Source organism: Oculina patagonica, chromosome 14 (assembly GCF_052425735.1).
Source record: "Oculina patagonica isolate OP01 chromosome 14, crgOcupat, whole genome shotgun sequence".
NCBI lineage: Eukaryota > Metazoa > Cnidaria > Anthozoa > Scleractinia > Oculinidae > Oculina > Oculina patagonica.
This window is the reverse complement of record NC_135771.1, coordinates 7,621,459-7,684,707: the sequence shown is the minus strand read 5'-3', so window position 1 is coordinate 7,684,707 and position 63,249 is coordinate 7,621,459. Positions and strand designations below refer to the sequence as shown.

At 38.7% G+C, this 63,249-nt stretch overlaps 6 protein-coding genes and 1 pseudogene across 7 annotated transcripts in view; 4 read left to right on the top strand and 3 right to left on the bottom strand.

Annotated features, from left to right (window-relative positions):
- Window positions 1-1,912, bottom strand: part of LOC144638143 (carboxypeptidase D-like) — a 7,465-nt pseudogene extending 5,553 nt beyond the window's left edge. Inside the window, exon 1 of the transcript XR_013567887.1 lies at window positions 992-1,912. The product of XR_013567887.1 is annotated as a carboxypeptidase D-like (transcript). The remainder of the gene's footprint in view (window positions 1-991) is intronic.
- Window positions 1,913-2,644: 732 nt separating this feature from the next.
- LOC144638423 (carboxypeptidase D-like) lies at window positions 2,645-6,844 on the top strand. The gene is made up of 2 exons (XM_078497621.1): window positions 2,645-3,978; window positions 5,117-6,844. The coding sequence occupies exons 1-2, from the start codon at window positions 2,803-2,805 to the stop codon at window positions 5,606-5,608; spliced, it is 1,668 nt and encodes a 555-aa protein (XP_078353747.1). The 5' UTR covers window positions 2,645-2,802; the 3' UTR covers window positions 5,609-6,844.
- Window positions 6,845-6,951: 107 nt separating this feature from the next.
- Window positions 6,952-11,326, top strand: LOC144638586 (uncharacterized). The gene is made up of 4 exons (XM_078497777.1): window positions 6,952-7,174; window positions 9,013-9,092; window positions 9,648-9,707; window positions 10,304-11,326. The coding sequence occupies exons 1-4, from the start codon at window positions 7,101-7,103 to the stop codon at window positions 11,188-11,190; spliced, it is 1,101 nt and encodes a 366-aa protein (XP_078353903.1). The 5' UTR covers window positions 6,952-7,100; the 3' UTR covers window positions 11,191-11,326.
- A 2,715-nt stretch (window positions 11,327-14,041) lies between these two features.
- On the bottom strand, window positions 14,042-15,573 carry LOC144638414 (uncharacterized). Its single transcript, XM_078497611.1, has 2 exons — window positions 15,411-15,573; window positions 14,042-15,244 (listed from the first exon to the last, which is right to left on the bottom strand). The coding sequence occupies exons 1-2, from the start codon at window positions 15,504-15,506 to the stop codon at window positions 14,363-14,365; spliced, it is 978 nt and encodes a 325-aa protein (XP_078353737.1). The 5' UTR covers window positions 15,507-15,573; the 3' UTR covers window positions 14,042-14,362.
- Window positions 15,574-17,394: 1,821 nt separating this feature from the next.
- Window positions 17,395-36,050, top strand: LOC144638157 (EF-hand calcium-binding domain-containing protein 7-like). Its single transcript, XM_078497356.1, has 13 exons — window positions 17,395-17,723; window positions 20,263-20,328; window positions 22,436-22,581; window positions 23,200-23,286; window positions 24,256-24,420; window positions 26,323-26,458; window positions 27,303-27,394; window positions 27,926-28,080; window positions 29,034-29,167; window positions 31,148-31,296; window positions 33,047-33,262; window positions 34,938-35,045; window positions 35,694-36,050. The coding sequence occupies exons 1-13, from the start codon at window positions 17,516-17,518 to the stop codon at window positions 35,766-35,768; spliced, it is 1,737 nt and encodes a 578-aa protein (XP_078353482.1). The 5' UTR covers window positions 17,395-17,515; the 3' UTR covers window positions 35,769-36,050.
- A 6,198-nt stretch (window positions 36,051-42,248) lies between these two features.
- The window catches only part of LOC144638117 (zinc finger FYVE domain-containing protein 9-like), a 21,141-nt gene continuing 140 nt past the window's right edge, over window positions 42,249-63,249 (top strand). The window contains 20 exon segments of the mRNA XM_078497299.1: window positions 42,249-42,464; window positions 43,432-43,499; window positions 45,762-47,083; window positions 48,607-48,706; window positions 49,730-49,939; window positions 50,946-51,170; window positions 51,734-51,787; window positions 52,075-52,140; window positions 52,836-52,909; window positions 53,598-53,688; window positions 54,298-54,395; window positions 55,222-55,348; window positions 56,491-56,573; window positions 57,280-57,340; window positions 57,343-57,383; window positions 58,421-58,568; window positions 59,500-59,580; window positions 60,343-60,505; window positions 61,169-61,442; window positions 62,258-63,249. The exon segment at window positions 62,258-63,249 is cut by the window's right edge and continues 140 nt beyond it. Coding sequence (XP_078353425.1) covers window positions 43,433-43,499; window positions 45,762-47,083; window positions 48,607-48,706; window positions 49,730-49,939; window positions 50,946-51,170; window positions 51,734-51,787; window positions 52,075-52,140; window positions 52,836-52,909; window positions 53,598-53,688; window positions 54,298-54,395; window positions 55,222-55,348; window positions 56,491-56,573; window positions 57,280-57,340; window positions 57,343-57,383; window positions 58,421-58,568; window positions 59,500-59,580; window positions 60,343-60,505; window positions 61,169-61,442; window positions 62,258-62,416 — 3,444 coding nt within the window. The 5' untranslated portion in view covers window positions 42,249-42,464; window position 43,432 and the 3' untranslated portion in view covers window positions 62,417-63,249.
- LOC144638335 (uncharacterized) overlaps window positions 43,542-63,249 on the bottom strand; it is a 265,610-nt gene continuing 245,902 nt past the window's right edge. The window contains exon 3 of the mRNA XM_078497566.1: window positions 43,542-43,552. The gene's annotated coding sequence lies outside the window, so the exon portion shown is untranslated. The remainder of the gene's footprint in view (window positions 43,553-63,249) is intronic.

Here is a 63,249-nt window from a genome sequence, read left to right as displayed (position 1 = left end):
TTGTTGACATAATGTGGATCACTTAATTTTCGCGACATGAAATGTTCGCGACACTTATTGTTCGCGTCATGTAATCAAAGGTAAATAAATTTTTGAAGAAAAAGAAAAATAAGAATTTAAAAATATATCTGCAGTATTCTTATGGTTGTGTATAATTGAACATGCTATTTTCCAAATAAATTGTATATATTTCAATTTAAAGATTTTTAAACCTTAAGTTGTTAAGTAATTTTAAGAAGTTGAAATGTGTTTTCAGAAATATAGCCTTTTCGTTGAACAAAATATAGCGGCAACCATGTGCCATCATAAAATTCAAACTGGCAGATAGCCGGATGCTTCTACAGGGAAACCTCGATATAACGAAGGGCCAACGGACTGGCAAAATACGTTCGCTAGAACGAGGTTTCGTTTTATCGAGGTTCTTTTCTGTATAATTTACAGAATCGATCGGTGTATCGAGAACTTCGTTATATAGAGATTCGTTAAATCGAGGTTCTACTTATTTTTTTACACAAAGCGAAAAAAAATTTTTTTTTTCAACAAATTTCGATTTTGGATTATTAAAATTGCAGTAAAAAATCGTTCTCTTATATGATTACTATTTACAACAATTAAATAATTTCTAACTATTATTTATGGTTTGCATACAAGCTGTCCTTATCTTGACCGATAGAAATCAGGATTGTAATCCATTTCAATGTTCAATATTTTCGCCAACCGTATTCATTTTTACCTTCTTAACGTCTCTTTGGTGCCAGTTTGTTCTACAATTTTAAACCAATATTTTTTTAAGTTGCAGTCAATTTAACGGGGTTTGTACGTAACAGAATCAGCTACAACTAGCAGCCTAGCTACAGGAGCAAATATAGGGCCCGAGATTTGGGACTTGGGTAGGTAGTCTCGCGCGGGTCCCTTCAGCTTGCGTCCTACAAGCCCTTCAATTTTCGAATTCTTGTTCAAATTGGGAAAATCAAAAGTAACAACAAAGTACCTGCGAGTACGTCTTCGCCAAACGTCTAAACACGTCATCATCAGGAGTAGCGCTGTACAAACTCTGACCTGAAGGTGAATCATCATAAGGATAAAGTGCAACCAAGGCACCGCTATGCAGACTAGCAGATAACACAAACGGGTATGTCTCGATCCAGTCCATCACGGCCTTGACCTCGGACTGGGGCGGGCCTGTAGTGCTGGGGAAAAACTGATCCGGAAAATTACGATTTAAGTCGACTCTGTAAGCATTTCGCTTCCCGACCAGTTTCTTGCCTTTGCCGCGAACCGCTGCCATTTCGTAGCCATCTGGGTTCATGCTTGGTAATATATGTATTCCAGTCGTATCCACAAGGGTCTTAATTTTAGGGTCGTTTTCGTAGTTCTCGCAAAAGTACTTTATCAGCTGAAGTAACAGTTCTCGACCTAACGCTTCGTTACCGTGAATGTTACCGATGTATTTGACTTCCGGTTCGCCCGGTTCGTGTTTTCCAGGATTGTCTGAAATCTCCATCACCCATAACTTCCGGTTTTGAACGCTGTACCCGATAGAATACAGTCTTGTAATGTCCGGATACTTCTTCGCAAAGTACTTCAAAAACCATGTCATTTCCTCGTAATCGTGGTGCTTAAATTCATCCACATTCAAGATGTCGATGCTTTTTCTCGTCTCGTCGTGGTTGCTGTCTCTTTTTCTTTGCCGCCGTGAAACATGTCTAAAACTTTCTTAAGTAACGGATTGCTGTTTGCAAAGCGCGGCGAAGTAAGAATTAAACTACATACTACGAGAACCGAGAAGCGATACATTTTAACGTCTTTCCGTCGACTAAACGGCAAATATTTCGCTAAAGCAGTCCAACAGCTTTCACTGTGAAATTTTATCAGTCTAAAATGACAATTAGATCACTTGTCCATTAACTGACAGTAGCCTGTAGAACATTTTTCAGTCGCTTTATTTAGCTCTTATCCTTGCTCTGGGTGTGGCTCAGCAATAAACAATCTCTAATCGTAGCAACAATTTATAGTGTTTACTCATTTACAAAATGCATCTGCTCTGGGCGATCAGCTGAACTAGAAATTTCATTGATATTTTTGGATAGGTTGTCGTATTTTTATTTCAAGAAAGGTAAAAATCTTAACTGGTCTGAAATCCTCGCCGGTATATAAGAACAGTGTTTTATCAAACAAATCAAATAAACTGGTTTTTAGGGCGAAGGTTGATCTTTCGTTCACACTGAGTAAATAAGCCACTTGTTGTATGTTAAAATTGCTGGAAATTATTTTTTAAGAAACATTTAGAATTAAATAAGAAAATTAAACGACGTTCAAAAAGGTTTATTCGAGAAAATTTTGCGCTAAAAGGAGCTGAGCAGGTAAAATTTTTAACCTGTCACTCCACAGCAGGTGGTCTGTTAAATGCACTTAAAATCTCTTAGTAAACAGATCACGGACGTATTTTTTGTTTTATCGTACAAAACACCTCTAAAAAACAATAAAAAAAATTTTTACTAAGCGGTAAAGCCCTGCCTTTTTCTGGCAGGGCTTTACTGCGAGTGTGATGGTAATTTAAGCGAGAAAATAACAGTGTTGTTATTTGGCTGTTACTGCTAAACGCGGCCATAGGTCACTCGCTAATGGTTGGCCGTGATGCGATGTGCAATGAAAGATCATAACTAAATTTTCAGAAGGTGTGGTGGGCAATTAACCACTCCTTTGGTGATGTCAGAAGCGATGGACAAACGCTAAATCGATAGTGTTAAGCAAAACGAGCAGACACTTCAAGTTAAGCTCCGAACGACAAGCACATCAGTTATGTCTCATTTGAAGCTCTTAGTTATTTCTTTGGCTCTTCAGGGCTTGGTGCTTTCCGTCTGGGGAAAGCCACCTGATAAAGGAGGTAAAAAAATATCCTTTGCAAAGGAAAACAATCATGAAACCGAATCCACTGCCAGCAAGAAGGGAACTGTTGAAGCCTTTAAAGACATTAAGCACAAACTTGCAGTTGGCCGAGACGACCTCAAAGAGCACAAAAGAAGGCTTCGAAGTTCGCTAAAGGAATTAGAGAGCGACTCCAAAAACGAGATTGCTGAGAAGAATATCAGCTTCAGACACCATAACTACGAAGAAATGACATGGTTATTGAAGGACTATTCAAGAAAGTACAGCAAAATAGCACATCTGTACGACATTGGCACTTCGGTACAGAATCGCAAACTTTGGGTCATGGAGATTTCTAACAATCCTGGCAAACACGAACCGGGAGAACCGGAATTCAAATACGTTGCGAACATGCATGGAGATGAAGCGATTGGGCGAGAAATGCTGCTTCACCTTATCAAATATCTGTGCAAAAACTACGGCGTAAATTCGAGAGTTACCAAAATCGTGGATACGACTAGAATACACATCATGCCGAGTATGAATCCCGATGGGTATGAAATGGCTGCCACATTTTTCGACGAAGAGTGGAAATCAAGTCGACCTAACGCCAACGGTGTGGACCTGAATCGGAATTTTCCGGATCAGTTTTTTCCAAGCACTAACGGAGCTCCGCAACCCGAAACCCGCGCTGTCATGAAATGGATCACTTCTATTCCCTTTGTGCTGTCGGCGAGTTTGCACAGCGGAGCGCTTGTGGCGAATTACCCGTATGATGACAATCCCTCGGGACAGAGCGTGTACAGCGCTACCCCAGATGATGACGTATTCAGACAACTGGCGCGCTCTTATTCAGAGGCGCATCCCACAATGCACCTCGCGAACGCCCCTTGGAAATGTAAGGAGATCCCGCGGGAGCATTTTATAGACGGGATAACAAATGGCGCCAAATGGTTCAGCGTATCTGGGGGAATGCAAGATTACAACTATGTACACTCAAACTGCTTTGATATAACGCTTGAGCTTGGTTGTCAGAAGTTTCCCAATGCCACTGAGTTGCCGGAATATTGGAGGGAAAACAAAGAGGCACTTCTCAAGTATATAGAGCAGGTAAATTTAAAATAGAAATTTCAGGGTTGTAATTTCTTTTGTTTTGTTGTAGCATGCCTGCAGTGAAGGCGTGGCGAACGATCGGTAACATACACTCCTTCACATACGTTTTTTAGAGAGAAGCATTTGTCACAAACAAAACCAAAGGCTGCAAAAATGACTTTTTAATATCGCTTAATTTCGCTCGTATAATACATCAACCGCCGGAACGAGTTAAAAAAACAAATAAGCCAAGGGATTGGTGCGAAACTAAACGGGTCTAAACGGGAGTTGGGGGACAGGGGTGAGGGCGTGGAACCTACCCACAATTTCACCGCGGTCAAACGTCTCAGGCAGTTTTTCTTTCTATTTCGGGGAATTTCGTTTATATTAAAGAACAAGTGTGAGCAGGGATACATAAAAAAAGTTGTTAAGTGTAAATATGTTTCCATTCCCTCGAATAAGCGAGCAATTTTACTTTTTAAACGCTCCGCAACCGAACCGAATGCTTTGACAAATGGCGCCGACAAGTCCATATTTACCTGTTCTCAAACAAGTAGAACTTTTTTAGTAAAGCTCCTAAAAATTTAGTAAACCATCAGAATACCGGTAAAGTATCGATCTTTGAACAGTAAATATTAGAGACTTACCTTTGAAGTACTTTTCGCGTTTTTACATATTTCTATTGTTTGACCGCGGTCAAACCCACACTACTAGCGAAATCTGGACTTTTCATTGGCTAGGTGTTGTGGTATTTGTTAGTAAATTTCAAAAGATAGATTTAATTGGCGGTTTTGCACAGTTGCCAATTTGATGTCAGGCTAACTAATCATGTGAGGCGCGGTGGCCTAATAGTAAGCGCGCCGGACTCCGGATCGAACGGTCCGGGTTTGAACCTTGGAGGTAATTGTGTTGTGTTTTTGGGCAAGACACTATAGTGCCTCTCTTCATCCAGGTGTATAAATGGGTACAGACGACATATTGCTGGTGGGCCAGGGGGTACCCTGCGATGGACTAGCCTCCCATTCAGAGGGAAGTAGAAATATTCCTAGCCGCTTAATGCTACGGAAGCCGGGATAAGCTCCGGCAGTGTGGGCCGCATGGCTCGTGGCTTTCCTAGCTAATTATGACACTGTATGATATACTTTCCTGTTACTAGGTCCACTCAGGTGTACACGGGTTTGTAAAAGACGAAGACGATCAGCCAATCGATGGAGCGAGGATAACTGTAGCCAATCGACGCCACGACATATTTTCAGCACGTGACGGTGACTTTTGGCGACTACTCGTCCCAGGTTCCTATGAGATCACGGTGTCTGCCAAAGGATTCGAACCGGATACCAAGTCTTGTACAGTACTGTCTGACAAGGCAGCCAAGCTTGACTTCACTCTCAAGAAAATGAGAATGAGAGAGCCCAGGCATCAAGTACAAATGGATATGTGGCCTCGGGAACGAATTCTAAATGAAGAGGACTACAGGCATGACAAAGAGAAAGATCCCAGTCAGTACAGGGATACCAGCCAGCGCAGGACTCCCAGCCTACGGATGGGATTTAATGATGAACGTAGTGATGATTTTGATGACATGCACAGAAGAATGTCTTATGATGGATATGGACAGAATGCACGCAGTTTTCCTCGCCCGAAATAAAGCCAAGGTTCTTTTCTAAAGAAAAACGTAACATATCCCTTAAACTAAATAAGGATTGGTACTGAACCCTACCTATGGTGCTTACTTCATTGTTACGTATAATTTGCATAAGTTTGCGAATCTACGAATCTGATTTGTTCTATCATCGTTGGCTATTTGATGATAGACAGCGTTTGCCCGCAAGTTGTCCTTAAAAGGGCGAGAATTTCTTCTGACTTTTCGCTATAAAATACTTAAACTTTCAGGTTTTTTACTGCAATCCTTTATAGTCTCTTCTGACATAATTAGACTACTCGACTTCGCTTTCTATGAGTGATAGCAATCGCGGTGCTAGACCAAAGAACACTCCTGCAAGTAATGGAAAAGAGTTGACGAGAGATCTTACTGTCACTCGACGACCAAGGCTAGGAAAAGTAACGACTTTCAGCAGATAAAAGAGAACGTTTTCAATAATTGGACGTGATAGTGTTATCAAAGATACACAGTGTTCAATTACGGGCATCTCTTCAAACTCTCGCATCATGATCTCGTACCCAGATTTCTTTTTGGCGTGGGTTAAAGCTTCCTGCACCATAGGGATCTGGGTATGAGATACTACACTCGAGCTAAACCTGATCACGTGTTACACTGTTGATTGACATGGTTCTAGTCGGGTTTTTACTCTAAACAGAAAAAAGCAAATTTATATTTTGTTAAAGCAATTTCGCGATTAAGTTTTTTAATTTTTTGAAATTGTGTATTTGCTACGAATAAATTTCAGCTTTATGTTCAGAAGATTATTTGAATGTAATTAATATTTAAAGCGTAGGTCGCATTTTCATTTGAGAAATTTTCATACTTATTTGAAGTAAAAAAAAATTTTAGGACTTGATCAAATGACCGTAACGTTTAGCAAACCGGCTCCTTCGTGGGTTATCCATACATTACACTATAAGCTTAGTTGGAGCAAGTGGACGCTGTAATTTTCCCATAGGATTAATTAACTGAATTATTATTGCTTTCTATCTAGACTAAAGACTGCACTTAAATCTATCACGGGTCATTTAATCCTTTAAAAGCTTTTGTAGACAGCGTGAAGGGCGTGCCACAATAAACAATCCTATAGCTATATAAAAAGAAAAACAGGCTGTCGGTTTACTTAAGAACACATGCTGTTTTGAGGACTTTTATCCAACTGTGTACCTATTGTATTTTATGAACCATAGAAATGAAATAAAAATACGCATAAAACCGCAATTTGTGTTCTACGTTGCTAATTGGACGGCGTTTAAACTTCAATTTCATTTATTTATTGTACGTCTCCAGGCGCCACAAACATTTTTTTGTTGTTAGTGTCTGGGCAAAAGGTTTTAAGTAAATATCAAATCGAATCATGGATATGACATTTTTAAATTGCATCTCATGAGGCAGGAATGCCGTGAAAACTTAAAGTTAAATTTGAATGGATAAGTCGAGTCTGATTTTACGCCCTTGATGTGTATGTAGGGATAAGATGAAACGAAATTACACGTTTAACGACAGCTTAAGAACGAGGCCTATCCACCATTTTTCGACGCAAGATATGAGGTGAGTAAAGGCTATCTATAAATAAAGGCTATCTATGTATGTTTCCAGCTAATAAATTGATAGATTGCTTAAATTAAAAACATTAAGAATTAGAATAAATCTTTGTGTGCGAACGCACAGCGACTGCGGAAAACATCGAATTGACCGTTGTATTTCAAACCCGATTTCAAACAACGAACAAAAGGGAATGTTTCTTAACGATTCATAAGAACAGAATAAGGACGTTTTGAAGCCAGTGCTCACATATAGTTTTTTTTATTAATTATACGACAAGTAAAATTAAGAAATCGACTCATTTCGGATGGTTTACTTATAAGAGAAAGCAATTATTTCATTGTTTATGGACCTTTATGCAAATACTTATGGAAAAGTAATACAACAGAATGCTTACTCTAGGCATTCGCTTCGATCAGCGGCGAAAAGTTGTTTTATACAGATAGTCTGGTCTTACAAAAAGTTTCTCCGGCCAATTTCTAACATATCGCCGTTGTTACCAATTTCTTTTCCATGATCTGAACGGTATTCATGATTACTTGGTTTCCATAAGACGACCCTACTGAATATGTCGTCTTTGTCGCAATGGCTGCGACACTGCTTCTTTAAGCATTGATACTCTATAATTGATAATTAGGAAAACAAAACGATTTTTAATAATCCGACAGTAATAGTTGTTACTTTAAAACCTGATTATGTTGTTTTTAAGAGAGTGTGATCTTTGATATATTGAACATGTTGATTGAAGAAGGGACTATATTTGTGACAATATGGTTGCCATGGTAATCCATGATCCATCGTTGTGAGGTCGTTCCATCAGTACTCGAGATCAATCCATGTTTATATTTGTCTCAACCTTTTGTTGTCCATTACTATATAAAAAAATAGTCAACGCTTCCACGAAATCCAAGCAGTTATCTCAGTGTCCTTTATAGTGTGAGTTTACGGAAATCTGCTGCCTTGTACACTGAAAAATCAAACCGGCGTGGTTTTTTGGTAACGTGGTATAAACTTCGCGTTCATTTTTTTTTTAGTTAAACACATTTTTAATTTGTTTCTATAAAACATACAATTCAGGCTAAGCCATGTGTTAATACAAAACGCCTACATCTTTAAAAAATACAATGGTTCCAATTCACACAAAGAACAAGAGACATATATTTCGTATCTTCCCATTTTGTTCTTGTGGCCCTTCTAAAGCCTCTCCTTAAAGCCTTTCTTCCTTTGTCGCGATGTGTCGCTTTATAATTGATTAGCTTTTTTAATGAATAATAACTGTATTTTTAAATTATCATTACAATCTATGAGAACTGATCAAGTGATTCAAAATAACAATTCGTTGTACTAAAAAAAAATATCTTGTTTTCTATCTACGCTTTGTCCATAATTCAAGACGGGAAACGCCCGCCATTAAAAGACCTTTCATCATCCTTAGTGTTTTTCTCCAGGTTCTGGTTTTCCTCCGTCCACAAAAATCAACGCTTCTAAATTCGAATTCTGTCGAAAATCTAGCCTGAGCATCAGGCTTTTCTCCCCCCTCCCCTTAGGAAGGCCTGATACTCAGGTTATCGAAAATCCGAGGGCCACAGATTTGTTAGTCGCAAGCAACCCTGGTAAAATAATGTCAATTAATTTAATTCATTTATTTATTCTGCAGTAAAAGTGCCCTGACGGCACTTTGTAAAAAAGTGAAACATCTTTTTGTTTAATCACTAAAATGCTCGCAGTCTACAATTGTACATTCTACATTCTGCTATCTAGCTACATTCGGAGAGCCTGTAGATAAGCCCGGCTGGATATCATAGAATGACTATATGTACCTGATATGCACATTTTTTTTACAGGAATTCTCTGAGTGTTTCACGTCGAGAACATCTATGTGGATGGGAGATCAGCCAGCTTGTCCTTCTACACGATGACTTAGGTATTCCTTTAAAAACTACACAATTAGAAATTAATTTGTAGTACTGTTGACCTGCCATAACGCAAGTCTCGCCAATACTCAGGCCTGGATAAAATGAATGTTGAAGCTGATTGGTTCAGAGAATTCATCATGCATGCTATTAGCAAACTCAAGTTGGTCAGACTGTCTGGATATTTATATGTCTGTTGCCTGCACTCATTCTACCGATTGGGAAGTCAAACTAATCAGGTCTGAGCTCGAAAATCCTGAAATATATAAGCATCTTTTGCACATCCATCTTTCATATGCACACTGAGGAATATGTGTTGAAATCTTAGATAATCTAAGTGCAATCTCTCTTGAATTGAAAAACATGACATAAGGTACTTTAAGCAGTTGCAAATGACTCTTAAGGATCTTAAAGTGAGACCTTTGAAAAAAGAAAATTTCTCTGACGATATTGATAACCAAAAGCCAAAATTCCACCCGCCTTAAAGGGAAAGTAAACATAAATTAGTTTATGAGAGATGTCGATGACAATGGTTTATTGTTTCTCTTTGAAACGCTGTTTTCTAGGGATTGTCGAGTGGTTTAATGACGCAGAGAGACAAATTTTTCCTGGTGCAAATAAAGAAGGTGAGAGCAAAATGTTTCCTTGACAGTCCTTAGTAACAAGTCTAAGGGGTCATTTTCAAAGGGTAGTCATGTAGAGTTCGTCATGTGGCAAAACGTTCCAATGACAACTGCCTGCTAAAGAAAAACGAAGAAAAACTAAGTTTAAAAACGGTTTTACAAGGCCGTACCTATGATTTTTTGTATGCGGGGTAAGTTTTCCTGGCGGGGGCAACTGTTTTTTTTTAGTTTAGTTTTTTTTTTTTTTTTTTTATTTTTTGGGGCCCCCCCCCCCCCCCCCCCTTAGGTATGGCCCTGTTTTAGCCGAAAGCCTTGTTCGGCATTACGCACGTTGTCACAACTCCACATTAAAAGCATTGGCTTCTTTTGGATCGATTTTCGCCAGTTCTTGTCGTCAGGAGGAACGCATGCAAGCTTATTTCCCTGAACAGCGGATGCAATCAAGCTACTAACGTGGGCGGGACCTGGGCGGAACCCGGGGCGGGTAAAAACGGCAGGTAAGGCAAATGGCGGATCCTCCTAATAGAAAACAAAGCATGACAAAGTCTTGCTGGGTTCACAGTTACATTTACAAGTTCCTTTGTTTCTTGTCTTTTCAGAATGGTGTCGTTCTTTTTTTGGTCGTGTGACATCAAGAACCAGTGAAAACAGATTACAACCAGCACAGAATGATATACCGGCTTTAAACACATTTTCAACTCGCTTACACGAGATCTGCTTGAAAAGGAATACACTTAACAATCCCGAAATGATGCCTTCCATGACGGAACTAAGAAAAGCTGACAGAGATATTGAAGAAATTCGACAGCATTTTGTCTCATGCAAACCAGGTCATAAGGCCAAGGCAGACATGCACGACCCTCACAGGGCTATAGAGGGGAGAGAACGCCGGTTTGATGGATATTCTAAGCCCTTGCTAAATCCAATCTCTAAAATATGTAACCTTGAGAGAAGGCTTGCCGCGAAGAGAAAAGCAAAGATCGATAAGGGGATGGAAAGCCTACGACAGCCCCTAACAACCACAACAAGATGGTCCAAAAGAGAGCTTTTTAATCCTTCTGTTATATCAGTCGCGAGTGACTCAGGAATAGAGAGGCCTAGAGAAGATAGTCAAGAAACTCGTAAAACATTGTACAAGAAATATTTGCAGTTATTGCCAATTGACAGGGCGTTTAAGCTAAGAACACGTGCCAACACTATCAATCTCCCTCCCCCTAACAAAAACCTAGCACCTTTACCAAAAAATCCCTACAGCAAACAGTTACAGTATAAAACAGTTAATTCAAGAGTTTTCAATGAGAAAGCGGTCCACAGTATCCTGAAACCGGATTTTTTGGTTCAGCAAACAAAAGAGACATTTGCAGTTAGAGAAGGCCTTTGTGGGTTGCATAGGGAAATAGAGCCTCAACAGCAGATTGCGGTTAAAACAGATATTGTTGGATCACGGCCTTGTTCTACAGAAGCAGTTACCAAGAATCCATTCTAAAATAAACGTGACTATCACAGCCAGATCTGTCCCTTCATGTGTCACGCAACGCTACACGAGAGAGTACCGTTGCGTGACAGAGAGAGAGAGAGAGAGAGGCCCAATTAAAGTAGAAAGCAAGAGGATTTATATAGACTACATACATGTACATAAAAGTTAACAGGACTCGCTCATTTTGTTTGCTCCTCGTGTTATGAGTCTCGATCGTCCCAGACCCCTTTCGTTTCTCTTAGCCGGCTTGGCACGAGAAAACCCGGAGGGCTCTGGGGACATAGGATTTTTTTGAATTAATTCGAATTTTTTTGATTGGCTGTTTGGAACAAAAAATTCCTAAACCACACGTATTTTTCTCGCGGCGGAAGTCAAAAACATAACGACTCTCTCATACATTCTTTTGAAACGTCATGACTGCATACATGAAGACCGGAAGTCCTAGAATCTAGGACTGGAAATTCTCTGTCCGGCCAGAGCCCTTCGTTTTCTCGTGCCAAGGCTCAGCCGGCTAAGAGAAACGAAAGGTGCTATGGGGGTGCTTCCGACGAGAATGCGCTAGAGCGTGATTATGATGTCTCGATCGTTCCCAGACCCCTTTCTCTTACTCCCTGGGAACGGCTGAGAACTGCCCTTGCATGCAGCCTTAAACAAAAACAAAAAAAAAAAACACACTTATGACGTCAAGATTTTTTGTGACGTGCGAGACTAAAGGTGTTCCCAGTATTTTGGTCTCGCCACATTCTTCCTCGTCATTGAAACATTTTCATTAGGGGGGTCTGACATCTCACCATTTATATTACATGTATATACTCTTAATTTACTTGTCCCCAAAACCCAAAAAAGGACCGCGACATACACATAAAATATTTTATGGGAATCTCAGATAACTCCGTAAAATTATCGCAACCTGATGGCTAGAAAAAAAGCTTCAACGGTCGCTTTTCAGATATCATAAATAATGTATGAATGAGTACGAGTCAACACTGGTCAATGGAAAAAACTCATAGGTCCGCACAGCGTATTGACATGTGTGACTGCTCTCGCGAATATTATATAACTCGTGATGGCTGTAGAGCGATTCGCATTACCGTAAGAATGTAACCTTTAAGAGAAAAAAATTGAAACGTGCTTGTACAAGGTGAGCAAGCAGAGCAGGATGACGTACCAGCGTAACATACAAAAAACAAGCGTGCGTGCGTTTGATAACGTAGAGCGTGACAAATATTGACAGAGAACTCTCCTGATTGAACAGGACATTCAAAATAAAATAGTTTCCTTCCAAGATCATTGAAATACTTATCATTTTGTTAGCCATCTACAGACTGGATTTTATTCCCTACGTTGGGAACCGAATATTTTGAACTCACGTGCAACATTGTACTTTGTGAACAATCAGGAGTGGTCCGTGGACTTGGGACTCTGGACTGAAATGTTCGAAGGTCATGTTTGAAAGATGGAAAAATCTCATTGTATTACCTAAGTCCTTTCGGTAGAGTACAAATAAGTCCAAAACAACTTCAAATATCCAAAACTATATCTGTCATTGCAATGGAAACCATGATTATGCCTTGAAATCTGGATGACTTGGTGATTCTCATTTCTTGGAGTGATGAATCTATGCAAAAGAGGCTATTTTTTGCTCTTGTATGTCTGAACCTGTATATCTTAGGCCTAAGTCCCCTTTAGGAGCCTCATTTGTGTTCAGCTGAGAATTCAGATTTAAGATTCCTCGAGCCTCCAACAGAGGTGGCTGAGTATTTTGGATCATGAGGGGTGGGGGCTAAGACTGACCCAAAAATACTCGGCAGCTTCTAGACCGAAGATTTCTGAAAATTCTCCAATGTTGTTTGAAAGCCATACAAATAATTCTGATCATTTTTCGAACTTTTCCGAAGATAACCCAAGTTTCCCAAAGACTTAAGGAAGTTTTGAAGATGTTTGAACTCACTGACAAGACGGAATATTTTGATAAACCAATTTTATGCTGCACTCGCAATATTCCCGCTACAGCCCCCCTGCTCTTACGCCTTTGTCCAAGGGGAAAACAAAAATTGACTCTTGAGTCGAGGGGGGGGGGGGGGGAGGTTACATTGCAGTGTTCTACTGAGAGAAAGGAAACAGCTTTTGGTTTGAGTTATCAGGAGGTTTGAGAGATGAGGATTCTGCTGAACATGTATGTCGAAATTTCAATACCAGTAAAAATACAGGTTTTATGTATAACCTTGCATGCAGAAATGAAGTCACATGTGGAAATAGTATCAAACAAGGAAATTATTTTGCATTCTTATACATGTACTCTGAACAGTTTTCACGACTCGCACTTAGAGTCATTGGTTTTTTTTACACTTTTCTCTGCATAATTTTGGCAAGAATTTCCTTTTCTCAAGGTCTTTTCCTTATATTCAAGATTTTTTAAATTTCCTTTTCCAAGTTTTTTCCCAGTTATACAAGGGATAAGTCAAGCACTTTGTTTCTAAATTTTTTCGCGGGAGAGGCCCCCCCCAAAAAAACCCCGCCCGGCTGGTTTTCTCCCCCCAAAAAAAAAAATTTTTTTTTTTTCTTCCAAGATTTTCATAACAGCTAGAACAAAACAAAAACATCAAATGAATAAACATGCCAAACTAAGAAGCCCCAAACATACGAGAGGAATGCTGCCCTTTCTCTAAAAAATAGTTTTTCTGTTATGTTAAGGGCCACCACAATCAAGCAACTGGACCGCAAAATCTAGACAAGGAAACACTTCTAATTCCTTCAGTTACGATACATTTTAACAAGATGGTTCTGTCTCACAGCAGTTGATCTATGTTAAAACAAGTGACCTAGGGGTAGAAACAACAAACAAACACACCAACAAAAATAATTTAAATGCTATGCATTTATTTCAGTTTTGCCAACATAATGTACACATTTTATGAGTGGTATTTGCCACTTCAAATAATAAGTTTTTTCTCTCTTTGTTTTTTTAAAATCCTAACTCAATTTTAAGACTCAATTGAACCCATTTCTTAACCATCGTTTCTTGGTTGGGAACTTTTGTTCATAGTGTATAAAATTGTAAATATCACTTCGAGAGTATCGAATCTCTTTTACTTGAATATTACTGCAGCTCCGCATAGATCACCAAGCTGGGATAATTTATTATGCTAGCGAGGTTAGATACTCGCGACCTTTCATAACATTAGTAATGGCGTTTCATGTGAAGCGATAAGTGATCTGATCGAGAGAAGCTTCGATCGCACGTAGTGCATTTAAAAGGCTTTATCCCAGTATGCTTTCGATAATGCCTTGTAAGCTCATCAGATCGTGCAAACCGCCAGCCACAATCTTTCCAGTTGCACTGATATGGTTTTTCACCCGTGTGGGTTCGTTGATGTGCTTTTAGATGCGAGCTTTTAGTATAAGATTTATTGCATCCCTCAAATGTGCATTTATGAGTCCTTGCCAAAGTTCGCTTTCCTTTAGGTAGTTGCGCTGGGGCAGATTCAGAGGAATCTTTTGCATCATTTGCATTTGAAGTGTTAGTTGCCTTTAATGTATTCGAATTTGGCTTCGTGGAGCTGGAGTTTCCTGTGGAACCTTCGATCGTCAGTTTTGACTTAGACAGTTTGGTCAAAGTTTCAGTGTTCATCGATTCCATGAAGCAATCGTCGTTTTCAGTTTGAGTACCTTCTGAAGTTTGTTTGATGATCGGCGAATCGAGACTAGAAACAGGTTTCATTTCCACGTCGTTGCACGTGAGCCCTGACTGCTCGATGGAGTCTAGTTGAATTTCTATGTCGGAAGACGATTCACTTGTAGGGCTACAGCTTGATAAATTATCAGGACTAGCAGCACGTAACTCCAAGCAAATACCATCCTGTTGATCAGGCAATTCGTACCATAACGCCGTGTCTTTCAGCTTGCTTTCGATTAGATCTTCCTGACAGAAATATTTCTCGTTGTAATTGAGCTCGTAGTCTGAATCGAGTGAGCTTTCCGAGTCAAATGCACCCCCGTCATCAAAAAGATCCACTTTACCACTGAATTGGGAAAAATTCAAGCTATCGATGTCGAACCAAATCTAAAAAAAAACAAGAATTAACATCGTTGGTTTCGTTTGTACATAGCGTTCTTCAAAAGCTCTAGAACCCTAGTATGAAATTGACTAGCTAGTAACATACTTTGTACACGATGTACATCACGCAAGGTCTACTCTATTAATCCCACACAAATCTACAAATTGTTACCTTTCTGAAATGTTCTTCAGGATTTCCTAAGGTCTCTTTTGGGCGCAATAAATCTAAAGTGACAGTAGAAAGCAACGGATCGACAACGGTGGACATTTTTGAACCTTTGCTATGCACAGTTGAAGCATGTCTTGGTTCGCTGCACACAAGCAAATAAGCGGTTTTGCTTGATAAGTCACTTGCCTTTTTTAACTGCCATCTTATTGGTTCCAGATCCTATTCAATCAAACAATCGATCAAGAGGAACCAATGCGGAGTATTTCACTTCCATATATGGGTATGACCAAAATAGCAACACAGCTTTCCAGTATAAAAGGAGAGCGCTTCGAAATGAGCCCAGATTGTTCGGAAGAGTCACGGTTCGAACTGTACGGAAATTATTGCTCGCTATTTTGCGCATTAAACGGAAAACAACAAAAATAGCTCTTTTTTCTATTCTAGCTGTGAAAAATATAAAAATAAACGATTTCACAGCCATCATTTTAAAAAGATCTATGTTTAAGAAGGTCACGAACAAAACATGTAGCTGATGTCAAAATCAAGCATATGGAATATTTAAAAATTCGTGCGAAAAACTATCTCCCGTGTTTGCCTCGATCCAGGTGACAACAGCTCTGTTCGATGGGGTTTATTTACTACTATTTTAAATTCGTTTCATAACTCTTTTCGATATTTACATACTACGAATTTTTCGAGGCGCTATCCACTAAAAAAGCTAAATTCCATTCGGGAAATTTATATAGGACTTAATGACGACGTTTAATAATATAACGAGAACGGCATTTACAGTTCGCGACCAATCAAGCATCGCTAGTATTTGGACGTTCTAATATATAAGTCGACATTGAACTTGGTCATGGGACTTGCATGTTTGTATTAATGGACATTTAACTTGGTCATGGGACATACATGTTTGTACAGCAACATATTTATTGCTTATTTTGCTTGCGAAGTTGAAATTCCCCGGACTGGACTAGGTATAGTGGACGACGGAATGCATCACTTCTGTAAGTACACAGACGCCTGCTACGCAGGCTAGAATTCTTTTGGCGGGAGCTTTATTGTGGGAAGTATAGCTTTGTGAGAGGTCTAGTTTTGTGATTCACAGCCAGTAGATTTCACTTGTGGAGTACTTGCATAAAATTTTTGCGAAGGACATTTTGGGCTAAAGAATTTTTTTTTTGCGGAGGCGTTCGTTTTGTCCTGGGATTTTTGTATGTTTAAACCCGCAAAAATTAGAACCCGCCAGAAAATCGTGCCGCACGTTTTATTAAAACATATATCACCTGACTGTTAACAAACGCGGAAAACAAATTAAACTATATTTGTGCTCTTATTTGGCATTCAATATATCTTAGCGCATATTGAAACAGGAATTCGTAACTACAGCTATTTACATTATAAATTTGAATTTTTGAAGTGGCTTCATTTTGATGATATCACTCTCAAACTGGCTCCTGCACAAGATAAGTTCTACAAGTCGAAATATTTTCCATAAAGTAGCCTGCGATGCAGGGGCTTAGTTTGTCTGTGCACAGCGCAGGCTGCCCGGTTCAATTTCCTTGCATTGATACTTGCCTTGCATTTTAAGTTATTTTTTCAGCCTTTTTTTTTTACATTTTTCGACAAACACGCAATATTTCATCTATTTATATCCGTGATCAGTTGTCAATTTCAGCCCGGGAAAATAACAACATTCAACCGCAAAAACACTAATTATTGCAAAAAAAGACGCAAAAAACACTAATCATTGCTTAAGTTTTCAAAGCTCAAAGTTGGATTACAAAGTCTAATTTTCGTCTATATCAGATCACAATTTTTAAATAGATTATATCACGGTCTTTAAATATATCGGATCACGATTTTTCAAACGGTTTTCCGCATTGGTTTCCACATGGGGGAGAGGGGCAATTTATTACAGTCCGAATTTTCCCCGATCCCACCCTCCCCCTTCTCTTCGTTGCTATGCGTGAGTCTGCTGGTCAGCAGTTTCAAACAACAATGTTTGGGACAAAATGGCGCTTTGCATTCAAAGAACGAGAACCATAATCGCAGATTTAAAGACTAGCTAAAGGAGATTCCTTTTAAACTAAATCGTTTCAACAATGTCAGAGATAAAGCGGGTGAAGCCAGTCAGGAAGTCTTCCACTTCTAGTATTTCATCGAGAGCGTCGAATGTTTCCTTCTCGGAGAAGGTTCGTCGTGAGTCGACAGCCAAATTCGACAACTTCATGAAGGAATGTCGTGCGGCTTACTTGGCTGTTTTAAGCAGCACAACCGAGAAAATTACATCCATTGATGAATTGATACTAGGTAAGATTGGACTGCCATTTATGCAGTATATAGTTATTGTTTACATGTGTGTTCATTGGTTGCACTATGCATTGGTTGCTAGCAAGAAACAGCTGCCCTGGACTTCGAAAGCACAGCGGGGGTACGGGAATGGGGGGAAGGGGCAGAGTATGAGGAAGCAAAATCGTGATTTAATAGTGACGGGGAGGAGCAAATGAAGCCGCAATTTAACATTCAGCAAAAGCCCCTAAACTCCCCCCCCCCCCCCCCAGAAAAAAGAGAAAAGAAGCCAGAAAGTAGATTACAGAATACCATGTACTCCACAACTTCTTTTCATCTTATTAAATAACAATAGTCATTCAACAACGTGGTTGGTAGTCGAAGGGTGTTCTGGAATTGGTCCAACAGCTGAATTTTAGGACACAGCTTATCATATTAAAATGAAAACAAACAAAGCTTAACGACCTTCTTTTCCAAAACTAATGAAAAATGAGAGAAGTTATAAAGATATGTTTACAGCAAGGCGCCCAAAAGTGTGACCACTTTTAATTTATTCACATTCTTTCCTGCAGATTTAATCCAATCAAAAGCCGTAGATAGCTTGCAGTTGACTTCTGATTTGGGCGCCTTGCTGTAATTTTCAAAAATGAAACACGAAATTTCAATTTCAATTTCCAGTTTCCCACAATAACAAATGGTTGTAATCTTAACCTATTCAAAACATCAGTAACTATGAAACAGCCTAATTAGGCTGGTAGCAGTCTTGAAATTTGGGTTGAAATAAATGAAGGGTAAAGATTTTTGGGACCTGGGAGAGAGTCACTTCCTTAATTATCCTAAATGGGGATATACCATGATGACGGGTTTGAATTTCAGGGTCTTTCATTTTTTGACTGAGAATTGAGCAGACTTTGTGACCTGAGGAAGTTTTGGTCAAAATTCACTTCCCTTGCCATCTCCAATTTTTGTGACGTTGTCTTGGAGTATTGATTTCTTCTAAGCTGGAAAGTCTTGGGCTTGCAGTAAAGACAGTAACTAGTTCTGCTGTCTTGTTGGGGTGGCCTAATGGTTAGCGTGCTGGTCTCCAGATTGAGCTGTCCGGGGTTCGAGCCCTGGCTGGGGTCACTGGGCAATACACTTTACTCTCACAGTGCCTCTCTCCACTTTGTATATGTAATTGGACTACATGCTGTCCAATTTGGAAATAATTTGATGAAAAAAATTCCGAGGGCAGCCAAAATTGGACGAGGCCGTAGGCCGAGTCCAATTTGGCTGTCAGAGGAATTTTTTGAATCTAATTATTTCCAAAATTGGACAAGCATGTAGTCCGGTTACATATTAATTATATAGCTTGTAGTCAGTCAGTCCAGCATAAACAATAAACTTATGCCCAGAACGGGAAAAGCATTCAACAATAGTAGGCATAACACAGCACATGCAACTCACTCAGAGCATTGTCTTCACAAAAAAAACTTAAACAAAACAGTGCAATTTTATTCACCTGAGTTTGCGAAGCTTGCTACAAAGTGAGTGAAAACACTGCATCAATCAATGAAAGTCGTAAACAAAGTGTCCGAAGAGCTTTACAACTTCTTGAATCTGACATACTCCTTTCCACTATCTCGTTCGTACTTCATCGCCGTCTTTTCTTTTCGAATTTCAGCAAAAAACGACAAAGAATTGCATCTAGCTCATGCCTTACGGCGATGAATATCTGACAGATTTCTTGCTTCGCTTCGCTGCATTTACGTTTACCCAAGTTTTGTACTATTGGAGGTGTTTTGCTCTTGGTTTTTGCTTCTTAGTGTAGCAAGCTCCTCTTCTGACAACGTAGAAAATTTCTCTTTGTTGTTTCTATTGCTGAAAAGCTCAAAAGGAATAGAAAAACGTAGCAAACTTGCTCCATAAAATTCCGCCATTGTCGACTCACAATGCGACCAGTTTACAGCGCTGACGCTATGCTTTGTGCTAATTGGCTAATATCCATCACATGTTGTGTTTTCTTCGATTTGATTGGTCGAGACGAAACTGTCCAATTTATCTTAAATTGGACAGATTGTGAATTTTACCAAAAAATCCTAATTGAAACTATCCAAATTTAATCCCAAATTGGACAGTTCCCAGAAATTAAGGAAAAATAGCTGTGCTGACAATATAGGATTTACTGACGGCTATATAATTAGGTGTATAAATGGGTACAAGCGAAATAATGCCGGGGGGTACCCTGCGATGGACTAGCATCCTATCCAGGGGGGAGAAGAAATATTCCTAGCCGCTTAATGCTACAAAAACCGGGATAAGCTTTGGCAGTATGTGGCACTTGGCTTGAGGGTTACCTTTTTTTTACTCCCTTAAAAAGGGCAGGATTAGAAGGCCTCAATGGTATCACCCTATCCAAACTTCTATGTTTTCCTGCCCCTGCCCCCCCCCCCCTCCTCCCTCACTAGGCTTGGGGTATGATAGCCTGAAGTCAGGGGTTTGAGCTGGTGGCAAAGAAAGGGTTAGGATGGTTTAAGAAATTTTTTAACTCTTTATTTTATTTTATTTTTTCTTAATTCAGCCCTTCAGTTTGGTGGAAGAAATCCTTCAATGAAGTTTGTACAGAAATATTGGAGACATAACACAGGTTAGGATCTTTATAACACTGGCCTGATAATATTAGAAAATATGGTTTTGCTAGTCAGTGTCAGCATACAGCTGCAGCTGATGGGATTTCAGGCACAAGTGCTTTTTTTGTGCCCAAAATCCGCACGTCAGGTATCAGAGCTCGAGACTAATGGTAGCCAACTAGCCAAAGGCTAGTAAAAATGCAGTTTTGGCTAGTATATTTTGGCCTTTCACTAGCCAAAATGGCTAGTGAAAAAATCAGGCATTCAGTGTTCTCCTTATCAGGCGGTAACCGGTAAAATTTACCGCTTGTAACACGACTCTTTACCGCCTAGAATCGCTAAGATATCTTGTAAATTCAACAGGTAAATAACAAAGTAACACCACTCGTTTCACATTCGTAGTCATGATTGAAAATATAAAATAACAGATTGAAAATAAACAGCGACAAATGCAATACATGTATTCATTTACGAATTTGTGCAAGTATTCAATATTCTTTATTTCCCTTCGCTTTCCGAATCTCTGAGGGCTGGTATCGAGGAAAGAGCAAGTTTTGCAGGTGTTTCTCACTTCGCGGCAAGTGCACATCTGTTGTTGCACAGTTTCCACGATCGATTCCACAATGAAGCGGCAGCAATCCTTGCTGTCCTTTTACTTTGTCCATTGAAAATTAAAACAATCACAAAGGCAAAGAGGTAAAAATAATTCCAGAAGTGAGAAATATTACTTACATATAATAGTTCAGTTTTCAAAAACATGCAAAATGCAGAAAATAGTTGATTGCTCAGTTGACCGTAGCTGACGCATGGTGAAGACAAAGGCAGCTTTCGATGTCAAATTCTTCTCATAAGTTCGTAAGTGTTTAAAACAAAATCCAGATGACAGGTTAAAAGAAGCACTCAGAATACAACTTTGTGATAACGCTGTCGTGAATGCTGAGTATTCGAAGCAAAGAAAAAAAGAGCTGCAGCAATTCGTAGCAAAGAGGAAACAGGACCGCCGATTTTTTAAGTAGTACGTCATGTAAGCGACAGCACATGTATCTCCTTAAAACAACAGAAGATTTTATGCAATTTTTCGTAGGCTGTATAGCAGGCGAAAGAGGTCTGCAAGGCCATAATAACGTTGTCATGAAATAAAATTCGACCAGCATTTGGACAACATTCTGTTTCATGTAGGTAGACTAGAAAACGGCTGGGATTTACCAGAATTTCTTTACCGGTTTAAAAAGTTTTCTTACCTGCTGTGCTGAAAACTAGGGAGAACACTGGGCATTAGTGGCAAGAAACCTCATTTATTAAAATCGTCTCTCAGAGAATATAACTAACAAGTAAACTGTTGACATTATAGAATGTGACGCTTGAAACAATCTAGTTGACAAAAACGCATGTAGATGTACAATATTTATAGTAAAGAACATAAGCCCAATTTTGTAAGACAAAAACATGAAGATTTAAGGAACATTTTAAGGCTCAAGGTTTAAACATTATCGCACATTGTTTTCACCCTTCCCCCCCCCCCCCCCCCCCCGCCCTTAAAAAAAGAACTATGGTTAAAAATTGTGGCTAGTAGAAAATAAGTTTTGGCTAGTGAAATCAAAGCTGTCACTAGCCACTTGTCTAGTTAGCAAAAAAGTTAGTCTCAAGCCCTGGGTATGCAGGCTATGGTTTGGCAGTGAGCAGCCATGAAATTATCAAGTTTTTTTTTAATCATTGCCCTTGTTTTGCTATGAGCAACTAGTCATCTCAGCTGCACCTTGTTGGCTAGTTGTGCGCAGAACAATTATGATCGTTGTCTAATAGCGAAGCGTGCAAGGTCTAAAAATAGAATGCAAATGAATATAACCGCCACAAGGCTCAAAAAACATCAGCTTGTTCTGAGTGAAATAGAAGGAAATATCTAGGCGAAGTTTTCATTTGATGTTAGTGTTTTGGGAATACCGACTGCTTTAGAAAGTGTTCGTCCGCAATTATTTTGGTTTGTTTGTCTGAGTCTTGTCTGAGTCCTGACGTCACTTGGGTGCTTTGCTATTTATTGTAAATAATAATATTACAGCAGCTGTAGTTATCTAGTGAGTGCTATGTGATAATAATGCCTGTTTTTTTGTTTTGTTTTCTGGACAGACAGCATATCATACAATGATTTTTGTGACATCATGAGGAAAGAAAAACCTCTTAATAAGGACTCTATACTGAAGGCATTCAAAAGCATTGACACAAATGGTGATGGATACATAACATATGATGAGCTGTTTAGACTGTTAACCAAGGTATTACATTCTAATGGCAAGGTCAAACTTGTCTTACTTAAAGAAACAAAGTGTGAACAACAAAATATAACAACGTAGCAGGAACAAGATCACAAACAGTAAACACAATGACATAAGGAAAAAACAGATCTTTTCTCTATGTTGATGTCTTTGTACTATAAACCAGGCTTTACAAAGGATAATGGGTTAGTTTAAGTCAAATGTGATGGGTACTGACACCCAGATTGCAAGGCAAAAACTATTTTTCAGATTGCTCTCTGGGCAAGTTGGACCCACTGTGTACTTGGCAATCCCTAAAAATCTTCCTTAATTTTTGGCCTGATTTACTTCATTTGCCAAAAGAAAACTACGAAAAAGTAAAAAAATACACATATATTACTTCCCTATCAGGCAAGGGATCAATTAACTCCATTAACCTGACAGGAAAATTCGCTTGCTGCAGACTGAGTGGATGGGATTATATTTGGCGCTCTAATACCTCAGTACTTTTATAACTGAACCGTGTTAAATATGTACTTTAATTTTATTAGCAAATGAAAGTCCTGTCATTTGTTTGTTGCATTTTTCCAGGGCTGACTGTCATTATTTATCGTCAATTTATTTATTTTTTGCTTGTAGCAAGGGGAAAGGATGACTAAATCTGAGGTGCAGGAAATTCTTGATGATGCTGATATAAACAATGATGGGAAACTGGATTATAATGAGGTGAGTATACTGAAAGCCATGTTTGATATTTGCACTGGAAAATGACAAACAGTATACTGAAGAATTGCAAGAAAGTTAAGTCAGTCTTGCCACTGTAACAAATGACGAGAAAGACAGACATATGTCGGTGACAACACACAATAAGAACATAGGTAACTGATGTGACAGCTTCATTGTTAGCTTTATTGCCAAAACCTTTATTTTTAAAACAACTGAGGCTTTGATTTTTTAATACTTCTGAAACTCATTAATAAATCAAGTTAAATAATGGAAATCAGAATCTTGGCAGTGGTATATGGACATGTGCAAGTGTTCTTAATTAGCATAGATTTTATGATTTTATTACCGGTACTCTATTTTTTCCATAGTTTGAATTTTGATTGAGAAGATATATCAACCACTTAACAAAGTGTTTCATTGCATTTCCAAACACAGAGCTGCAAATAACAGTCGGTCATCAGACATTGGCCGACCAAAATTTGCTAATGTCCAATGAAATCCCAAGTGTGGTCGGATTTGATGTCCAGACAATTTTTTGATGGTAAATCATTTTACGGCAAGGATAAATAGAATCTGTCCAACCACAATTTTGTTTTTTCTGACCAAGATGGTGTCTTAGTAGGACATATGTCCAGCTTCCAAGTGAAAAAAGTTATTTGCAGCCCTGCAAACACCTTCTAGCCTGCGCCAGAGACGTTACCTAACCCCGGTCAGTAAATCAGGATTTAGTTTCGTCGGCGGCGCAGGCTAACACCTTCAAGTTTGTCAAACACTCTTCTCGGTGTTTGGGAATGTGATGAAATGCTCTCTCTTGTGTCTGATATTTACTTAAAGTCACTTTATTAATACTGATCTAGCTTTGCATTCTTTATTTGTGTCTTAGTTTAAACTTTGTGCATGTTTAGAAAATTTGTTACTGCCGTATATCAAATAACAAATCATTTAGAAGTGTTTAATATGTTTCTTTAGTTTGCAGCCCTGCTTGTAACTACAGCAGATGATTGTAAACAGAAAAGCTTAAAAAAACTGGCAATAGCTGACGACGATACTGCTTCACAATCTACACCACATTCTTCTAGTAACAAAAGACAAAGTATAAGCAGGCAAAACATTCAGGAGCCTGACAACCTTAAGGTAAAGTAAAGTCTGTTGCAATTCTATGAGCTGTAGAAACCAGATGACTCATTGGTGAGGTTGGGTAGCATCTCTCGCAAGGTGACTGGTCTCACACGAATGGCTCAGATCACTACTGTTCAAGAGAAAAATTATAGAACAAAATGGAACAAAACAATACAAAAATGTAGCAACTCCTACGCTAAAGGGCCACCAGAATTACAAGCTTATGAGAGCTGCTATACTAGTACACCCAGGGGGGTACTCGGGATTTTAAGTGACGGGGAAGATCGAATGGGGGCAAAAATCAAGACCCAAAAAAATCCCATGCTGTATTTCCGACTGTTAAATTTCCAGAAAGGGGAAACAATGCATCACAAAGAAAAACATTAGAAACATGATGTGTTTGTACTTTATTTGAAGAACTACGAAGCCAAGACACTACCAAGAATCTTTAGATTTTTTTTAATACCCTCAAAAATCCCTACTTAAATCAAGCCACCCAAATGAATACTTGCCAAATTTTCCCACCCCCAAAAATCCCAGAAACAAAAATTTCAAACCCAATAAAATCCTTCAATCATCCCCATCACTTGAAATGCTGAGTACCCCCTTAGGCTAGTACTACTGCATTGGCACTGGACTGATAAACTCTGGTTTCTGTTGCATGAAGTGACTAGTAGTACCGTATTTTCTCGAATAAACGCCGGACCCCGATTAAACGCCGGCTTCAAATAAACGCCGGGTCCCTGAGGCCAAGTTTTAAATAAACGCCCCCGGCATTTATTCGGGGTCCCGGCGTTTATTTGCGTCGATCCAATAAGTGAAGATATTCACTAGAAAAGCACTGCTATGACACGTACTATATGGTATACGGTTTTGTTATTTTAATAAATGCTTTACGAACAACTCTGGCGTAACACTAACTGCGGTTTATGACGTACAACAACGCAAAATATAGCAATGAAATATAGAAAATATAGCAATGTTAGTCAATGTTCTGGCATGTTCTTGTTGTTATGATTGACGCACTCTCTTTCTTTTGTTGTAGTGCTCGCTGTCGCTAAAATCGCTAGGATCCCTCCAGCGTTTGTTAATCAGTTGTTTTAGCCTTAACTTAAAAATGATTGAAAATTTTACTTCATAAATAAACGCTGGACCCCGATTAAACGCCGGCTTCAAATAAACGCCGGGTCTCTGAGGCCAAGTTTTAAATAAACGCCCCCGGCGTTTATTCGAGAAAATACGGTACATCCCATCCAGGTGGAGATAGTAATATTACTATCCCCACCCCCCACTTCCCACCTGGATGGGATGTTAGTCCATCACAGGTTGCATCTCAGCATTTTATGTCAGTGGCTATATGTAATTTACGTTACTGATAAGTAAATTGTGAAACCATGCTGGCCAGCAGCCTCCCCCATTGTTGTTGTGGGGAGGTGGTTGGGGACTATACGCAGGGGCCCCATGTGGTTTACAGCTCAGCTTTGGATGTCAAGCCCTCTTTAAATGACCATCCTTTGGAGTGGGAGGCACGGCGGCCTAATGGTAATTAGCGCGCTCGACTCTGAGTCGGATGGCCCAGGTTCGAGGCCTGGCCGGGGCGTGCTGTGTTGTGTTCTTGGGCAAGACACTTTACTCTCATAGTGCCTCTCTCCACCCAGGTGTATAAATGGGTACCGGCGAATTTCCGGCTGGGGGTAACCCTGTGGTGGACTAGCATCCCATCCAGGGGGGAGTAGCAATACTCCTCGTCGCTTAAGCTACAGAAACCGGGATAAGTTCCAGCTGTATGGGCCACTTGGCTTGGACACAGACTTTACCTTTACCTATCCTTTGGGGTGGGTATGAAAATTTCCTGGAAACACAGAATGCGGAATGGTTTTCATGCGCCTCAAAATTATAATCTTTTCTCATTTTCAGGATTGGTATAACGGAAGCAGTAAGGGTAGTTTTTTTATTGATGGAGATGGTAACATAACCAGTCATCAGTTCAAATTGCATCTTACAAAGGATTCTGATGTCTTCGTAACTATCCAACCCACAGCTAATAAGAAAGGTATTATTGATTGTGTTTACCTTATAAAATTATGTACCTTTCAATTACCTGTATACATAAGAAGACACCAACCTCACCTTAGACAGAACTTTAATATGGTCCGATTTTCTTCTCGTAATGTGAATTTAAGACGTTTTTTGTCAAAATGGACAGATAAATTTGAGGTGAATGCTTTGTCAGATTCATATCTGTGGGAGGGGCAACATGGGAGAGGGGGAGGAGAGGGGCCCTCTACTTTATGCTTTCTGTACATTTTATTTCTAGTCCCCTCCCCCTTCCTTAGTGGTTCCTTCCTTTTAGTGCTATTTCTATTACAAAAAATCTGCAATGTTGCAAAAAAAACAATTTCTCCCTGTTTCCGCCACCTTGGGAATTCCACTTCATGCCCCTTCTTCTCCCACCTCCCGTAGAGTTTCTGCACCCTGTAGTCATAATTATACAGTCAATTATTTGTAAGATGGACACGGTCGGGACTGGCTCCAACTGTCCGTCTTAAGTAGTTTAGTTACAGTATTAAAACGACTGAAAAGGGCAAGAACAGGACCAGCACCAGGTGTCCGTCTTGAGGTGGTGTCTGTCTTGAGGTGTCCGTTAAGAGAGAGTTGACTGTATATCATATTTCAACTGCAGTTCACAAATGTATATGTTGTGGTTTAATTTTATCTTAGGTTTAATCTTTTTCAAACCAGTTTGATTTTTATTTACCTTGTTTCAGATTATGATAATGAATATGAGAAAATGAAACTTAAAAATTAAACTGGTTTGAAATTTTTTTAAACCAATTTATATAAAATTTTTAAATCACAACATAAACATTGTGTCTTTTGTATATTCAACACATTAGCTGCAGATAAACTAAAAGCGACAGACATGGCAGTGTTCTGTGTGGACAAGAATTCAGAGCTGGTTGCATTTACAGAGTCCAAGCTTGGGCCAGTAAGTCTTTCACTAAACCTTTTACTATTAATGAGTATATTTAAAATAACTCAGGCTTCTAACGTGTACTGAAAGTACTTTACTTATAAAACAACAACAACGAAAATACTACATGTAACTATTCTCATTCATAATTAATAATAATAGAGTCCAGGCAAATTTTCGACCCTCCCACCCCCCCCCCCTCCTTTGGTAACGTAACACGGTGACACAGAGTTATAGTGCTTTCTTACCCAGTCGCTCATTGCCTCGGCCAAAATCTTTTCCCATATCTTATCCATGCGAGACAATGAGCGACATAATTAATTAGTGAGAATGGTATACTATTACAACTGAAGATTCTCGAAATGCAGCTTTAAGCCACTTCAGAGATTCCAAATAACTTATCCTAAAACAAAGAAAAATACAAATCAAACTAGATTGAACTCATATTGTCTTGACATTCATTTCAAACTACAACATACACTGTATGCACACTTTGTCCATTGTGGTAGAAAAACTGAGTGTTTTTTTTATTTTGCTTTTTCTTAGAAATATTGTTTTCACTGTGAGTTAGGAAGAGGAACATACAGCTTAATTACCTTCACAACTGGCTGTCGACTTTCTGTCAGGAAGTCTACACCTGGCAAAAAAGCCAACCTTACTATAGGCTCTGGAGAAAATATCAAGCTTAGCAAGATGTTTAGGTAATTTATCTATTTTGTTATGTGCGGGAATGGTCTTATTTAGTGCCCTCCTTCTAATAAGGAGCCCCTTTCCTCCCTCTTGAGTGGCATTTTTTAAACAAACACTCCTATACCAATAACCACCTTCCATTGTGACAAGTGACAATGTATGAACGTCTTGCGTAAACGTTCACGCAACTCGTTCATCATTGTCTCTAAGTTTTTCCCGCACGTAAAAAAATACGCGTCAGTGGAAATCCACCATTATGTGGTCTACAGAAACAAATAACCTGCTTATAATGAATTTTGCTTTACAGCTTGTGCATGCATTTTGTTTCCTCTACTGCATGTGGTTGATAACTTTGCGGAATAATTTGTTGCATTGTTGATAAATAAAGAAAGGTGATAAATTTTAAGCTTAGAGGGGACTTTGTCCCACACTCGTGATATGATGTTAACCTTATTATAGGAAATTAACGCTTGTGTTAATTAAGGTATTTGAAATTAACACAACTTAATTAAACGCGAATTGAAGGAAAAATTAATTCCCAATAAAGGAAATTAATGCGATTCAGGAGGGGGTAACATTTCAGAATGGAGGAAATTAACGCGACAAACACAAAGAAAAAAACTTGTTGAGACAACAAGAACAAGTTTATTTTATCACTTGGTGTATAAACCTAAATGTAGGGGTTGAGCAAAGGAATCTGACAGCCTCTAGCATTCTTCACAGTTTCAGTGATACCGGTAGATTTCCACCCTGATGAAATAATGCCTTTCCCTAGGAGTCAAGAATGTGTGGACTGTATATAGAAATTGTCAAAATAATGGAAATTAATTAAGGTCATGAAAATGAAAAAAAATTAAAAAGCATAAATTAAATTAATTAATAAATTAATAAATTTTTGAAATTCGCGTTAATTTCATGAAACCTTAATTTCCTATAATGAAGTAATACATATTTCTCAATTCAGGGAAGCTTTAGCTGATATCTTTGACCGATGTGACCTTGATGGCAATGGATTCTTAAGTCGGGAAGAATTTGACTTTTTCCAGATGAAATCTGGTGGTGAACAGTGTGATGATGATGCATGGGAAATCATGAAAGGTAATCATTAATTTTTTTTATTACTAACAAGACTGAAGGTTTTAGTATAAACTACATCATGTAACTAGTGCTCTTATGCAAATCCTGCAACTTGGTTGACTGGGTAACTCGTGCAGTCAAAGCCCTCACTATCATAAGCGGACAGCTCTACTTATGACCACTAATTGCCAAAACCCCATTCAAACTCTCATACTAACTCCATATTTTCACATTCCCATAAGCGGACATTCCCGTAAGAGGACACAGTCACTTTTGAGGGGTACAATGTAAACTTTTCTTTTGTTTTTAAGCCTTCGTAAGCAGACATCGCTAAGAAAAAATCTAATTAGAGTACAGTTTTTGCCATGATCAGAATTGTATACGACAATAAAACAGTCATTTAATATGGTGGTACATTTGAATCCTGATAACTCGAACCTTTAAGGGAAATCAAAAAAGGTTCGAGATATTGGGAGTTCAAGTTATCGAGTTTAAAATTAGTAAGAAAATGACCTGAAGGAGAATCAAAAAAGGTTTGAGTTAGCGGGAGTTCGAGTTACTGAGGGTTCGAGTTATCGGGATTCAACTGTACTTTTTTTGCTCTGCATTAACCCCGGGGGGTGGGGGTGGGGTACTTGGGTAAATTTTTGTTGGGTATGTGCCGCTGGCCTCTCAGAACCCATACCCCATTATAGTCTTATTCTATGGCCAATTACCCCTCTTAGTCACTTTTGGGTAAATTTAATTTTTACGACCCCAACTTAGTCACTTTCTGGGAGCTGTTTGTCAAATATTGAACAACAGCAATAAATACGGTGACATTTTTTTCGGCGAATATTTCCGTTCATAAATCACAACTTGCCAGATTTTCGTACTTTCAAAATCCCGGAAAGTGTGACCCCATTTTAGTCACCCTATAAAAAATGCTTGAAATTGCGACCCCATTATAGTCAGTCCAGTTGTGAAAATGCGACCCCATCCAGCGGCACATCCCCATTAGCCCATTTATAGGAAGTGCCCCCCCCCCCCCCCGGGGCATTAACCACATTTAATGTGAGCGGTGCAAGTTACTGAAAGCGGCTACCTGTGTACTGCTACCTTATTGTTACTTATTTTCGCGGGACCTAATTTTCGCAATTTTCAAAAAAAAAAAGCAAATTAAAGACCCGTGAAAAAAGGTTCTCGCGAAAAATAACGACGCTAACTTTAATACCCTTCTATATAATTCGTTATGATTAATCAACGTTGCCGGCAGTTTACTACTTATTATCTTGGTACAGTCGTCAAACTAGCTCTTCTTTGTTACAAAGAAACATGTCAAACTGTTTTAAGTTTCGTTTTGTTATATGGTTTTGTTCAGTGTCATTGGAAACTATTGCTGTGGAGAATTAAAATCAGTTGTTCCAATTTTGAGACTTACTGTTTGTTAACGTGAACCAGTATTTTGACAATTTTCGCGAAATTAAGTTCCTTTAATCGTATTTTTTGGCTAAATCGCGAAATTTAAGTCCCGCGAAATATGCCCGTTCCATTTTCGCGAAATTAAGTTCCCGCGAAAATAAGTAACAATAAGGTAGTCGCTGCTTAAAAGGATCATTCCTATAAGTGGTCAGCTCTAGTTACGGACACTTTCTGCTTCCCGAGGGTACTCCTTACAGGAGCTTCGACTGTATTCTATCAGCCGTAAGAATACAAATTGCTGGAAGTGCAATGGGAATTTTAAACATGGTGTTACCTCTTGTCTCATCTCCACCCATTTTCGAAGTCCCAGAGTTACAAGTGTATAGTGGGCAAAACTTGTTAAGGCCGATTTACACGGTACGATTTTGCCGCATGCGACATGCTTGCAACATGCTTACGACAGGCCTACGACATGAATTGTGTCGTGTAAATCAAACCTACATCTCGCTTACGACTGTCGCAAGCGTGTCGTAAGCCTGTCGTATGCGACAAAATCGTACCGTGTAAATCAGCCTTTACACTGTTGATATTGTTTTGCAGATAATTTTGAAATGAACGATGATGAGATCACTCTGAAGGGATTCCTTGACCTGAACACAATGGAAGCACAGGATGCTGAGGGTGATCCAAACGACTTATGGGTGACTCTTGAGAGCATGGGCTACAACAAATCTCTGGAGTTAGATCAGGTAAAAATCAATAAGATAGCTCTATAAAGTTAGGTTTCATAAGTGAGTTTAGGTACCATAAAATTGAAAAAAACGCTCCATTTAGCCTGCATAGCAGGCACCTGTGTAGTTTTTGAGTGCGCATTTAGGAAACCTGAGTTTTCCCTTGTGTGGCCTTGTCTTCCCTTTTGCGTTTCTCAAATGCGCGCAAAACTATACGGGCGCCTGCTACGCAGGCTACTCCCATCATCATCATCATCATCATCATCATCATCATCATCATCATCATCATCATCATCATCATTTATTTGCCACTTCAGAATTACAAATACAAATTAAAATCTCCTCAATCTCCTCAATCTCCCCAATCTCCTCCCTGAATGTGAGCTCCCAAATCTGAAACACAGAAGACCAATAGCCACCTCCCCCCCCCCCTCTTCCCAAATGTGAGCTCATAGGCCTTAAAAAGCCAAATGCATTATAACATGAATATGCTCAAAATTCACCATCAAGCCTTGTTTACGTGATTTATTCACAACCCGCTGCCACCTTCATGCAGTTTTTCTGTGGGTTTTCTTTTCATCCTTTTTTTATTCATTCATTTACAACACAAAGTACACACAAACACAGAATTACAAACTAGATTTACAAAGCTAAAACAGCCGCGCAATTGCTGTTTTTAGCAATATTCTCTTCATCTTTGCTGCTTTGGGAATTTGTTCATGATAACATATACAAGTTTGCACTTTGACAGCGCGCCAGCCTGGTAGTAAAATTAGCTAGTTTGATGCAAACATGCATAAGGCCTTTTTACACTTTTAAGTTGAGAGCGAGGCTTGGTGGTAAAACTAGCTTGTATGACGTAAACAATGTATTAGGGCTTTTTAGATGGCTCTTTATAAAACAACATAAATTATATTGATTAGAATTAATGTCCACTAATGTATAGCTTTTATATTGTCACATTATTTTTCTTTTACAGCCATAGAACTTTTGTTTTGTTTTTTTCATCATCATCATTATCATTTACTAGCCACTTTGAGATTGAAATTAAGGAATTAGATAGTTAAGCCCTTTCGAACTGAACGGTAACGCAAGTGGACGCAAGTAATCTCAAGTTGGACTTGCGTACAGACTTGCGTTGGCTTGCCAAAGGCACTCGCAAGTTTACTCGCAAGTGCACGCAAGTTGTCAAAAAGCCATTTTAATGCTACTGCGCGCGCTGCAATTCAGTACTTGAAGTAAACAACAAGACTTGCGTTGACTTGCGTTGGGTGACCAAACGGTGAAAAACTTGGTTTGACTTGCGTGCAAATTTGATCTCGACAAAAGTGAACGCAATCATTCATCGCAAGTGCACACAAGTCCTGGCCAAACGGCAACGCAAATGGACACAAGTTGAAAACTTGCGTCTCCGTTTGGCCAGGCCTTTAGACTATTTGATGACCAGTTACCATGCAATAACCTTTTCAGAGCAAAAAACCCTTTCAAATATAACCCGACTGTTCTCTTTCAGCCATAAACTTGTAAAAAGAGTTAATAGAGAGATTAAGCATGACGTTATACGGCAAACGCGAGCTTGCCTTTCATTTTACTCCCTTTTTACCGAATTCTTAGATAAATCCCTCATAAAAATAGGGAAAAAATCCCGCGTTCACGACAAACACGAACGTCTTTCGCCAAAACGGCAGACGGCAGAGGTTGAATTTTTGCCGTGCGCGGGAATAATGAGCGCTTAATCTCTCTAATATTAATTTTTCTTATTTTGCAGTCGTGTCCATTTTTGCTGGAGGTTTTTTCTAACAAGTGCAGGCCAACTCTACAAGTGAATTCAATACAAGAGAACAGAAGTGAAGTTGTTGAAAACGCTGTAGTGTCTTCAGTGCTAAACAACATCTCCAGAAAGGAGAATGTACGAGGAATGAGAGATCTTATTTTGTACAAATATGAGACCGCCATCAGAGTCACACTGGTGCTACGGAATTTGGTAAGATAGCTTTACTTGTCTATTGCTGGTTTTAACTGTCACGCAATCAAAAAATAAATTTCAAACCATTCAACTACAGAAGCTATGAATTTCAAATATTATAGACGATAAAGAGATACACAAATTCTCCAAGTTTCGGGTCTGTGTGGTGTACCGTTCGCGAGTTATTTATTATTCCGAACCTTTCCACGCAAATTTATAAAGCTTAGTATGGAGATGCCATATTTGTTTCCTACCGAGGGACACAAATATAGCCGCCGTGATGTCAGAGAAACCATCTGCAACTCAGTTCTATTTACAACAGCGACTATCCTTGGCTTATGAGCTAGTACACTTTAACATAAACACCACTTATTATATCTGAAATGTTCAATCTGCTAAAAATGAAAAGGAAAGGCCGTTTTTCAAACAAAACAGTTTTTTTCACGGCACTCAGCTTGATTTCACATACGACGGGGAACTCAAATATTCAAAATGCTCTGTTTTAAAAACGAATGACACTATCGATCTGGAAATTTGCAAAAAGATATATTTTTAGATTATCTTACTTCTAATGACAACAAAAATTTAGCAGGCCTAGTAAATTTTGATTTCAGAATTTTATGACGTAACATGAAAACCAAAAATAGCTGTAGCTATTAGCCACGATAGAGCGCTTTTCACTTAAGTGTCAAAAGTAACTCGCATTTGCTTTGCATTTGCATTATGATGCTTAGTGATTGGTTTAAAAAATCCGCGCCAATTTCTAGTCCAATCAGAAGTAACCCAAACCAATCGTAACTGGCTCGCGCATGTTTTCTCGCACTTCGTGCCGGCTACATGTGTTTGCTTCGAGTTTTGATTGGTTTACTGGATTGTCGGTGTCCTTTGTGATTGGCCAGCGTGATTACTTTGGTTTCGGTTTAACGACATTCAATTGAAAACTGTTCTATTCATAGTTCATTAGCATCCCCAGTGACGTCATTAGCATTATATAATAAAATGGAATTAATTAGAATTGTCAGTTGTTGCGAACGTTGGCCAAAGATAGTAAGTGTGTACTGAAATGAATAATAATAAATAAAAAAAATGAGGGATAGATGGTGCGCCCACCCTCCACTCCCCCTGCTGCTCTTAGTTCTTTCGGCATACCCTCTCGAGCTTTGCTCGTCAGGGGTCACTACCCAATACTTAATGCTAATGAGTAAGCAGGGAGGATAATGTACTATGTGAAGTAATATTATTACTTCTAGACAGAAAAGTAAAGGCTCATTTCATGAGGAGACTTTGGGTCGATTATTTAAACGAAGTCTAACTTAGACGTGGTTTAAGGCTAAAGCAAAGCTTAGACGTTTAGACAAGGACTCCAAAATCTATGGCCAGCGGAGTCTAGGGGCCTGTTTATATGAAGAAACGTTGTCCTTGGTAGGAGGGTTACCCTCTCCCCCGAGCGATCTTTTACCGTGCGTTTTTATATGAAAAAGGTTGTCCCTGCCAGCCAAGCCAAAAATTGGCCCTCTCGGTTTCACGTATACTCTGTTTGTCCAGACTTCACCCTGGTAGGCAAGTCAAAAAGAGCCAAAAAGAAAAGTTGGCTCGCTCCCCAGAGTCACCCTACCTTTAAAGCGAGTGACCCTGTGAAAGTCATTTACACCAGTAGTTATAAAGTGTCGTTTGTTTTTTTTTTTGTTCCCAGTCCCACAGCGACGTTGTTGTCAGAGTGGATTGTAGCAGCAGTAAGAACTGTATAAGCCACCGAGGTGATCTGGACTACACAATGAAGTTAGATGCTAACAGCACAGAGGTAGGCTAGGCTTGGATAGTGATCCGCATCAGAAGCATGCTTCCATCTGTATATCGTCCCTGATTGGATAGTTTCGACTGTGACGACCAATCAGAGACAGCATAGATTTTTTGGCGGGAATTTCGTACTACCTCTCACGAATGAACAGTACGAACGAAGAAAGTACGTCACCCGAAGAGAGACGTCTTATATATCCCATAGCCAATATTTGTGCCCCGGGAGGGCACCTAACGGAAGCTTGGTGGCGTGTAAACAGCGATCACAGACGTTCATTTTTTGCGGCGGGAGAAAAAAGAAAACAAGAGCGCGTGGCGTGCTGGTGGCGTGCTGCCGCTAAGGCCTTCAAACCCTAACCCTGTTTAATACAAGACGCCTTTTCTTGTAATCCTGTTTAAGGGGGACAATCCAGTTATCACGAGAATTTTTCACAATGTCTTTTTCCACCGGGGCAATCTGACAGAATGTCTATCGCAGTAACCTGCGATAGACAAGCATCCCATCCAGGGGAGAGTAGCAATAATCCTAGCTGCTTCATGCTACAAAAACCAGAGTTAAGCGTCAAAAGCAAGAGCCAGTTGGGCTGAGAAGCCTTACTATACTTTTTTAATGAATTATTTGCAGTAACATCACGTTGTTTTTCTTTTCCAGGTTGCTCACCATTTTGTGCCTCAGGACGCGCGGAGGGAGTGGTCTGTGAAGCACTCCTTGACAATCGAACAGTGATCCTCTCCATGTTAACTATACTCGATTTACACAAGTTGTAAATGATATGTCTGAAAAGAAATTGCAACGAAGACAATGAAATATACGGACATTCCTTCTGACACCACAACTACGACTGCTGCAAATAATATTAAATACACAAAAGAAACTGTACTCCAAAACAAAGATTTCGTATGATTGAAAGAATAGGCAAGAGTATATGAGATAGCATACATCTGGGCCTATTTGTTCAAAGGGTAGATAACGGTATCCAAAAGGCTCGGGTTGTTCAAAGGCTGGATAACGCAATCCACCGGATAAATCACCTTATCATATATATAGCGAGAATTTTAAGCAATAAACCTTGCAAATAGTTAACAATTATCCTGCGAAATCGCGCGGAATATCGCCTGATACTTAGCCGACGAGGCCGTAGGCCGAGTTGGCTAAAATCAGACGATATTCCGCAAGATTGAGCAGGATAATTGTTTTATTATTCAACAAATTGTCAATGAAACACATTTTGCACATAGAAAAACTGTAATTATGCAGCGCTTTGCAAGATTTCGGACGAATCTTCGCAACCTACGAATATCGCAGGATATCTGTTATGTACGGATGACAGATATCGTTAATTTTTGACCATATATGGGCAGCGCGCGCATCTGTTGAATAATAAAATTCTATATTTGCTATATTTCACATGTGAAAAAAGCGATACGTCCAATCAGCTTCGCGTATAGCTTTCTTCACATGTGAAAAATATAACCAATCAGCGTCTAGAGTAGTACGATTCAACCAATCACAGCGCCAGAATTCAAATGGTTTCCAACGAGGTTGAGAAAGCGAGCGGTAAGTTTGCTCCCGACGGCAGTTTATGTTTTGAAAACATGGCTACACGTTTTCTTCCTTTACAAAAGTTTGCCTTTTAAGAACTTAATGGAAATGCAAGCCAACAGAAACACGCTAAGCAAAACCTAAAGAATACAGCAGTGATATAAATCATTCTTCAAAGGCGAAGTGAAGACAGAACAACAGGCGAAGTGTCGATAAGTGAAAGCGAAGGCAAGACTTTCATCGGAACTAACAACACATCCGCGGACTTTCTAAGAATATTCAGGCACTTTTTGGATCTTCTTGGTTAAGTAAACTGCATTTTTAACCTGGATTTACGTGGTAATTATTGTTTAATTAACCGACTCGCTGTGTTGCCACAATTTGTCACAATTCGCCAGTTGATTCGCCAGTAGTTTATTCGCTTGTGGCAAAGTTTCCTCGATGCGATACGAAGTTTTTAGCGTAAATCTGCGTAAATGTAACGCACTGTGTTTATTTAAATAAAGTTTTTGTCTAGAAGAGTTTGTCGCCAGTAATTTTTCTTTTTTACAAATATATTATTGAAATAGCGAATTCGCTTGTAAAGCTATGTGCATTTGCAGCTTTGTTTTCTCGCGCCGTTAACTGCAGCTGTTGTATATGTCAAAGGTTTAAACTGTAAAAATCGGCGTAAAGTGTTCAATGGTTGAATTCTCGTTATATATATAATAAACAAATTACAGCATAGAAAGTGCTTTGTACGGATTTATATTCACTCGTTGCAAAACTTTGGAAAACTCACTCGTTCGCTACGCTCACTCGTTCGTTTTCCCAAAGTTTTGCAACTCGTGAATATAAATCCGTATGGCGCACTTTCTATGAAGTAATCTATATTTCCAGTGTAAAGCGTAGTATGTTTTGTCAGCAGTTATCCACTGGGTAGTGATTTATCCAGTGGATAGCGTTATCCACCCGTTGGACAACTGGGCTCAAATAAATCGCTTCCCAGTGGATAAGTGTTGACGCACCATACTACGCTATACACTTGATAGGGATAATCCGGTGGATAGCGTCATGTGTCCTTCGAACAACCGGGGCCTGGGTGGAGAGAGGTACTGTGAGAGCCAATTTACTCTTGTAGTTCCTGGGGCCAGTTGTTCAAAGGGTGGATAACGCTATCCACCGGATAAATCGCTATCCGGTGGATATTAAAGTGCTGAGAAAACTACGCTATCCCCTTAAAAGCGAATTATCCGGTGGATAGCGTTATCCACCCTTTGACTGACAACCGAGACATGGGTGAAGAGGGGTACTGTGAGAGCCAACTAACTCTTGCAGTGCCTTTCTCCAGCAAGGTGTATAAATGATGCCGCGCGAAATAAAGGGAGGGACAACCCTGTTAAGTGGGGCAGTCGAAATACTCCTAGTTGAAAACATAACTGTAAAATCTTTCATGATTACCTTGCATGTAAACTACGCGAGAAACAAGTCAGGAAAGTAACGCGAATCTTCTACGCGTTATTTAAGCGTGTTGTACGCCACCTCACAAAAAAATAGGGCCCCAATGGGTCCATGTGTTTTGCTGCTAGAGCAAAGTCTTAGGGAACATGTTGATGAAAGACAAGTGAGTCGAGATTGAAATCCAACGTCTTTTATTGTCTGTCACTTGTGTGCAGGTTAATAATTGCACTATATTGTAGTCACTTTGTGTTAATTCAATCCTGATAATTTTACTGATCAATGTTATGTTGAAATCAAAGACAGCAAACATAATTTAATTACTAGTAAGTTAACGTAATGTCTGACATGATTGTCTCTTTGATAAAAAACAGTAACTCTTAACATTATAAAAAAATCTCAATGAACTCAATGTGATTCTTTTAGTGGCGTTATCTCACTGGTTACGGTTAGTTGTATTTGGAATCATTGTCACAATGGTAGCGTTTTAACAACAACGAAAAAGACAGAATCTATTGACCTTATAAGAACTCAATGTGATATATTTATTAGTGACAAGACAGTGGTTCTTTAACCACTTTCACCCAAATTAAACACTGGAACAACTAACTCTTAACAAACTTGTTGTGTCACCCTGAGTTAAATATGCAAAATTCAGAAATTATAAATAATCGCACGCGCACCGGCGTACAACAACAGAAAGACGGCGTTGAACGTAACGCAAAGTTCATTTTGAAAGCGAAAGTTTACAAATAATTATTATCATTCGTCAGTCATCCCTTCACGCATGAACACTCGTCGAATTTCAGTGTCTTCACAACAAGATCGGAAGATCGATAAGGACCAATTTTTGATTCTGCGAAAGTTCGTTTTCTTAAAGTTTTAGAAATTTGTGAAGTTGGAGGATTCACTGAGGACTGCGTAGCCGAAGATGCAGTGGCTCGCTGGACATCAAATTCTATTTTTCACGGCGTTTAATTAATCTTCACAAAATAAACATGTGGCGCCAGCGCGTCTGGCAGTCAAAAATTCATTTTTCAAAAAACTTTCCCTTTCCAGCTATTTTAGCGGGGCTTATACTATAGTACCTACCTGTCAGTCGTAGAAAAGCTGAAATTTAAGGATGAACTGTTTATTAAATGAAGACCGTATTATTTTTTAATAACTAGTAAACAAACTGGTCGCCACGCATTTAAACACGAACTGGCGAATGTTGCATCTGATGCAGTGAATCTGGTGAATGAGAACTTCCTTTAATATTTCTTTGTTTTCGACGGTGTGCACCACTGAATAAGTTTCTTTCCCATTGTGATGTTACTAGTATTAATTCGTTTCTAGCTGTCTTTTATATAGCTCGAATACAGCTACAATTAGCGGTGCAGCCTACCAGCATGGTATATTCCTTTCCAGCTGTCTTTGCGTGACAAGTTACACGTTCATACATTTTATTTTAAAATATGAAGTTCAGAGTTAATACAGTACTAGTATGCTGTAGACAGTGTAGACAAGGTGAGGGTAAGTTTATTTTCAAAGCGAAAGTTTACAAACTGTGCACTAACCGGTCCTTTGGAGAAAATATTTATGACCTTCGGCGAGGTTCCAAGTCTTCGCTCTTTTCGTAAATGATGAAAACTGCAGAATAATTTTCTCATAAAACTGGAGTGGTCGCGCCACAGTTTGTTTTCTTTCCCAATGCGATATACTTTTAAATCGGTTTTCTGTTTTCCAACGTGTCCAACGTGGTTTGCGTTCGAATACTTTGGCCCGTAACTTCGAATGCGATCAGCGCTACGGTTCATTGGTTTCGATTTTGTTTGTTCATGGATTTGATTGACATCGGTAGTTCAGATTTCTCCTCTGTTACGGCACTTACACCTTACGGCACTTACGGCACTTACGGCACAAACTTCAGCTCTCAATGTGTTTTGCTTGCAGCCATTGCGGCTGCAGCAAAACACAAAAACTGATGCAATTATATATTATGGATTTTTTAATACACTTTTTCACATTTGAAGGACCGAAGATAGGACTTCTCAACCCTTCTGTTATAATTGTATTAAGAAAGTTCATGAGAATTTGACTATGTATTTTTATCCCATCCCCTAAAGAAAGTAGCCTATTAGGAGACTAGAATGCCGTTGCATATATCATTGGATATTCCTCCAGGGGCGGATCCAGGATTTTTCAAAGGGGGGTGGCTGTTTACCAATAGTTTTGGTTACTTTCTAAGTTGGTTTTAGTCCCAGTTTTTTATGGGGGAGGGGGAGGGAGAATCAGGCTTTTAGGCAGGATTTTGAAGTGGGAGTCCAAATTATTTTGGGCCTGAGGCCCATATTTCATGCAGCCATGGGCTCCATCCCCCTAGGGGGGTCTGGGGGCATGCCCCCCTCAGAAGATTTTGAAAAGTTGAAGCCTCTTAGACGTAATTTCTGCGATTCTGGGCAGCTTTAAACAGCTTTCAATTAACTTATTAAACCGCTGTTTTTGCTTCATAATTTGGCAAAACTATTTTTTCCTCAACTTACCTTGAATTATATTTCGGAGTAAAACTCTAGTTCTTATGAACAGTGATTGGAATTTTAAGTAAACAAGCCACGAACTTACACGAAAGAACAGATATGCGTTGTTTTGCTCACCCACATGCGTGGAAATTTTTAGCCTTTGGCAAAGTGTCCTAGGGACAACTTGGTGAGTAAATGTTTAATAACAGCGGCTTTGCTTGTGAAATCGCTTCGATGCGAAGAAACGGTACGAAAACTCGCTAAAAAGATGTAAATGGTAAAAAAAAGTCATGTCAGTAAGGCTAAAACAACTCTTGAAAGCTAAAAGGAATGTAATTTTTTAAAATTATACACACGTGTTTTGTTAAACTTAGCACAGAAGTTCGTTAAAAACAGGCTGTGGAAAATATCCTTTTTCGGAAAAGTGGCCGTCCTTAACTTTGAACGGCCGCCTGGCCAAGGAAGGTGCATGGATATTAACAAATATTTCAAACTTACTTTAACTAGAAATATTAACACTTTCAAGAGCCCATGACACTTTTTACACTTACCCAGTTCTTGTTTTCCATTTTAATGTGTTTATTTTCATTTTTCTGGTAAATCAAGGGGGGTGGCTAGCCACCCAATCCACCCCCCCCTGGATCCGCCCCTGTCCTCAGTTTTGGCTGCATCACATGACATGTTAAGACCAATCGCACGTGACGAAAAATATTCACGAGAGTTTCCCGGCGTTCATCACGGCCTCCAAGTTTTCCCGCCAAAAGGCGAGCTGGCAGCGCGCGCCAGGTGTTCAAACAAGATGAACCAAATTTTTTTCTCAAATTCGACTTTCAATAGTTAAACGTGAAGCCTGAGAAAAACCTGATACTACAGAGGGAAAACGTGATACAGACGTTGAGGAATTTGTTAAACGACGGTAAGGAAAACAGTCTTGAATTGGGTTCATTTAAAACAAAAATTCTGAAATACAAGAATTCTCAGAATTCTTAATGCGCCATGTTTTTTTGGCTGTCCGAAAAGCAAATGGAGGAATCTGAAAAACTTTCGCAATAAACATTTTGCCCTTATAATAATTTTTTCCTCGGAGACAATTTTTGGAAACAATGTTTAAGAGAAGTAAGCTTAATGCAATATTTTTTCATGGCTTACCGTGAATATTTCAGTCGTCTGACTCGGGACCTAACGTTTCTTTGTATACACTTAATTACAATTAAAAGCTAACGAAAGTAAAAAAAAAAAAGCCAAATTAGAGTTTAATAGTGTATCTTTTTTACGCATGCCATTTTAAACTAAATTTTCAGTTCAGGGCCCCTTTCGTCTGTAGCTCTACAAAGTGGTAACGGGGGGTTCTCAATCACGAATCACGAGCTCATTTTCCTTCAAATAACTAATCACCTTTTTTTATACCATTTCACGCATTTCACGCATTTTGTATTAAAATGTGCTTGACTGATTGGTTGATTTTACTGATGGTCGAGTGAAAGAGCTCGCCCTCCATACATGGTCAATCTCTGGCTTAAGAGCCCATTACTGGTTCGTGCCATTGTCAATTTTTTACTACCATAAAATAATTTTTGTGAACGTAATTCTATTTTCGGTTTTCCCGAACGATTTTTGTCGGAATTACGGATAACGCGGTCGTCAAAACAAATAGATCACGGCTATCACGTAGAGAGGAGTCACCTCACTCGATCGTACACGACGTAATTCATGGGCAACCGCTGGTCAACAATGAGGTCATGAGCAAAAGGAGCAAAGAGCAAAATAACATCGTTGTAATGTGTTCATGTGCCGAATATTGACAAAATATCCAACCTTTGGCGACGAGGACAGTGATAATTACAGCAACGGAAGGTTAAACTGCTTTTTTTTGTAATAGTCCATTACCAGCTTTCTGAAAAAGCCATGTGAAATGATATACACGGAAAGATTTGTACACCAGGTAAGCTTGAGTAGGCCTGTTTGCATGGTTTGATAGGTCTTGTGTTAAAAGCAGTTAAAAGTAAGCTTTTGAACAATTCAAGAACAAAGATAAAACGTTTCAGAGCTTGTTATTGATTAAACTTAATCGATTGCTTTACAATGAAGAAGTGCTTCGTAGCGTCACTCTACATTTTCCATGATTCTCGTGATAACATGTTTATGCATAGACCTAGAGAGATGCAAGTTTGCTCGTCATTGAGAAGTTAATTCAGGTTTCTTCATTATGTGCTGTATTTGGAAGCTGAACATTAAGGAAGGATTAACGTGTGCAGTTTACAGTTGTATAAAGTTAAAAAACTTTCATCAATTGTGGAAAACAATGCAGTCTTTGTGACACTTACTTAACACTGAGTGACTGGGAAACAATGACATAGAAGCCCTACAAAATGCTTTTGGGGACAGAATTTTTGTCTAGGAAGGGACACTTGTTTGTACTGTAACATGACTTTTAATTGTCTGTAGACAGTACAGTGGTCACCAAGATAACTGAATCAGGAACTCGAAAATAAACTAAACATTGATACGAAAGTCGATTTTACTGGCAATGGCGAATTTCCAGGGCCGAACCAAGGATTTTTTGTCTATGGGGGCAAGATTTCCTGGCGGAAACTTCTTTAGTTTTCTTAGTTTTCCTGGCAGGGGCAACTGCCTCCCCCTGCCCCCCGCTAGGTATAGCCCTGATTTCTTAAAGCTTTGCAGACAAGGGTAAAACATGGGTATGTATTATAGAGGGTGCTAAAATAAAGTAATATTAATGTGTTCATGCTTTTCAGATTTGCTTAGTAATTAGACTGTTCACGGCCTCTCTATTTTTCAACGCCAAAAAATTCAATCAAAAAATACAAAAAAATAGAAGGCTGTGAACAGTCTACTTAGTAATAGAAATAATTTACAGTAGTCACATCACATGTAAAATGTGTTTGCAGCATGGCCAGTGCATTTGTTCCAGTGGATTTAGACAAGTTGTTAGATGAATTTGAAGAAAAGGAACAAGGTGAGCTCTATGTTCTCCGTTTGGAGAAGGGGAAGACAGTGTGAACAATATTACTTTTTATGAAATTAGTCTGAAAAGAGTGGTTTTCACTTGCCAAGCATCAAAAGTAATTGGCATTTGCATTTAGTTTTGCATTACAGCCACACTTAGTGATTGGTTTAAAACTCTCGCATCATTTTCTCAGCTAATCAGAAGTAAAACCCAAACCAATTTTGAATCGCTTGCACATGTTTTCTGTGCCTCGCGACAGCTACCTGTATTTGCCTCCAGTTTTGATTGGTTTACTGGATTGTCTGTGATTACTTTGGTTTTGGTTTTACAACAGTCAATTGAAAACTGCTCTAAATAGTCCGGCGGCTTAGCTCGAAATGTTAGTTGAATTGTGCACTTTTTGATACAAGCATGAAACTTGGCACAATGAAAGTGGTCACCAACAGAATTTTTTTTAGATATAGTGCCAAGCCCGAAAAACACCAGTTTCCATGGAAACCTTAATTTATTTACCCTATTCAGACCGAGCTTTTTTGGATCTTTTCAGACCTCCGTAACTTCCAGAATATTTAAGCAATCACAATGAAACTTAGGGAATATATAGTATGTCCAAACACCTATCTTTTGGTATACGTCACGTGGGAAGATGACGTCACATGACGTGACAATTACATCATAATGTCAAAACAGCCGCCATCTTGGATCCGCCATCTTGGATTTCGAATTTTTTCCAAAACGTCATAAAACCGCCCAAAATTACTGCAGAGTACTCAAAATCAATAAAACTGTGATTAAAAACCGTAAAAGGATAATAATAATTGCATTAAAATTATTTTTCATTAATAAAAACACGAAAATTACAAAATTGGGAAAACATGCCTGTCAAAATGCCGTTGCCATGGTGACGTCAAGCTCCTGACACAACAACTTACCCTACCAAATTATTTCCTGATAAATTTCAGATAAACTTGCAAAGTTTGGTAGCGTTTGGTTGAATCTTGAAAAAGTTATAAGCGTTCAAAGTCAGCGCGGGCAATTTCCGCCCCTCCCGGTCTGGATAGGGTTAAAATCAATGAAATTTCGTGAAATATTTGTTTTTTCCTGGTTTATAGACAAATATTATTATGCCAGGTAGTGATACCAAGTCGCACAAATTTACATTCTAAATTTACGTACAAATTTAGAATGAAATGCTGTAATTTACATGTAGACTGTTCACAGCCCTATATTTTCCTATTTTTCTTCTGTTAGCGAACGGTTAGACCTGGACGCTAGCGCAAAACGAAAGATGCGAGGGAGCAGAGGGCGGGGAACGAAAAATCTTTTCCCATGCAATAATTTCCTATTAAATTATTGGTATCAAACAGATGGTAAAAAATAACAATTGTAAGCCTAATGAAAAGCATTCATATCTGTATTTATGAATAAAAATCAACAATAAAAGGTTTATAAAAGTACAAGAAGAAATACTTTGTGGGGAAGGGGCAGGGGGGCCTCTCGGCTGAAAATTTCATTGCTGTTTACTAGCTGAAAATAGGAAATTGGCGTTGGCACTATATCAAGAATTGATTAGTATGCGAATGCTTGTAATCCTGCAAAGTTTGGTGCTTGTATCAAAAATCGCACAATTCAGGAGCTAAGCCGCCGGACTAAAATAGACACCCTTCTCCTTGCTCAGTTTTAAATTTTTGTGCATGACTAACAACCTATATGAGATGCCTCACTGATCTCTGTAGAGCAAAATAAGTTTTTATGAAATGTTCAGGGTGAATTTTGGACGTAACTTTTGTAAGTGGTGGCCTGAACATGAGACCTTTTAGAGGTGACTTTTTATTCAAGCTGTTTTTGTCATGAAATCAAACAGCTGAATTTTATTTTGAATTTGTTTTGCTGTTCAGTGTTTATGAGTCCAGACATAAGTTCAGAAAATCCTCTCAAAAAGCAGATTAGTACATGTACATTCTGATTCCTGTGCTGTTGGTAATGTTGTTATGTGTTTAGGATTAGACAAGTTTGACAAAAAACTGTAGAATGTTGAATAAAAATTATAAATTAAAATTACCAAAGAAATACAAAAACTAATGGTAGTGTAATGGTAGTGGAAAATTCAAAGAGATCAAAGAGCTTTTAAAAGATCTTTGGACTTCAAAAGGAAAAATACATTTCAATTGTTTGCTTCATTAAAGTGCTCTGCAGAAGAATTCTTGAGTGGAGTGCTCTATCACCAAAACCTAACTTACATGTAATTGATTTTCTGTTGTTCTTGTGTAGCACCCAAGTCAGAACAGCCAGCTACTTATGGTGCATTAACTACAGACAGAAAGCAGATAGCAAGACGGAACTTTCAAACATCATTCCCTAGTATTGAGGAAGAGGTGTTATCTTATCAAGGATCTGATAAGAGCCCCTTGGATGTCAAGAGCGATAGTGACAGTGACAGTGGCAGTATTAATGGCGTGATACAAGCAGCTGAAGCTATTACAAACCAAAATGCACAAAGTCTTGTCGACAAGAATGCTTGTGTAAGTGACACACTTGAAGGAAATGGTACCAGTGAGGTTACTAGTTCTGGGCACTTGGACGTGGGCATTGAAGAGCGCTTGAACCAAGATCTTGAGTTACTTAATGATGAATCTAATGTGGTGACTTTGCCGATTGATGAACAAGCATTTGACATTCAGGAGGCTAACAGTAATGCCAAAGATAGCGTGGAAGAGCAAATCTATAGAACAAATGAGGTGCTAGCTTCACACTCCGCTCAGGTAACAAGTGTTTCAGATGAAGAAACACAATTTGTGAGCATTAATGAACAAGAAAACAACTTAGAACAGTTAAGAGTAGGTGAGGTTAACCAGTATGGCACTTATGGATTAGTTGATTTAACTTCAGAGACAGCAGGGACTCCTGAACAAACTATGGTTAGCAGCGGGTCTCAGCCTCAAGATGATAGCAGTCATGGCTATGAGAAGCAAGAAAACAACTTAGAACAGTTAAGAGAAGATGAGGTTAATCAGTATGGCACTCAAGCATTAGTTGATTTGACTTCCGAGTCAACAGAGACTCCAGAACAAACTGTGGCTGGTGGTGAGTCTCTGCATCAAGACACTAGCAGTCATGGCTATAAGAACGATTCCACACCCCAAGACCAGTCATGCACTGTCCATCTTGACCAACCTGAATCATCCATTGTTCCAGCGGCTGATGACAGTGAGACTTATTTTTCTGAGGTTAATGAAACTCCTAATGAAGAAATGCAAGATTTTAGTGCACAGGATGAAGCTGAGAATCAACATATTGATGTCCAAGATGAATTCAGTGGAATTGCATCTGATCATGTATCAGAACAAGATGGCTTTGAGACAGATAATCAACCTCTCCCGACAGGATTGGAGGAGCGTACACAGTCACCTGTCTTGACCATGACAATGCAGTCTCATGGCTCGTTAGAAGCTCGGCGTATCAGTTCAGGAGAAGCATGCCTTGGCAAAGTCCCACCCATTTGGGTTCCTGACTCTGTTGCTACGCACTGTATGAACTGTGGGTTGAAGTTTAGTGTTATTAAGAGAAGACATCACTGCAGAGCTTGTGGAAAGGTATAGTAAGTAGTATACATGTAACTTGTTACTCTTTAAGGTTATAATAAGCTGTGCAGTGTGCACATAAGCTCTTTGTTTATGTATGACTGTGTAAAGTATAGACTAGTAATGTGCCTCTCCTTGGTTTTGCAGTTATAAAAAATAACAATTGATATAAAAATAACTTGGTAATAAGGCACACCCCAAACTTAGCGGCTTGATTGTGTTACTTCAAAAAATATCCATACTCCCCTACACTGACACAGGGTTTTTGGTTTGAGTCCCCCCTCTCTCACTTTTCCAATCATTGTCAGGTTGAACATTCAGCTACTATTAGGCCGCCATGTTCTACTTGGAACAATGAAGATTTGGAATTACAAACTATTTTGGTTCGTTTGCTTGAGTTTTGTTTTTTCATGTTCTGTTTTAAAAAGAACTTTGACTACCAGTATTTTCTTGGTTTGGTTGAAAGGACTGTTGCATACTGATCTTTTAAACCATTTCAACCAAAAACTTCAACCAAATCAACTATTTTATCCAATTTTGATTGATTGATTGATTTATATATTTATTTATTTAACAATTCCTTATGTACACGGTAAAAACATCAGGTGATTCTAGTAAGTTATAATAAAAATTAATACAAAGTAAACTATCAATAACAGTCCATGCATAATACTAATTAATAAAATTGAAAAAATCCTATTTTAAATATTAAACTAATCCTGTTTTCCATGAATGCCGTGTCTAACTTTGCTTTTAAATTCATTAAAGGATTTTGTCATCCTGAGATTGCAGGGTAGGCTGTTCCAGAGAGTTGCACCACCGTAACTAAAGCTATTTTTCATATAGTTAGTTCGTGGATGAGGTACAACCAGTTTGTTTTCGGAATCCCTTTTCGGAATCCCTTGATGCTGGTTGAAAAAGATTTTTTCAGTTCTAGAACAAGAAAAAACTCAACTTACCAAACCAATCTTTAAATTGTTGATAAAAAAACAACATTAGCCTCATACGATTACCATGTATGTAGTCATACATGTATAGATGTTGCAGTTAATTTTTGATCTCAGTTAATTTTTTTTTAACTAGTTAGTATTTTTTCTAACTAGTTTTTTTTTATATTCTAGGTTAATCAGTAGAAAAAGTAATACACCTCCCCTCCCTTGATGTCTCATTACCCCACCCCCCTTACTATCTGCTATTAATATTATCCCCCTCCTCTAAGTACTATCATCTATTTTTTTTTCTTTTTACTAACCTGCACTGGATTTGAACTCTTGACCTCTGGATTTGCTGTCCAACCCCTTACCACTTTGCCACATAGGAAATGTTGGATGAACCACTATTTTTTAAAAATATATGACTCCAACTCATACCCTAACCCTAACACTATTATTTACCTAGTATAAAAAATTAACTAGTTAGAAAAAAGCTAACTAGGTAAAATTTAAAATTAACTGAGATCAAAAATTAACTGCAACACAGACACTAATGACATTAAGTGGATTGCCATGAATTCCAACAGAATGATTTTATTACAGGCTCTTTGCTCTTCTTGCTGCAACATGAAGTTTTTGTTACCATACATGGACAACAAGGAAGGTCGTGTTTGCCAAGTGTGCTGTAATGCTCTGCTGAGAGGTAATCAAGTCTGTGACAGCACAAGACGTTGTTTATGACGAAACAGTGTACATGTACATACAGTATTAATATTAATTTTATTGTGCATTTTTATGCTGAAAATAAATTATATTTTTAGCATAAAGTTGCACAATATGAGTAATGAATGCCCCTTTGAAACCATGATATCATGCCATTTGCAAGGATTGCATTGTGTTACAGTCAACTCTTTTTAAAACGGACACCTTCAGGACTGGCTCCAACTGTCTGTCTTAGAGAGGTGTCCGTCTTGTTGGGAGTTTAGTTACAGTAAAATGACTGAAAAACGGCAGGAATGGGACCAACACCAGGTGTCCGTCTTATGAAGGTGTCTGTCTTATAGAGGTGTCCGTTAAGAGAGTTGACTGTATTTTCACTTGTTGGTTTGGAAACTTGCAAACAACTTGACTTGACACGACAAAAGCAATTTGTATAATTTATACATATAAGGTTGAGGCTACATGGGAGGCACAGTGCCCTATTGGCTAGTTTGCCGGAATAGTTTGTTATGTTCTTGAGCAAGACACTACTCTCCCAGTACTGTAGCCCATATGTAGAAGATACACCCGGGCAGCATTTTTTTAGGTTTTCCTGATAATTTGCCAATACTCATTTACTCTCCTTGTTGGAGAGAGGCATTGTGAGAGGAAAGTGTTTTTTCCCAATAGCACAACACAATGACCTGAACTCAGGCTGCTTGATCTGGAGTCCAGGCTGCTTGATCTGGTTAGCGTGCCAGACTTCGGATTAAGTGATCTGGGTCCGAGCCCTGGCCAGGGTCACTGTGTTGTGTTCTTTGCCAAGACACTTTACTCTCATAGTGCCTCTCTCCACCCAGGTGTATAAATGGATACCAGCAGGGGGTACCCTGCAATGGACTAGCATCCCATTCAGGGAGGAGTAGAAATATTTCTAGCCACTTAATGCTAGAAACTGGAATAATCTCTGGCAGTATAGACCCCACATCTCAATGAGTGAATAAAGTGATTTTGGTTCTTTTTTCAGCCCAGGCATTATCACAGGTGTTAGAAAACCGAAGTAATGAGAACCTTGCAAGTGATTTTAACAGTGTGCTCCAAGACTCACAAGATGTACTGCTGGAAGACGTTTTAGAAGAAGATGAAGAGTTGCCAGAAGACCTTGACCAGCAAGAAATAGCAGAAGGTGCCGAGGCTATTGGAGATGACACTGCAAATCTAGATTTGTCAGATGCAGGTACACTCAAGAATTTCAACATTAATAATCTTGTTTCTTCTAAATGCCCAGAATAAACAATACAGTGCCATAGCAAGGGTAAAATAAGTGGGGGGGGGGGGGCATGCGAGCGCCAGAGGCGCGAGCCGCTAGGGGGGTCTGGGGGCATGCCCCTCAGAAAATTTTGAAATCTAGAAGCTTGGAAATGCTATGCGTTCTCCAAGAGCTATTTGTGATTTACGCATATATCGCGAATTATTTACTTTCTACACTGTCTCAGCAAACCGCTGAAGAGAGTATAACACTTGCAACGTCAATTATAAAATAGAAAACTGACTGTCTATGTATCTTGAAACCAGCAAATTTTTCACCTTTCAGAGTCATCATAGTACGTTCTGGTCTTAATTTCTGGTTTATTTTAGTTTTTGGCCGTTTAACATTGTTGTGCATCACCCTACGTACGTTAAGAAAATGAAAAAAGGTAAAAATGTTATTGTTTCAAACCTCTCGGGAGATAAAATATTTTATTTTCAACATTTAATACAGGTCTGTTTTTCCTTTTTGGCCCATCCCCTTGCTACGGCACTGCAATATTATACATTTATTTAACATTTTGATGTCATCATACAGATAGTGTAGTGAAATTTAAAACGAAACTGCAACAGAAGTCTCAATACTAGAATTTATTTAAATGAATAGTTTTACATAATTACTATAAGCATGACATGTAAATTAATTAATAATTTATAAATATCAGTAAAATTGTTCATCAGAACTCCGTCAAATTTTGGAAAATTTATAAGTGTTTACAAGTTTTTAAGTATGACTTGTTGAAACTTTTGGTTTTAATTAGCATTACCCAGCAGTCAAAATAGCTTAAAATTTCTCCTTTAAAAATGAGAATATGTTATTTCAAATGTCAAATCTCAAACTGAATAACTATACTATTTAGTTGTAATTCAGAAACAATAGACATATACCTGAACATGATTATCAGTGTTGAAGAGAGCTCATTCTTATTTCCTAGGAGTGGACGTCACAACAGAACGGTCCCCACTGCCAGTTCTTCCTCCATTACAACTCCCTGTAGTACCACCCACAGACACCACAGGGACCCCATTATCCACGCCCACATCCCCTGCTCTCTCAGATGACAGCGATTGTCTGTTTCGATTAGATGTCGATAATGTGCGATCTTTGTTGCCGCAAGACATAACTGCACTGCCTCCAGTACTGAGAGTTAAAAATGAAGGTACAAGTGCTTATCCCCTGGGGGGGGGGGGGGGGGTACTCCGGCTTGTAAATGACGGGGATGATCGAATGGAAGCAGAACTCAGGACCCAAAAAAATCCCCAAGTCTTCCGACATTACCCAAAAAAAATCCCTGGACCAAAAATAACCCCTCAAAATTACCCCTAAATTGCCAGGAGGGGCAAGAATAAATTATAACACAAAGAAAACCATAAAAAATTGAATGCTCGTGTTTGTTTATTCACCATACCATAAATACGCCAAGGCCGCACCAAGGCACTTTACCCCAAAAATCCCTTATTTAAATCAAGTCACCCAAAAAATACTTGCCAAATTTTTCAACCCAAAAAAATCCTGGAATCGAAAATTTCAAACCCAAAAAATCCTTCGATCTTCCCCGTCATTTACAAGCCGGAGTACCCCTCCCCCCCCCTGGGTGCTTATCCACCCTCAAAATTACCTTTATCATTGTACAGGTAGTTGGCAGACACTGCTGACAGGTTGCATGGTTCTACTCCATTAGGAAAATAACTTTACACATGTACATTGTGATTTCTTTTTTAGAGATATCTATTCAAGAGAGGCCTGATCCTGCAGAAATCATGTATCAGCTTAAAGGTGCTAAAGTTTACTTACTTTTTTAATGTTTTAGCTATTATTTCATCTGTGTTATGAGGGATTTTATACTGAACAGTGCAGCATTCATTCATTCATTCATTGTGAGACAAGTTGTGTTTAAACATTGCTTCGTGTCAACAAGGCAACAGCAAAATCAATGTACCATTATCTTGTTGACACTCTCTCCCAACAATGGTCAGTAAATATTTACATTGTATTTAATATTAAGAATTATCTTCATTTTTTATCTGGTTAATCTTACACTGGTATACTCTTTTCTCTAACAGGTCTTCATGAAACTATTGTATTCTTACTGAATAAAAACTTGGTGGTCAAAGTTAGCATAGTAAAATGTAAGTCTGTTAGAGTTCATAGAATACAGAGTTAGTAAAAGTTTTTCTCAAGTCTAACTGCACTTCATGTATCTCTTGTTTCTATTACATAAACTACAGTACTAATTACCCGCTTATAAGAACCTGCAATTTAAGAACCTGTTAGCTTAAAAATATCAATTTAGACCCCATTTACATAAGAACCTATTTAGCCTAAAATTTGAAACAGGTTCTTATAGAAAGGTTCTTATAGAAATTAACCTAATAAAATCTTCATATATGTATATATTTCATTAGATATATATCATTAAATCAACTTTTAGCCTGATACTGAAAATTAAAATATCTACTAAAATGGGTCATGGCCACATACTGTACTGTCTAAAGGCCAGGCCTGTTTTGGCATTAAATTTATAAACATGCCACCTTTCTACCATTCACAGGTGTATAATATATTTCTCATTAAATAAGAACCTATTTAAGAACCTGCGTAGCCTAAAATTCCACTAAGCACCATTTACATAAGAACCCGTTTAGGCTAAATTTGAAAAAATGGGTTCTTATAAGCGGGTAAGTACTGTATGCTGCTTTCATTGGATGGTAGTTTCATTGCATCCACCACTTAACATAGTCTAGTAGATAAAAAAGTTTTGTCAATCAAATAAAACAAGGAGAAATGAAAAGTTTTTGGTAACATTTCTTCTTTTGTGTTCCAGTAAGCTGTTGCGTCAAACGTAAATGTTGGTGTTTTGTGACTGAAGGAATGGGAGCTGCTAACCAAGAGGAAATGGTAAATACTTATTTTATTATTATTTTTTCCATGAAATATTAAGAAAACATTTCAGGGATGAGTTTTCCGGGCTTGTGTTTTGTTTAAGATTCCTTCAGCTTGAAGTGTTTGCTCACTTTGATAAAATCTCTGTCATCTCGGTACCTTTAGAATTCATATATTTGTATGTTTCAAATGACTTGTAAGGAAACCTCTGCATGGCCTTATTGTCTTACAGCCTTGGCCACATTATGGTTTCCTCTAAAGTGGTTTTAAATTGAGTGTTGTAAAACCAAAACCAAAGTAATTAGTTGTAATTACTCTGGCCAATCACAAAGGACACAGACAATCCAGTAAACCAATCAAAACACAAAGAAAATACAAGTAGCTGGCAGAAAGCACGGGAAAACCTGCGCAAGAGAGTCATGATTGGTTTTGGTTTTACTTCTGATTGGCTGAGCAAGTGGCGCGAGAGTTTTAAACTGGTCAATCACTAAGCGTAGTAATGCAAAGCAATGCAAACACAAATTACTTTTGACACTCAAGTAAAAACCGCTCTATTTGCCCTGATATATTAGGCTTCATTATATTTTAAACTACAGAATTAATACAATACAATGTGTTTTTCGGTTCAGTAGATCAGACTGAAAATATTTTAATAACAAATTTTGTTTATCGCTCATTGAAGTTTTTTTTTATAACTATACAGGTGGTTTTGCTGGAGTGTCTTCGTAAAGAGGCAATGCTCCCTAAAGATGTTCTCTCACACTTTAACACAGCCTTTGCATATGCAAAGCAAGGTAGAATCTTTTAACTGTTCAGGGATTTTCTCCACTTAAGATTACCACTCTGACTATTGCTAATCAATCTTCACAGCTATTATACAGTTCAACCTCTTTAATACATAGTATTTATGCAATGCTTTCAAGTGGTATACTATGGAATATCCCACGAGTCACTTGTATTTTCTTCTTGGTACACACACAAGCCTTTAGGCGAGTGTGTTTACCAAGAAAATACAAGTGACAAGTAGAATATTCCATATTAGTAAATTAAATCGCGAAAATTAGTACTTGCGAAATTAATTGAGAATAAGGTATCTACCATCTCCAACTACAAAGCGGACCTATGAGGGAACACCATCTGTTAGTCGGAATAATAATGAGGATCGAAATGCACCAATCACAGCAAACCAACGTGCATAAATAGCGACGCGTAAACTATCGACCTCATCGCCTGATGAAGACTAGCAGTATTGTAGTCGAAACGTCGCGATCAACATCTCAAAGCGATTCTATCGTGAGACAAACGAATAAACGTTCATTACCTATCTTACACCATGATGAACAATATTCACATCTTTAATGACAGTTTCCTATATTCTGATTGACTGTATTTTCTGTTGTCAGGTCACACAGTGTCAGAACTTGGTTACACAATTTTTGGTCAACCTTTTCTTGGCAGTAGTGACAATGCAGGATTCCTTTATGTGAAGCCATCATTTCAGGTAGGGTTTGAAGGCAAAAGTGTCAACAAAGGCCAAAGCTATGTTAAAATCATTGAAAAGCTACCAATTTTTGCAGGTTAAATGTGACACAAGATTTTAATCCTCGGAGTGTCATACAGGACTTCTCAAAACTGATGTCCTGAAAATTTCTGAAGATGTCCAAAGATTTTCCAAGATTTTCTTTTACCCCTTCGGCACCCAGACTTTATTTTGATACATACAGTTAATATTTGTCCAGCTAACTTTTTGGAGCATAAGCCTTCCCAGGGAGGTCACAGTTAGTATTAAAAACACCCTGTAAGAAAGCATTTGTTTAAAAATACCCACTTTCAGTCTATGACTCGATAGAAACACACGACTATCACAAGCTGTTGACATAATGATGCAACATGAAGCAGGAGCAAAGAAAATTTACAAAATTAATGAATAATCAAAGCAAACAAGTGATTTGAAGATGAGTTGTTTAACCATGACGTGAGCATGGGACAAAGAAATAAATTTGAGTTCCCGACGGGAATCGAACCCATGGCCTCCCAGATACTGATTGGAGGCTCTAACCAACTAAGCTATGAGAGACTCGTGGTGAGCTGGGCCATTTACTTGGTTGGAAAAAAATTATGATCGCCATCTTATTATTTACTATAAACAAGTGCTTTTCCTTTCTTTCTCACTCAATAAAGCCATGAAAACGCTCACCTGTAGCTGTTGCTCTCGCGGCATTTCTTGTTCTCTAAAGCTTTCACATCTGTTTCAATAACTTGATAGAAACATGGAAAGAGTTTCTTTTTTCTTAATTACTGTATTTCTGTCTTGTTAATGTTTGCAGTGTCTCAAGAACATCCCTGTGCCTTCAACACCATATGTGGTAGGTGTGTTGATAAAGCGTCTGGAGACACCATGGGCTCAACTGTTTCCATTGAGACTTCAACTAAGACTTGGAGCTGAGTTCAGATGTGAGTTTTTTTTTTATTTTAAATCATTTTGTAAATGCTCATTAATTTCCAAAATAAAATAATCATCTTAAAGGAATTTAGTTTGCTGTATCAGAAGCTGGTTCATTTTACATGACATTTTATACTTCTTTGTACATGTGAACTGTCAGGTTTTACATAAATATACCTTATTACAGGAAATTTATGCTTTGTTAATTAAGGTATTGGAAATTAACACGATTTAAATTAATGCGAATTGAAGGAAAATTACTTCCCAGTAAAGGAAATTAACATGAAAGAGGGGGTAGCATTTCAAAATGAAGGAAATTAACGCGGCAAACACAAAGAAAAAAAACTTGGTGAGAAAGCATGAACAAGTTTATTCCTAAACGTAGGAATCTGAACGTCTTGAACCTTCTTCACAGTTTCAGTGATACCGGCAGATTTCTGCCCCGATGAAATAATGCCTTTTCCAAGGGGTCAAGAACGTCCGAATTGTATCGAGAAACTGGGGCCAAAATAATGAAAGTTAAGGTCATGGAAATTAACGCTACACTTAATTAACAGCACTTGCAGAAATTAACGTTAACAAAAATTAACGACTTAAATTAGCGCAAATTTTTGAAAATTTATTTGTGTTTATTTCATAAAGCGTTAATTTCCTTTAATAAAGTAACATAATACTGGGGTAGAACCCGATCATTCCAACCACCAGAAAAGGGGTATAGAGTATGGTGGTATTTAGGTATACAGTTGAACCCTGCTATTTCGAACCATCAGGGGAAACATTAAACGGTTTGAAATAGCAGAAGTTCGATATAGCGGATAGTTAATGACTGAAAGGCAAATCCAAGGGAAATGGGTTTTTGGAACAACATGGCGAGGAATTAGAAATAACCGAGTTCAAATTAGTGGGGTTCAACGGTACATAGTCACTTATGCAGTATGCATCAGTCACTTTTTTTTTCAAAGTTGTATACTGGTATCATTTTCGTTTTAATTGATGGTGTTGTCAGTTCTTATTTTGTTTTTCCTGTGGTAATAACTTCAAACAGAAATCCACCATTTTGTAAATTAAAACAGTTCTCCTTCAGTTGATGCATTGCCCCAACCCAAGTTATGACAATTGAGATCCTAAGTGAGCTGGTTTTGTTTGATTGTAGATTATCCCTGTCCACTGTTCAGTTTAAGGAACAGATCAACAGTGTATGGAGAAATTGGGCACACGATCATGAACCTGTTAGCAGTATGTACACATTGATTACTTACATGCATATTTTTAATTAAATAAACAATAGAGCACTCCAATATTCTTCTACCAGCAACAAGCACCTTTTTTTCTTAAGAAAGAACCTGTTTAAGAACCTAAAATAATAGCCTAATTTCCAATTACTGTATATAAGAACCTTTTTAGTCTAACATAGAAAAATGCAAGTTCATATATGCAAGTTTTTACTGTATAAGGTAAAGTCTGCATATGAGCCTAGTGGACCATCAGGCCAGATCTAGCTTATCCTGGTTTTGGACTAAGAGTATTTCTACTCCCCCTAGATGGGACACTTGTCCATGGCAGGGTTGCCCCCAGCAGTAAATACACCGGTACCCATTTATACACCTGGGTGGAGAGAGGCACCGTGAGAGTAAAATGTCTTGCCCAAGATCACGACACAACAACCCTGGCCAGGGTTCAAACTTGGGCCGCTCAATCTGGAGTCCAGCCCACTTACCATTAGGCCATTGCACCTTTCACAAGTTTTTACCATAATAGAGAAACATAAATGTTATGCAGCATGTAGGAGTCTTACCACAACTGGGGGATGTAGTTACATGACTTTGTACAGCATATGCTCAGTTCCACCAGTCACCTGTGTTAGCTCAGTGGGGACTGAGTAGCTTGTGTTACGGTTTGGTTAATATCTTTCTAACTTGTTTTTGTTAATAATTTTCCTCAGGATTTTAAGAATTTCCAGTATACATTACCAAGAGTAACAGGGCTTGTGATACACATGGAAGAAAAAAGACTTTAGTCAGACTGCCACAAGACAGATATGACGAGGTAAACAAGGGTCATAGAAAGGAGAAGCCACGAGCCAAGCGGACCACACTGCCGGAGCTTATCCCGGTTTCCGTAGCATTAAGCGGCTAGGAATATTTCTACTCCCCCCTGAATGGGATGCTAGTTCATTGCAGGGTTCCCCCCCAGCATTATGTCGGCGGTACCCATTTATACACCTGGGTGGAGAGAGGCACTATGAGAGTAAAGTGTCTTGCCCAAGAACACAACACAAGTGACCCCGGCCGGGTGCTTGAACTCGGACCGCTCGATCCGGAGTCCGGCGCTCTAACCATTAGGCCACCGCGCCTCCCAAACAAGGGTCATACAAAGATTTTTATCAATCATGCCCAGGCATACGGTTTGAAATTTTTCGGCCATTGTTTATTATAGGGTTTGAAAAAAGCCCCTTCTAGTCATCCGGGACAAGTAGATTTTCCTGTCAGGCAAATAACTTTTTGTGCTCACTTGCCTGATAGGAAGGGCCCAGGCAAGCAGTCTGCCGACTAAATTATAAATTAAAACAAAAAGTAAACTCAGCCAAGCATGTAACTACCTTGGGCAAGCAAACATTTAGAGTTGCTTGTCCAAAGCACAAGCTGGGGTTCAACTTTTTTGTTTTAAGCACAGTACTATTACCAGGGCTTGAAAAATTTTCATTTTTTTTTAAGCACAGTTATATTACCAGGGCTTGAAAAATTACAGAAGACTGCTGAAGTGTTTATGATCATTCAACTGTATTTTTCACTGAATGAAACGTTTTTATTGAAATAAATTTTGTTTAATGTTCACAATAGTTAGTGTAGTGGGCATGCTGTGTTCTGACATTTCTACTTTAGCAGTTACACTGTATGACTGTAATTCCATCCCTTTCTTGGCATCAATACCACATGCATTCTACATTACCTGAAACTATAAGCAGTTAATTTTCCAAACCTATCTTTATGTCACTTAACATCTGTCAGAAGGGCAGCTATTGAATGCAAAGGTTCTGTATATTATTCTCTAAAGAAGTTGATTTGTGTTCTTATTCTTAATAGGTAGTGAAGATTCTTAATGCAACAGATGAGCATGTGATGGCCCTTGGAGCTAACTTCAGCTTACAGGCAGACTCTCATTTGGTCTGTATGCAGAATGAACAGGGCTACAAAACTCAAGCAATTAACATACAGAATCAAGCCAGGAAAGGTATTTTCTGCTGACACATGTATTAATAAATTGTTATTTTAAATTTTTAAATGCCTTAGGGTGGATTTCCACTGACAAATAATTTTTACGTATGTTTTGGTGTGAAAAAGTAAGAGACAATGTATGCACGACTTGCGTATATGTTTATGCAAGTCGCTCATACCTTGTCTCTAAGTTTTTTCACGTGCGTAAAAAATTACGCGGCAGTGGAAATCCACCCTTACGGAGTGGAGGGGGCAGGAGGGAGCCCAGGACAAATGGGGCGGGAGGCAAGAGAAGAGAGGGAGGAAGAAGATTCCCAAGGTAGTGGAAACTGGGAGAAGAAGAGGGAGAACCACTAGGAGGGAGAAGGAGGGAACCACTAGGAAGCCGGACAGGAAGCAGGAGAAAATGGTACAGAAAGTGGGAGCTCCACTAAAAAGTAGGAGTGTTGCTATAGTGGAACCTTGATATAACAAAGGGCCAAGGGACTGGCAAAATGTGTTTGTTACATCAAGGTTTCATTATATCGAGGTTCTTTTCCATATGTATTTCTATTACTGGGACGAAGAATATCGTTCGTCATATCGAGGACTTTGAGATATAGAGGTTCGTTAAATCGAGGTTCCACTGTATATCTCCTCCTGATGAATTGCTAGCCCATTGCAGGTTACTCCTCAGTCAGCAATTTTGCCAAGATTCCCATAAAGTTCCACAGTGCCCATTAATTTATGCTCCTGGGTGGAGAGAGACACTGTGAGAGTAAAGTGTCTTGCTCTGAAGAACACAACACAATGATGCCGGCTAGACTTGAACCAGAACCCCTCTATCTGTAGTCTGACACACCGATCATAGGGCAGCACTGTGCCTCTCACGTGTTTGTAAAATAATGAAGCATTTCAAGTTATTTTTTTTGATTGATTACATTACTTTTTGCTGTTGTTTTGTTAAGTGACTGGGGCAAGCTTTGTTGTATTCAGTGGGGCACTGAAGCCCAGCAGTCCATTCATGGCCAAAGTCAACATTGTAGAAGGTTTGTTGCCTAAGTGCACCCCAAGGAATCTTTTACACCTCCTTAGTACAGTCAACTCTCGTTATAGCGGACAAGTTCGGGGCTTCGTTTATTGTCCGTTATAGCGAGAGTCCGTAATAGCGGGAGTAATTTCCAGTCAAACCTCTTTCACCGGGGATCTGGATTTTGTCCGTAATAGCGAGTGTCCGCAATAGCGGGGTGTCCGCAAGGCGAGAGTTGACTGTAACTATGTACTTATAAATGCACCCCAACTGGGGTGTGTACACACTTGCTAGCTTTAAGGTTATTATTTTTAGCGGCTACTAATTTAAGGAATTTTTTAGAGCAAGATTTAGCGACTATATACCGGTAACTGGAGTTTTTTCTGAAAAATCTAAAACGTTAGTGTTGTTGTGTAAACCAGTTTTTAATGAGCATATAGCTAAGATGGAAATAAATTATTAGTAAAAGAACAAACTCACTTGAAATTGAGCAAGCATTTGCATTGCCAGAAAGAACAAAATTTCTGGCATCTATTTTGAAAACATTTTTTCAAGTCAACAATTAATGCTTATTTTGTTTCCCCTTTGGGGTAGCAGGGAAGGTACTTAAATTTAAAGAGTATTAAATTTGACCGAGACAAATTAAATAGCAAGCACTAAATTTAGTGATTTTAGCCGAACTCTATCTTCCAAGATTGGACTGTAACATGCCGGTACATTCATTTCCGTCTACTTAACTCTAGTATACTAATGCACAGTCAAATTCTTGTTTTTGTTTTAGATGGCATTATGGTACAATTGATGCCAGAAGTGATTGACAAATTACGGCATGCTTTGAAGGAAATGCAGGACTATACCATTACCACAGGGATCCCGGGTGGGGGAGAAGAAGAGCTAGTCATTGTAGAGTGGGTCAGTCGTCAAAACACCCCACAGCAATCCAGGTATGTAGTTTGTACCAGCTGAAGTTGACATTCTGATTCATCTGTCTTCACACATACAGTTCTTTCTCCAGAGGTCCAAAAGGTCTGAAAAACTCCATTCTGAGCTCTCTACTGAACTCTGTGAAGTGTCACTGATTAGTTTTTGCTTACCGGTAGTTTTGAATTTTGTCTGCCAGCTTTCAATAGCTAATAATTTATTATTGGTAGAATGTAAGAGAAGTGATATATTATGTTAGCTGATCTATTAAACAGAATATTTATAAATTTTTAACTGTTTTATTGACAGCTTGTTTTAAACCTTTTAGCAGTGATATGATGTACATACATACTAAGTGCATGTTTCAAGGGCCATCTATCAAAAGAATGGCACCAGTATATCTAATTGAATAACAATGAGATGATGTGTGGAGAGAATGAACTCAGAAAAAATTCTGAGTTCACAGACGGGACTGCCTAATTAGCCATTAAAAGTTATGGCCAGTGGGTCATACTAATTAGCAATTATTATTAGACAGCAAGCTTGAGGTTTTTATCAACTGATAGATGGTAAAGGGATGAAACCCCGAGTCAACTATCAAAGTCAATAGATACTAAAATTAGATAACAAATTATTTAATTTGTTTTAAAAATGGTACTAGACAAGTGTTGATTGTTGTATCACAGTTTGTGCAGCCCAATAGATGGCCTACAGCTGGGCTCTTTTCCCAGTGTCAAGGTTCACAGTGGCTGTGACTTTACACGCAAGAATGTGTTTAGAATACAGTGGACAGAGGTGTACTTCTTAGGTGAAGGCCAACAGAGTGTGTCACGCAATCTTAATAAACTGACTGGAGAGCTGGCCAAGGCATTCTGTCAAACACTGATGCCCCACTTGTCCAAACTTAGCTCAGATGGCTTTAATTTCATTGGATTGAGAGTAAATTTGGATCCTGATAGTGTAAGAGCCATTGTTATTATATTGCTAAATGAGCTACTTTCAATTGTAACGTTTAAATCTTCCCCAACATTAAGCATCTTGCTTGTTTATGGATACTGTAAGTAGATTTTTCAATTCTTCAAACAGTCTACATCTAGATGTAGGTAATCCACAATGTGAATATACAGTGTATATACGTAGTGAATAGATTGATTGTCAACATGTAGATGTTGCACTCTTATTTCTACAGGAGATTGAAACAACTTTCTTCACAAGTGACTGTCAGTGACACTTCTCCATTAAGTCTTCCATCTGTCAATGTTGCATTTAAAGATAAACAGAAATATTTTCACTTTCACCACTTTACAATAAGTTTCTGGTTCAGGACATTTTGCTAATTTCCACAGTTTCTGTAGGGTGAAGCTACAGGCTTTCCCCATTTCCCCCGACACACATTTTATATACAGGGATGTAGCAAAGATTTCCAACAGGCGAAATTTTCTTGATCACAGGTGGAAAATTTGGGTCACATTAAAAGAAAGATCTAACCAGAAGCAGGCTTTTAGCCGGAAAAATCAAGTCCACGGGTGGTTATTTTTTCCACCTTTCACCTATTATTTACATCCCTGATATACCTTCCTGTCCTGCCCAAGAACACAAAACTACTAGCTAGCCCAGCCAGGACTAAAACCCAGACCTATCAACTCAGAGACTATTGCACAAACCATGACACCAACCTGCCTCCCATTTAATATAATTTTAATTATTTAAAAACAGAATTTTGCATTTGTAAATAGGTGTTTTTTATTAATTATAACTGTATATGGTTACTGCAGGTTGGCTATTTCACAGGAAGTAATCAGCAACTCTTGCCTGCCAGCATCATGTCAGATCTTGACGATGTCTTAGTGCCTGTCATTCACTCTGCCGCAAATCATCAGAGATGGCATTCTCTCAGTGTAGAATTGTTGTTTAAAATTTTAAGACTTCTTTGACAGACATAACTACCTGCTACCTCTGTCACTATGACAAATGCAAGCAGAGAACAAACCTGCTGGCAGGGAGAATGATCGAGTTCTTAGAATTAAGGAATACAGTCAACTCTTGTTATAGCGGACACGCTCAAGGCGTCATTTAATGTCCGTTATAGCGAGAGTCCGTAAAAGTGGGAGTTATTTCCAGTCAAACCTCTTTCTCCGGGGATCTGGATTTTGTCTGTTATAGCGAGTGTCTGCAATAGCCGGGTGTCCACAAGGCGACAATTGACTGATCTTGGTGTTGTAGAAACTATTGTTAGTTAGCTATTGTGCTGAGGTTTGGGTACATGGTTTATTGTCTTTTGAATCCTATGTTTTCCATCTGCAACACCAAGAAACTTCCCAATTATAGTTAAAGTAATGGTATGTGTAGGTACGTATACCTTCCATGAAACCACCCTGCAGAACCCTATAGAATCAAGAAAAACAGCTACAGAGCTTACATGTATTTGTACCATAAAATAATTATAAATAAATTATTTGCAACATTTTTAAACTGACCCCAAAAATGGTAACTGGTCATCCAAAATAAACTTGCTAGTTGGAAGACCAAAAAAAGGAGATGAAAATGTTGTGTTGGAGCTTGACAACTTTGGGTGATTACTAATTATATTGCTACACATTTTCTATTCTATTTCCATGTTGACTGGCTTTATACAAACTGCTAAATATTCATAGTAGACATAGTAGTATATTCATAATATTCATACTTTTGATGCATGCAAATATTATTATTTCATTTGCAAGACATGCAATTAGTCCGGCGGCTTAGCTCGAAATTTTACTTGAAT

What these genes read in the sequence shown, in the direction of transcription:
- LOC144638423 (XM_078497621.1), top strand. Translation starts at nt 2,803, where the DNA reads ATGTCTCATTTGAAGCTCTTAGTTATTTCTTTGGCTCTTCAGGGCTTG. An exon ending in TTCTCAAGTATATAGAGCAG is followed by an intron (nt 3,979 to 5,116) that starts GTAAATTTAAAA and finishes TCCTGTTACTAG; the next exon opens with GTCCACTCAGGTGTACACGG.
- LOC144638586 (XM_078497777.1), top strand. Translation starts at nt 7,101, where the DNA reads ATGAAACGAAATTACACGTTTAACGACAGCTTAAGAACGAGGCCTATC. An exon ending in TTTTCGACGCAAGATATGAG is followed by an intron (nt 7,175 to 9,012) that starts GTGAGTAAAGGC and finishes TTTTTTTTACAG; the next exon opens with GAATTCTCTGAGTGTTTCAC. An exon ending in CCTTCTACACGATGACTTAG is followed by an intron (nt 9,093 to 9,647) that starts GTATTCCTTTAA and finishes GCTGTTTTCTAG; the next exon opens with GGATTGTCGAGTGGTTTAAT.
- LOC144638414 (XM_078497611.1), bottom strand. Translation starts at nt 15,506, where the DNA reads ATGTCCACCGTTGTCGATCCGTTGCTTTCTACTGTCACTTTAGATTTA. An exon ending in CTGAAGAACATTTCAGAAAG is followed by an intron (nt 15,245 to 15,410) that starts GTAACAATTTGT and finishes GTTTTTTTTTAG; the next exon opens with ATTTGGTTCGACATCGATAG.
- LOC144638157 (XM_078497356.1), top strand. Translation starts at nt 17,516, where the DNA reads ATGTCAGAGATAAAGCGGGTGAAGCCAGTCAGGAAGTCTTCCACTTCT. An exon ending in TGTTTAGACTGTTAACCAAG is followed by an intron (nt 22,582 to 23,199) that starts GTATTACATTCT and finishes TTTTGCTTGTAG; the next exon opens with CAAGGGGAAAGGATGACTAA. An exon ending in ACCCACAGCTAATAAGAAAG is followed by an intron (nt 26,459 to 27,302) that starts GTATTATTGATT and finishes TCAACACATTAG; the next exon opens with CTGCAGATAAACTAAAAGCG.